The following is a 72,089-nucleotide window of genomic DNA, read 5'->3' as shown; positions in this document are numbered from 1 at the left end:
GCAGTTGTTGTGCATTTTACGTCAAAAATTCATGCAAGTGCAATTCAAATAAAAGTACTTTCCAGCCCCACTTATCTTCCATTTAAAAATTAGCTCAGGTTTGCTCCTTATTGTGAATAATTATAATTTTCCATGTGCTGTAGTGTGGAACCAGAATGAAATTAATGGGATAAAAAAAGGAAATTGCCGACAAACTGAACGGTTCAGCCAGCATCTGTGAAGAGATAAACAGAGCTCACGTTTCGAGTCCAATGTGACTTCCTCAGAACTGGAGAGAGTGAGGAATGTCAAAGGTGTGTTAATGATGTGGCAGTGGCTAAAGGAGATGCTAGTGGTGGCATAAGCATAGAAAGCAGAATGTGAAAATGGCTGGACCAGGGTAAGCACTCTGGAAAGAGCAAGTGAGAGATGGCTGTGGTGGGGGTGGGGTAGAGGGAGGGGATAGTGCCGGGAAAAAAAAAAATCAAAAATAGGTTTGATGCTGTTGAATAAAGCGGGGACGAGCAGGTAAAGCAAAATGGGTCTGGGATTCTACAATTTCAGGAAGCTGTGAATGAAAACGCAAATGTCACCGTCTTGTTAATTTTTTCATAATGATCATGTAAAATGCAGTAAAATGGAAATGTTCTTTCACAGAAACAGTTTTTTTCCTGCAGTGGAATAGTTTTTTTTTCTTTTTTTGGAAATTGATGAACTAAAGATCCGCCAACGACAACCGGTGATTCCCGTGTTTAATTTCATGGCCAGAGTTTGGTTTAGGCCTGACTGGTTCCAGCAAGTTCCTGCTCAGGATGTTCCCTGTGAGAGTTTAAAATGGCGGGCGTGCAGCGGACTCCGTATTAACAGTTCCTGTGCTCACAACTCTTCAGGAAAGCGCCAGGACCAAGCAGACAGCGCGCAAATGGACCGGAGGGCAAGTTCCTGGCAAACAGCTTCCGACTAAAGCACTGCAACAGCACTGCCCTGTTGCTCTGAGGGAAATCTGCTACCAGAAATCCATCGAGCTTCTCATCCGAAAAATGCCCTTCCAGCTCTTGGTGCAGGAGGTCTCTCAGCTCTTCAAGACAGAACTGTGCTTGCAGAGCTCGGCCGTCATGGCCCCGCAGGAGGCCAGCAAGACTAATCTGGTGGGGCTGTTTGAGGAAACTAACCTTTGCCCCATCCACACAGAGCGAGTCATCACCTTGCCCAAAGGTACCCAGCTTGCCCGCCACATCCATGGGGATCGAGTCTAAAACCCGGCTTCAGCACCAAGTGTAGCAACAGCTCTCGTCAGAGCCACCAAATGGACAAAGGGAAGAGCGGTGACACTGCTGAGACCAGCATTTTCCACCCCCTAAGTGGTCTTTACAACTGTCTGATTTTACTAACACCCAGTGTATTCCTGGGACATTTGGGGGGGGGGGGGGGGGGGGGGGGGGGGGGGCAGTTGAGAGCTCTGTGCCTGGAATCACATGTTGAACAATCCATGGTGAGGGTGACAGATCTGTAACCAATGATATGTGTTTGATTCCGGTAATGCGGCAGCTATATAATTAGTGAAGTTTGAGTCTGATATTTGACCTAGAATTCAGAAACAGCATATCCGGCGCCTGCCAAAAGCCAGATCACAGGTTTACTTAGATTAATGTATAGTGCTACTGATTTATCAAGAAGTGTTGTTTTCAAACATTATATTTAGAAGGGGATATGTGTGAGCTGAAGGTGTAAGGAAACAACTGCGGGTAAATGGAATTAAGGAGCTGGGGTTTGTATGAACTGATATTCGCCTAGTCCGTGAATGGGTCTGGTTTACTCGATAATCTAAGGCACAGATGTGACCTAACCTGCGGGTGTTTCTGCCTTAAATACGAGTTAAACTGGCCGTTTTAATTCAATTGCTATGGAGAATTGAACGATGTTTCTTATCTCTTGTGATCGCACCGCGCCTTTAACTTATTATATTCAGTGTTTACATTTCAGGGTTTTGTGACACTTTAAATAATTCATCTGGAACAGGATAGAGAGCTGAATCTTACTCATAAAACCAGGTTAATCTCAGTTATAATGAGGAACCAGGACAGCACTGATCGAGCAGTGCACTGTCGGACAGCTGGGAATGACGGAGGACTGCATTGTTAGAGGGTGTTGGAAAAGGGAGCGCTGCATAGTCATGGTCAGGACTGAGCGAGCGCTGCAATGTCTGTGGGACAGGACTAAGGGAGAGCTGCCAGGTCAGATGTTAGGTCTGAGCGAGCTCTGCAAAGTCAATGGTCAAGACCGAGGTAGCACTGCATTCTTAGAGGGTCACGACTGGCGGAGTGCTGCACTGCCAGATGGTTAATTCTGAGGGAGGGCTGCATTGTCAGTGGGTCAGGACTGATGGAGCGCTTCATTGCCAGGAGGACAGGACTGAGAGATTGCTCCACTGTCAGAGGGCTTGGACTGAGGGAGCGCTGCATTGACAAGTGTGAAGTCTGAGGGAGCGTTGCCCTGACAGAGGTACAGGACTGAGGGAGTGTTGCACCACCCGTTGGTCAGAGAAGAGGGAGCACTGCTCTATCACAGCTTTGGCACTGTCCAATGGTCATGACCGTGAGAGCACCGAAATGGAGTCAGGAAAGAGAGAGGGCTACACTGTCAGAGGATCAGGACTGAGGGAGCAATGCACTGTCAGTTGTTCCGTGCTGAGGGAGTGCTGCACTACTAGAAGGTTGAGGAATGAAGGAGCTCAATGCCGTCAGAGCATCAGGGCTAAGGGAGTGCTGCACTGCCCGATGGTGAACGCAGAGGGAGCGCTGCTCCATCACAGAGTCAGGGCACAGGGAGCGCTGCTCTACCACAGAGTCAGGGCTGAGGTTGCACTGCACTGTCGGATGGTCAGGGCAGAGGGAGCGATGCTCTATCACAGAGTCAGGGCACAGGGAGCGCTGCTCTACTACAGAGTCGGAGCTGAGGTAGCACTGCACTGTCGGATGGTCAGGGCAGAGGGAGCTCTGCTGTACCACAGAGTCAGGGCTGAGGGAGTGCTGCACTGTCTGATCGTCAGGGCAGTGGGAGCGCTGCTCTACCACAGAGTCAGGTCTGAGGGAGTGCTGCACTGTCTGATGGTCAGGGCACAGAGAGCGCTGCTCTGTCACAGAGTCAGGACAGAGGTAGTGCTGCACTATCTGATGGTCAGGGCAGAGTCAGCGCTGAGTGAGTGCTGCACTTCCCGATGGTCAGGGCAGAGTGAGTGCTGCTCTATCACAGAGTCAGGGCTGAGTGTAGGGTGCACTGTCTAATGGTCAGGACAGAGGGAGCATTGCTCGATCACAGAGTCAGGGCTGAGGGAGCGCTGCACAGTCCGAAGGTCAGGACCGTGGGAACACTGCACTGTCAGTGGGTCAGGATAGAGGGAGGGCTGCATTGTCAAAGGTTCAGGAATGAAGGAATGCTGCACATTCATGGTGTCAGGATGGAGGGACAGCTGCGCTATCGGAGGGTCAGAACTGATCGAGTGCTTCACTGCCAGGGAGCTGGGAATGAAAGAAGGCTGCATTGTTAGAAGGTGGTGGAAAAGGGAGTGCTGCACTGTCTGTGGGACAGGACTGAGGGAGAACTGCCAGGTCAGATGTTAGGACTGAGCGAGCACTGCAAAGTCAGTGGTCAAGACAAACAAAGAAAAGTACAGCACAGTAACAGGCCCCTTGGCCCCCCACGATTGCGCAGATCATATTGCCGGTCAACTAAAACATTTTGCAATTCCAGGGTCCGTATCCCTCTATTCCCATTCTAGACCAAGATAGCACTGCACTCTTAGAGGGTCGTGATTGGAGGAGTGCTGCACTGCCAGGAGGTCAATTCTGAGAGAGGGCTGCTTTGTCAGCGGGTCAGAACTGATGGAGTGCTGCACTGCCAGGAGGACAGGACTGAGCGATTGCTCCACTGTCAGGGGGCTTGGACTGAGGGAGCTCTGCACTGTCAGATGATCAGGACTGAGCTGCACTGAGCTGCACTATCAGTGGGTGATGAATGAAGGAGACGTTCAATTTCAGGTGGTCTGGAGGGAAAAGGAACTGCACTGTCAGACATTCAGGTCTGAGGGGCGCTAGACTTTCAGTGGGTTAGGATTGAGGGGCGCTGCAGGGTGAGAGGCTAGGCCTATGGTAGCTCTGCAGCGCCATGGGGTCAGGACTGTTGGAGTGATGCATTGGCAGTGGGTGAGGAATGGGCGAGCGCTGCACTGTCAAGGGTCAGGAATGATGAAGCGCCGCATTGCCAGTGGGTTAGACATGAGGGAGCGCTGCATTGCCAGAAAGTCATCAATAAGGGAGCATTGTGCAGTCAGAGGAACAGGACTGAGGGAGAGCTACCATGTCAGATGCCCGGACTGAGCAAGTGCTGCAAAATCAGTAGTTGAGGACAAAGGTAGCGCTGTACTCTTAGAGTGTCATGACTGGAGGAGAGCTGCACTATCAGAGGGTCAAGCCTGAAGGAATGCGACATTGTCTGAGGGTCAGGGCTGAGGGATTGTTGCAATGCCAGAAGATTTGGAGTGAGGGAGCGCTGCACCGTCAGTGTGTAAGGATTGAGGGAGCACTGAACTGCCAGATCGACATGACTGAGAGAGCACTGCCCTGTCAGTCGGTGAAGACTGAGGTAGCACAGTAGTGTCATGGCGGTAGGTTTGATGGAGAAACACATTGTCAGGGAGTCAGGAACGTAGGAGAGCTGCACCGTCAGAGGGTCTGGGCTGAGGGAGCGCTACGCTTTCAGAGGGTTAGGATTGAATGGTGCAGCAAGATCAGAGGCTAGGCATGAGGTAGAACAGGAGCACCATGGGGTTAGGGCTGATGGAGCGATGTACTGTCAGGAATAAGGGAGCGCTGAATTGTCAGAGGGTGGACTGATCGAACGCTGCACTATCAAGGGTTTAGGCATGGGGGAGAGCTGCTTTGTCAGAGGGCCAGGATTTTGGGAGTGCTGCAGTTTAAGAGGCTCCAGCCTGAGGGAACGCTGCACTGTCAAAGGATAAGGGCCGAGGGAGCGCTTCAATGACGGGTGTCAAGACAGACGGAGTGCTCTTCTGACAGAGGTACAGGACTGAGGAAGTGCTACATTGTCTGAGGACCAGGACTAAGGGATTGTTGCACTCTCAGAGTGTTTGGAATGAGGGAGCACTCCACTTTCAGAGGGCCGGGACTGATGCTGCGGTGCACTGTCAGAGGATGAGAACTGACGGAGACTGGCACTGTCAGCGGGTCATGGCTGAAACATCACTTCACGCTGAGGGTCATGATTGGAGGAGCACTGCACTGTCACAGGGGAAGGACTGAGGGACAACTGTGCAGTCCGGATTATTTTAGCGGTGCACTATCAAAAGCTTAGGCATGATAGATTGCTGCACTATCAGTGGGTCAGCACTGAGTGAACGTTGCATGGTGACAGGGCCAGGGCTGAGGGAGCACTGCACCGTGAGAGGGTCTGGATTAAGGGACCAGTCACTTCTTGATGCTCAGGATCGAGGGAGCCCTGCATTGCCTGGGGGTCAGGATGAGGGAGGGCTGCACTTTCAAAGGCTACAACTGAGGTAGCACTGCAGTGGCATGAGGTCAGGTCCGATGGAGCGCTGCACTGTCAGAAGATCAGGACTAAGGGAGAGCTGTGCTACTAGAGGTTGAGGCCTGAGGGAGCGCTGAACTGGCTTAGTGTAAGGACTAAGTGAGTGCTGCACAACCCGATAGTCAGAGAAGAGGCAGCGCTGCTGTATCACAGATTTAGGACTGAGGGTGTGCTGCACTCTCTGATGGTCATGACCATGAGACCACTGCACTGTGGGTCAGGATGGAGGGAGGGTTGCAATGTCACAGGGTCAGGAATGAGGAAGGACTGCACATTGGGAGTATCAGGACGAAGGGATAGCTACACTGTTAGAGGGTCAGGACTGAGGGAGGCCTACACTGACTGGGGTAAAGACTGCCGGAGCGCTGCACTGTCAGACAATCAGGACTAAGGGACGGCTGCACGGTCACAGGGACAGACGGTGGGAGTGCTGCATTGTCAGAGGGACAGGACTGAGGGAGAGCTGCACTGTCGGAGGTTTTGTGAAGAGGGAGCGCTGCACTGTCAGTGTGTGAGGTTTGAGGAAGTGCTGGTGCGTCAGGTCAGGAATCCGGGAGTGTTGCACTGTCAGAGTGTAAGCACTGAGGGAGAGCTGCCATGTCAGATGTCAGGACTGAGGGCGATTTGCACTGTCAGAGGGTCAGGAAAGCGGGAATGCTGCACTGTCAGCGGGTCAAGATTGAGGGAGGGCTGCATGGTCAGAGGGTCAGTGCTGAGGGAGTGCTTCACTGTCGGAGGTTCGGGAATGAAGGAGCGATGCTCATCAGGGGGTCAAGGCTGAGTGAGCACTGCACTGTCAGAGGGGCAGGACTGAGGGAGCGCGAATATGTCAGATGTCATGATTGAGGGAGCACTGCACTGTTGGTGGGTCAGGAGTGAGGGCGCTCTGCACTTTCAGAGGGCCATGACTGAATGAGCTCAACAAAGTCAGAGGGTCAGAATCGAGGGAATGTTGCACTCTTAGAGGGTAACAGCTGGAGGAGCGCTGCACTGTCGGAGGGACAGGACCAAGGGTGCTTTGCATGAGTAATTTTAAATGGGAGTTGGAAAAATATTTAAAGGCGAGCACCTTACGAACACACAATACACAGAGGTACAAGCACAAACTCGCCCGCGCATACACGCAGACAGTGTTACAATCACACACAGAGTGACTGGACAAAGGGAAAGAGGGCCAGAAGGAAGCTGGTCACTCATTTGGTTGATTTTTCCTGTATTCATGGCAGAAATGTTGTGTCTATATGCAGATCAACAAAAATGAGAAAAACAACTCATTTTCTTTGGAGGTGTGGGAAATCATTCTGTGTAAGGAGTAATTCATTCGGAAGGAACTTGTTCAAACTTTGAAGCTGTGTAGTCAGTAGGATTTGAACTTGCGCGGGGGAGCCCTGCTGGATTCCCAATCCATCGCCTTAAGCACTTCGGCCATAACTATGTTAAAGCAATACTGAAATCACAAAATTTCGGCTCAAAACAATTGGCAGGGTGAGTTTCGATGTGAATTTTCACTTCTTGTGCTTGAACCAAATCTGTTTCATCACTCTGCTGGTGACAAGGATATGTTGTTTTCCTCATTTCAGCCGAATCTGATTTGATACCGAAGGTTTCTTACATATGTGTATCTCTGTGCTATTTCTCAATGTATTTGTGTTTTTAGGAACATTATAATGTAAGGAGGAATTAAATAGGCATGAAAGAAGATTTTTTTCGAATGAAGTCAGGCGCAGCCGAATCAATTAACAAAGAATAGAGATACATATAAACAGGTCTGCAAACTGCAGATTTCTGAAATGAATTTGTATCCAATGCACAAAATCAAGAGCACGTGCCTTCACTAATACCACCAGCAAAGTATCCGGAGCAAATGAAGCTTCACAGCGTGGTGACATATTCCAGTTCTATCTATGCAGAGATGGACAATTTATTTTATTTACGTTATATCCAATAAGTTTATCGATTTCTAATGACTTCGCTGTAAGTTCATGGTCCGTCTGTTTGTTCTTTCCTCTCCTTTTATTTGAAATGAGTGTGTTCAACAGGTTGATGTTATGTGTGTAATGTGCGGCTGAAGAGAGTTAGCACGCTTTCTACTTTTGTGCGCTACATTGCTTCTCATTTTCAGCCCACACTACTGATTGACAGGAATGAGGAAAAGAGAGCCAAAAGTGTCAATCTCCCCTTGTCAATGCACAGCCGCTACATCAGCAAGTTCTCAGCTGTGCCTCTTTGCAGGGAACATGAAAACTGGGCCCCTCATGGTCTGATGCTGAAGCTTCAGAGGAACGCAGAACAGTTTGCACCCCCCACCCCCCCCCCCCCCCCCCCACCCCCGCTGCCCTCACTCCTCCGCCCGACATGGAGTGTGCAGGCCTACTGGCATGTGGATTCATGAACCGAACTCCCTGCTATGGACAAATAACTCTACTGCCAAGTGGTAACATCGGGAGAGCTGAAGCCTATGGCAGTAGACCCTGTCAAAATATCTGCTCTGGGGCCCAAAGGCAGACTGATGCCTAAATATATCACATTCTTGGCAACTTCTGCACCCAAGCCGCTGCCAAATTTAGTGTATTTCATTGCTTTTAACACAACTGGGGAGGGTCAGAGTGGCACCCTGCCGTTTGAAGAGCCTGGGAACGACATGTATTTTGCCAAGACATGAACCGTGGAGAGAGGATGCTCCATTTCCAGTGCAGAATGTTAAAACAACACGGGAAACAGCATTTATGATTGATATGCCCAAGATGATTGTCCTAGTGAACAGTGCTATGTCCAGCGGTGGGATGGGCCATAGTATCTCTCTAGTCCTTGATTGCCCACCTCATGCTGAGCTGCATGCAGATGCTAACTTGCTGACCCACAATAGGCCATCGGCTTCAAAGGGCCTTTGTAGATTAGAGTATCTCCTCAAAACGTGGGTAGGTCCATTACAGCAGCAAATAAACAAAACAAACCAACGTATAGGAGGTGCCAACTCTTCGACTGGTAAATTGAAACGTCAGGACTATGCGCACGGACCTGATTTGTTAGAAACACATGCAAGATATCTTGATCGACATGGAACTCGATAGGCTGAACATCAACATTAAATAAAACAGGAGGGGGGTGCTCGCGGAGCATGGGCCACTGAAAGGAAATCATTACACGGTCATCTGATAGCGGAACTGTTCTGTGGAAGCGTATGAGCAAAGAACTAGGCTTTGCTGTAAGGAACTTGCACTCTTGATGATTTAACCTCCCCCCACCCCGCCACAAATGCAGCAGAGGGTATTCTCTCGATTCGTCCTTGTGATAGAATATGTGCTTTCAAAGCTTGCTTTGTTCTTTGAGGCAGATTGAAACTGAAACTGGAAACGGGGAAGGGAATTGACCCTCCCAGTTTCTAAAGAGGCAAAAACTGAAACTGAAATTTGTAAACCATACCTCCTGTGCACACCGAGACTTGTTGCGCCGATGTAAAGGATGCAGAGCCATCCAAGTTCGAAAGTAGAAGTGGATAAGTCACATGGTGCAACCAGGGCAAGCAGAAGGAGACAGAGGCCAAACATATAAGTTGATAATAAGATGCTACAGCTGTTTATTTACAGAAGTGAAGTGCAACATACTTTGAGGTACCATCTCCAATGCCGTACTCTAAACGTGTGAGAACCAATAGCGGGAAGCCGCTGATTGGTTCAAGGCTAAAATCACGGTGGCTGAACCTGTCATTAAAGCCAAGCAGTCCCCTCATTATTTACAAGAAAGATCTGAATGACAAAACTCTGAATGCCGTAGGAAACATTTGAGGTGAAGTCGAACATGCTGCGAGGTGGTGCACCAATAATCAGTGGTTACAAAACTTCCAGAGCATTGAAATGTTCTTCCACATAGGGATGTCTGGTTGGGGAGTGTGCGGGGGTGGGGTGGGTGAGTGTGTGGATTAAAGACTCAAAAAAGCAACAGATTTATCAGCAAAACAAAAATAACACAAATAAAATCAATGCCGGGGAAGTCATCACTGGCTGAAATAAGTTGCTGTACAGATGGTGGAACTCCTTCTTGAGGGATATGTTATGGATAACATTGTCATTTTGGAAGATCTAGACACCATAGACAGCCCGCCTGGTCTTAACAGTTATGGATGTTGAAGCAATAGCGCAGGAGCTTAGTAAATGTATTCACTCGCTAGCCATGGGCAAAGCTCCAGCTGTTGATACTATCCCGCCTGAACTCAACAAACACAGGAAATTGACATGCCTGCTGCAGCTGCCCAAAGTTTTCTGCCTCTGCTGGAGGGAAGGGGCAGTGGCCAAGGAAATGCATAAAGCAAATATTGTGATGCTGTACAATAACAAGGGTGACCACAGTGATTGCAACAACTATCCAGGCATCGCCCTGCTGAGCAGGAGGGGAAAGGTATTTGCAAATGTTGACCTTCTCAGACTGCAGATTTTGGTTGAACGCATCTCGTCCAATCCAAGTGTGGTTTCATAACTGAAAGATCTACAATTACCATCACCTTCTCAGTCCGGCAGCTGCAAGTAAAATGACGTGAATGAAGGAGACCACTATATCTTGCCTTCACTGATCTCACCAAATCATTTGACCATGTGAACAGGGCAGAGTATATTGTTTGTTTACAATATCCATTACAACTCTCATTGGTCTTTGTGCCATGAAACATTTGTGTCCTGCCCACCATCCTCACAGACCAGTGTCTTCGTAATTTCCAACTGTTACATTTATGTCTGTCTTCAGTTTTGATGAATAGTGATCGGCTGAGCAGTTGGCTCTGTTTATCTCCCAAGATGTTCCTTGGCATTATGAGAAATTCCAGCATTTTCAGTCCCTGTCAGATTTCCAGCGTGCACCCTATTTTGTTTTCCTTTGTGGAAGGATGGAGGAATCAGGTTCAATATGGACTTAAGGAGAACTGATTCACAGGATGATGGGAAAAAACTGAATTGTGGGACAAAGCTGACAACCCTTTCCAAGATTCGAAACAGGCTTAAGGGGCAGAAATGTCTCCTTCTGAACAGCAGGCTTTTATGATTGAACGAGTTTAATTTCCACATGGACTGGGGGATTGAGAAATGGCTGAAGTTGTGAATGTGATGGAACAATGATCCCGGACAATGACCTGATGTTCTGTACCAACCAGTTTATGGACACAACAAGCCTGCATTTTTCCAGCTGTGGTGATCGAAATTTGGAAGATTTATTGGGTGGGAGGAGGTTCCAGAGAAAGGGAGGGGCGAGGTCATGGAGGGATTTGTAAGTAAGGTTAAGAATTTTAAAGTTGAGGTACTGCCAAGCCAGCTCCTGGTAGTGTAGGTCAGCAAACACCGTGTGATTGGTGAACTGGACTTGGTTCAGGTGAAGTTTCAGGCAGCAGAATTTTGGATGAGTACCACCATATGTAGGGTGAAAGATGGGAGGCTGGCTAGGGGAACACTGGGATAGTCAAGCCTAGAATGAACAAAGACATAGATGAGGCTTTCAGCAGCAGATGAGCTGAGGGAGGGTCAGATATGGGCAGTGTTTCAGATGTGGAATAATAGTGTATTCAGCTGATAACATTCTGCCATCTTATCCAATATCATGTAGTTTAGTCAGGGATATTGGGAGTGAAATGAATACAGTGTCAGTCATTTTTGTCTAATGTATCCTTGGAACAGGACTCTATCCAATTTAGTTCAATTGGAGAGTCATATTTTACTCAAGGCATGAACTCTGTTTTTTCTTTCCACAGATACTGTCAGAAGCGATTGCAGCATTTTCTGGTTTCCAGCAGAATCAGCAGTGTCTTTTTTTTTTAATTACTACTTACAATTTTGTGGCTCTTTTAATTTTTGTAAGTCTTCCCCTTTGGGGAATTTAGCCTCTATCTTCAGTGTGGTAGGCGGGTGATACTAACCATTATACCACCAAGGATGACCTTGATGCCGTGACCTGCCTGATTGTGGGACAATTCAATTTCTACAGCCCAACAAATCTGTCAATTTGTGTACTAATAAACGTCACAGATTCCAGAAAACAAAATCAGTCCACTTAGAGAAAGTATCTTGCCATCCTTCTAGTGGTTAATTCCTGGTAGGATTGGGCTACCCGATCATTTTCATATGGAGTTTATAATTATCCATTCTTAATTAGCACATTCGTTTAGATAATATCACCACCTTTAACACCTCTGTGTTCTTTTGTTCATTTGTCTGTGACATCTTTTGATTATCTGCTCCTATCACTGCTTGCTTGTCCCTAAAACCACATCACCCCCCAACTTCTCTCCCCCCACTCAAACCCCCCCCACACCTCCACCTTAAACCAGCATATATTTCACCCCTCTCTGTAGATTCACTCAGGTCTATTGAAGGGTCATGAGGACACGAAACATCAACTCTTTTCTTCTCCTCTGATGCTGCCAGACCTGCTGCATTTTTCCAGGTAATTCTGTTTTTGCTTTGGATTTCCAGCATCCATAGTTTTTTGTTTTTATTTCTATGGATTTTTTAATGTCTGAAGTGAAATCTGGATTTATCAACTCCCTTTTGTAGTTCAAACATTCCACGCTAATATAGTGGTTAGTTTCAATCTGACAATAGTAACACACAGCAACTAATTGAATAGCAGATCAAAAGATATAAATTGAACCCCAATTATGTCAGGATATCCAATTTAATTTTACAATTTTATGCACAATCCTGCTCTCAGTTAAGTAGATTTACTAATCGGAAAGCAGAATACTGTGGATGGTGGAAATCTGAAATAAAAACGGAAGATTCTCAAAGTACTCAGCAGATCAGGCAGCTTCTCTGGAGAGAGTAACAGGTTTAATGTTTCAAGTCGATGACCTTTCATCAGATGAAACGACCTGAAATGTTTACTCTGTTTCTCTTTTCACAGGTGCTTCCTGACCTGCTGATTGTTTCCAACATTTTGTTTTTATTTCATGTAGATTTAGTGCTTGATCAGAAGTCACAGACGCTGTTTGTTTGAAATGCACAGTCTCAAGTTTCAAGTTTATATGCAAGATGGAAAACTGCTTGTATATACAATGTTGCAAACAACATCTTGTAGAGGGAGATACAAATTAAATAAATGTAAGGAACCGATCAAACATACAAATAATACCAGAGACCCAGGTATAGAAAGAATCCCACACTTATACACAGTACCAGAAACTGACAGATACAGAATGAATCCCACACTCATACACAGTACCAGAGAGGCTGATATGTCTTTAACAGCGAATGCTGCTGCCTGGGCATTGCCAGTGGCTGGGTGGGAATGACCTTTCTACCAATTTCAGTTTCATCATAAGTCATAAGTGAAGCTGTAAGATTCACCTTGTGTGCTGCACACATGGCCATTTTCCTCATCCCCACCACAAACTCCATCCCTTGATCACTGATGCCCCATGTCCTCTTCCAAACTCGGGCAAGGACTTGGGGATGCTGTAATTTTGTCTTGCAAGCAGGGAAATTATCCCTTTGTTGTCGTGACCATGGAATTACTGTGAGTATGATGTGGTTCAACGCCCAACAGAACAACACAAATGTGTGATTCAGAATCAACTCTCAATCTGTACTGAACTGTTCTCACTTTTCTTCCATGTACAGTAAGCTTACAATGAATGAGAGGCTGCCAGCTCAGTTTATCACCATCAAAACATATTCACTAGATCACTGACTATCAAACTAAAGTTTAGATCAGTGCCTGAGATTACTGCAGATTGCAGAGATTCATTTATTATGAACCATTCAGGAATTTAATTTATCCATTCCCATTCCATAGTCTGTCTATCTAATACTGTTGATTGGAGAATAGGTTTGTCTTGGGATTTTGCCCATAACGGTGGATAGTAAATCAGCCGGGCTTTTTGGACTCGGCTCGATTCTCTTTTCCATTGTTTTTTGCTTTCCCTGATGAGGTGTTAATCCCTTGTGCTCTCTGTCTGTTCCAGTGGATACAACACATCCCAGCCGCTCTAATACAAGAAGATATGGGGAGCTCACCGGTGTCTGCATGAACTTTCATCCCCCAAATTGCTCCTCTGGTGAGAAACTGGCCTTTGAAATCAGCGGCCTCACAGATAACTTTCAATTTCCATTCAAGGATCTGAAAAACCAGGATTACACCCGAGTGGCAAGTTTATTTTCCACCCAGGTTCCAGCTGTGGTTGTTGCTGGTGAAGTCACTATAATTGTCAACTCAAATTTCCCTGAGATGTCGCTGTTGAGCATCTCCTTGAATCGCCGTTTTAACTGTTTGATACTACTAAATGAAATATTCAGACACTTTAGAGACAACTAACATAATAGTCAAAATTACCTGGAAAAACTCAGCAGGTCTGGCAGCGTTGGCGGAGAAGAAAAGAGTTGACGTTTCAAGTCCTCATGACCCTTTGACAGAACTTGAGTGAATCCAAGAAAGGGGTGAAATATAAGCAGGTTTAAGGTGTGTGTGCGGAGGGGTGGGGTGGGGGGGGTGGTTTGGGTGGGGGTAGAGAGAGAGACGTGGAGGGGGTTGGAATGGTTGTAGGGACAAACAAGCAGTAATAGAAGCAGATCATCAAAAGATGTCACAAACAACAGAACAAAAGAACACATAGGTGTTAAAGTTGGTGATATTATCTAAACGAATGTGCTAATTAAGAATGGATGGTAAGGCACTCAAGGTATAGCTCTAGTGGGGGTGGGGGGAGCATAAAAGAAAAAATATTTAAAAATAATGGAATAATGAAAAGAAGATGTGTTTGGTGGTGGCATCATGCTGGAGGTGGCAGAAATGGCAGAGGATGATCCTTTGAATGCGGAGGCTGGTGGGGTGATAAGTGAGGACAAGGGGAACCCTATCATGTTTCTGGGAGGGAGGAGAAGGCGTGAGGGTGTATCCACCACCAAACACATCTTCCTTTCACCCCCACTATCGGCATTCCGAAGGGATCGTTCCCTCCGGGACAACCTGGTTCACTCGTCCATCACCCCCTACTCCTCAAACCCCTCCTATCGCACCACCCCATGTCCACGCAAAAGATGCAACACCTGCCCCTTCACTTCCTCTCTCCTCACTGTCCAAGGGCCCAAACACTCCTTTCATGTGAAGCAGCATTTCACTTGCATTTCCCCCAACTTAGTCTACTGCATTCGTTGCTCCCAATGTGGTCTCCTCTACATTGGAGAGACCAAACGTAAACTGGGCGACCGCTTTGCAGAACACCTGCGGTCTGTCCGCAAGAATGACCCAAACCTCCCTGTCGCTTGCCATTTTAACACTCCACCCTGCTCTCTTGCCCACATGTCTGTCCTTGGCTTGCTGCATTGTTCCAGTGAAGCCCAACGCAAACTGGAGGAACAACACCTCATCTTCTGACTAGGCACTTTACAGCCTTCCAGACTGAGTATTGAATTCAACAACTTTAGGTCTTGATCTCCCTCCTCCATCCACACCGCCTTTCTGTTTCCCCCTTCCTTTTTTTTTCCAATAAATTATATAGATTTTCTTTTCCCATCTACTTCCATTATTTTTAAATATTTTTTCTTTTATGCTCCCCCCACCCCCACTAGAGCTATACCTTGAGTGCCCTACCATCCATTCTTAATTAGCACATTCGTTTAGATAACATCACCAACTTTAACACCTATGTGTTCTTTTGTTCCGTTGTTTGTGACATCTTTTGATGATCTGCTTCTATTACTGCTTGTTTGTCCCTACAACCATTCCAACCCCCTCCAATTCTCTCTCTCTCCCCCCACCCAAAACCCTCCCCCTAACACACACCTTAAACCAGCTTATATTTCACCCCTTTCTTGGACTCACACAAGTTCTGTCGAAGGGTCATGAGGACTTGAAACGTCAACTCTTTTCTTCTCCGCTGATGCTGCCAGACCTGCTGAGTTTTTCCAGGTAATTCTGTTTTTGTTTTGAATTTCCAGCATCTGCAGTTTTGTTTTTGTTTTAACGTAATAGTCAATCAGGTTGGAGAGGGTCTGGATTCAGAAATAGAGCATTCCAGATAAGGACCTTTGCGAAAATTCGGCCAGATTAATGATCACTGACAACAGTTTCTTTTCTAAAATCAAGATGATGTCAAACTGAATTAAAATTCTCAAACTCAAGTGACCCAAGTAATCTGAACTCATGTTCTCTGAGTTATTAACACAACCTCTGGGTTGTTCGTCCAGCAACATAGTCAATACACAAATCTCCCCTGATTGTTGAAATCTACTCCATTAAATGGGCCAGTTATCTAATTGCAATTTGTGGGTTATGACAATTAATTGAGTGTCAGTGACATCAAAAAAGCATGTAAATAAAGTGTTTTTGCCCCCCCCCCCCCCCCCCCCCCCCCCCCCCCCCACCCCCCCGTTACGGTCAATTCGGGACAACTACTACAAGAACACTGACTTGTTAGAAGCGAAACTATATTTATTCAAGCATGCTTGAGAGTCAGCTGCTCAGGACACCACACGTGGTTCCGAGTCAGTCTACAACCCAGAACAGAGAAATCAGCGTTGTTTATACAGCTCATAACAGGAGGTTCATACTATATAAGGTCTGTACATCAGGAAATCACAGTTATGTCATGGTTAGCACGTACATAGGGTGAGCGCAGTAATACAATTACAGGCAGATGGGACATTTCACGATACGACAGGAGATAGTTTCACTACAACAATGTAGATAAAGATTACATAAATTACCATATTAGTAAATTTAATCAGGGTACCATTGTTTCTTTTAGCACATAACAGGACACAGTGTAACCACAAACTTTACAAAGCTACTCCGCATGATTATTTTACACTGCTTGATTAGCTTACATCATTCCTTACTGCAATATAATCACATTTAGATCATTTAACCCATTAGACAGTTTAGCTGACTAAAGCTCTATTCCACATTACCTGTTCTATCCACTATATCGGTGTTATTCCCTCATTACTGTATGGTGATATTGTTGACATTTCTGAGTTGATTTTTGCATTAAACCAGGGAGTCTTATTCCTCTGTCCCTTAATCTGTCAGTCTGTGGCCCCAGGTGATAACGAATAACGGCTCATCATTCTTGTACGACCTTATTCTAATCTGGTCATTGCTGATCACAAATTATTCGTTCCCATTCCTTGACTTTTGAAGTCGGATGAACACAGTAGAACTTCACCATTTATTGTACCAGAGTGAGGGGAGAATAAACAAACTGTATATGATGGGGAATGTAAAATAAATCAGGAAATAATGTAATGTACAACAGGTCCATCAGTATCTGGAAAATGATATCAATTCAACAAAGTTATATCTTAAGGAACCTGACCCGGAACATCAAACTATCTGCTCTCTGTTTAAATGCTGGCGATCCTGCTCTGTGTTTAGACCACAATCAATGCATTAGGCCCGCAGAGGTTCAGGCTGTGGGTCCCTACATTGATCCTATCCAAATAATGCAGTGTAGTTTCCACTGGGTCACTTAACTTCCACAACTTGTTACTCTTTGAGCGGGTTGGTGAATTTACCAGGTCAACTTCTTTATTTGACACACTCCAGTCCTCTTTGTCATTCCAACTGTTTAGAAACTCACCCTTCAGTGTGCAAATTACAGCAATATCAATAGGGCAGAGTCTAAATTCAACACATTGTTTCAACAACTGGTGATTTCTTTCTTAGGGACCACAGAAAAGCATTGATACATTCAGGTCAATCCATCGGTTACAGAATCCGTTGGAACCTCCCCAACAGGATGCTCTCTCTGGGACACCCCATGCAGTGGGTGTTTGTCTCTATTGGACAGTGGGATCTATCCCAGCTGAACAGACCCTGTACCCACCCTGAACCCACACAGGGTCACTTCCCAGCTGGGTCACTGGGCAGTGATACTGAGCGGGAGCCGTAGGGGGTTTACCCCCAATCCCAGGAATACTGAGTGTAATTGTCAATGTCCCACTGCAGCCCAGACTGATACCCACCCTGGGCCCCTCCCTGTCTGTACATTTCCCCAGTGCCCCATTGGGGAACATTCAGCCCCGGATATCCTGCAGAAGCAGCGCCTTGCGGGGCCGGGCAGCTGAGTCTCGTGACCCGGTCGCTGGGCCTCTGAAGTCACAATGGGAGATGACGCTCACTCAGCTCGAGCTGGAAAATGGGAAATGGCCAATAGGATTTAAACCTGGAGCACGGCCGGTTAAAGGGGTGGGATAGAAACTCGGTTAAAAATGTTCCTATAATGAGAACAGGAATGTTTATCAATTGAAATGTTTAGACAAACACACTCAGTCCATATCTGGTTCCCCACAGTGACTTCAGCTGATTTCCTCCATTGAAACTGAACCGATTGTATTTCAGCCTGAAAGAGATGAAAGATTAAAGAGGAATAAACAGATTGAACAACAGTGTCAATAACAGGGAGACTGGAGTTAATGGGACAAATCTCCTGCTCACTGGCTCATCAAAGACCAGACATATGGCTGAAGATGGCCAGCGGGTCCCTGTCTTGTCCTGACTCGCAGGCCTACATGGGAATTGCTCCAGAGGTTTAAATTTCTACTGGGTAATAGCCCTGCTGCCCGGGACCCTGTGTGAAGGTCTCTGACTCTGGGTTAGAATCGGAGACTTGAGACAAATCCACAGGACTTACCTGGGTAGTTACCCAGGAAATGTTAGACTATAAAACCTGGTCTAATACCTGGGTAACTCCACATCCGAGTCCCCCAATCACCCCCCACTGACCATCATACTACACCCACACTAACCGATTAACCCCTCCAACCACCCCCACCAACCCAACTACCTCCTGACCTTCCCAACTCTGTCCTTGACCAAATCTGACTAAACCCCCGGCTTTACAGTCCGACCCAACAACGTGGCTGACCCAGACCCCTAGCCATCACCCTGACCGCATTAACACCCCCGACCCCGCCGACACCATCACTCTCCCTCTGACCCGACTAGACTCTGCTCGGATGGAGCTCCCCCCGGGGGAGGGCGTCACTGCTGAAGGTCCCGGGAGGAAAATGAAGAAGCTTCAGTTTGGGAGAATCTTGTTGAGCAGCGGCAATCCGCTTTTCATTGCTGCTGTTTGATAGATTCAGGACCATTTATATTTTAATTCCCATTTATATTTTAATTATTACAGTAGAAATTAACACAAGCACTCACTGGATCAGATTCAGAGTCTTGCAGGTCAGGATGAGGCAGCGGAGAGTGGGGACAGATTGGTCTGTGAAGGAGTTTACTCCCAGGTTCAGATCCGTTAGTGACCGGTTTGTACTGAGAGCGGAGGCAAGATCCTCGACACAAGAATCAGTGAGACGGTTATCACATAAACTAAGGAACAGGGGGAGAAAAATAACAGGAATTGGGGTAAATCCACAGTGTTTTATTGAATGCTATTAATAATAATATACAGTAAGAGACATTCCAAAAGCACAACATCCATTTATAAAGGAAAAAGAAAACACTATTAATGCTGCAAATTAAATATAAATATAATATACTGGAAATACTCAGCTGATCAGGCAAATATTTGCAAAGAGAGAAACAGAATTAAATATAGAAACATAGGAAATAGGAGCAAGAGTACGCCATTCGGCCCTTCATGCCTGCTCCACCATTCATTATGATCATGGCTGATCATCCAACTCAATCGCCTGCTCCCACTTTCTTTCCATATCTTTGATTCCTTTCAACCCAAGAGCTATATCCAACTCCTTCTTCAACACATGCAATGCTTTGGCCAATACCACTTTCTGTGTTCGTGAATTCCACAGGCTCACTACTCTCTGGGTGAAGAAATTTCTCATCTCAGTCCTAAATAGTCTATGCTGTATCCTCAGAGTGTGACACCTGGTTCTGGACTCCACCACCATCCGGAACATCCTTCCTGCATCTACCCTGTTTAGTTGTATACAATTTAATAGCTGTCTATGTGATCCCCGCTCATTTATCTGAACTCCAGCGAATATAATCCTAACCGAATCAATCTCTCCTCATATGTCAGTCCCGCCAACCCAGGAATCAGTCTAGTAAACCTTCGCTGCTCTCCCTCTGTAGCAAGAACATCCTTCCTCAGGTAAGGAGAGGCCTGAAGGCAGGGCCGATGGTTGGTGGAGCTGAGAGATCGAGTGGCCTAACGAACGGGCACAGGAGAGCCTCTGGGGTCCACAAAACATAATGCTTCTCTATCCATCACTGGGCACATATTGTAGTCTGAAGAACATGTTGGAACATGAACAGAATAACTAGGAGCAGGAGTAGGCCATTCAGCCCTGAAGCCTTCTCCGTCATTTGAAAGATGATGTTTGATCTGACTCTGGCTGATCTGATTCTGGCCTGAACTCTGCTTTCCTGTCGGTCTGCAGTAACCCTTGATTCTCTTGTCAATCAAATATCCACCTTAACTCAGCCTTGAATATATTCAATGACCCAGCCTCCATTCGCCTCCTGGGAAGAGAATTCCACAGACTAACCAAATTTCTTCTCATCTCAGTCTTAAATGGGAGACTGCTATTTTTAAAACAGTGTCCCTAAGTTCTACTCTCACAAGAGGAAAGATCCTGTCAGCATAGACCCTGTCAAGCCCACTCAGGATCTCACGTGTTCAATAAGGTCACCTCTCAGCCTCCTGAAGACCAACGGGTATAGGCCCAGTCTGCTTAACTTTTCTTCATAAAATAAAGCCCTTCATCCCAGCAATCAGTCATGTGAACCTTCTCTGAACTGGTTCTAATGCAATTATACCCTTTCTTAAGTAAATAGACAAAAACTGTATAGTTTGCTCCAGATGCTGTCTGAGTAAGGCCCTGTATAGCTGCGGCAAAACTTCCCTACTTTTCTAATGCATTACCCTTGCAATAATAACATATGAAATAAGAGCAGGAGCCAGATATTCAGCCATTCGAGCCCACTCCGCCATTCACTGAGATCATGGTTCATCTTCCACTTCAGCAAACATTTACTTGTATTAACCCCATGTTCCATGATGCTTTCAATGTGTAGAAATCTATAAATCTCAGTCTTGAATATACTAAATGACTGAGCCTCCTCTGCGGCAGTCAATTCCAAAGGTTCACCACCCTCTGAGTGAAGAAATTCCTCCACATCTCAGTCCTAAATGGCCTGCCCCTTATAATGAGACTGTGTCTCCTGGTTTAGCTACACCCAGCCTGGGGCAACCTCCTACCTGCATCTACACTGTCAATCCCTGTAAGAATTTTGTATGCCTGAATGAGATCACCTCTCATTCTTCTAAACTCCAGAGAACAGAGGCCCAGTCTATTTAATTTTCCCTCGCACGCATTGCTCCAGGAATTATTTTAGTGGAACCTTCATTGCACTCAGTCTAAGACATGTATATCTTTCCTTAGGTAAGAAGACAAAAACTGCATAGAATGCTACTGTTGCGGCATCACCAATGCAGCGAGACATCTTTACTCCTATACTCAAACCCTCTTGTAATATAAGCCAACATACCATTTACCTTTTTAACTGTTTGCTGTACCATCATTTTAGCTTTAAGTGACTCATGAACAAGGACATTGAAATACCTTGGAAGATCAACGCTTCCCAGTCTCTCACCATTTAGCAAATGTTCTGTATTTGTTATTTCCTGCCAAGGCGGATAACCTCACATTTCTCCACATTGTATTCCTCTGCCAAATTTTGGCCACACTCTTATCCTCTCCAGATCCCCTTGAAGCAATTTTGCATCCTGCTCACAACTCACACTTCCACCTAATGACCTGTCACCTGCAAACTTCTAAATATTACATTTAATCCCCCTGTCTAAATGATTGATGTAGATTGTGAATAGCTGTGACTGTATCCTTGCGCTACCTCACTGTATCACATCCACGGGTCTCCCCTTGTCTATTCTGCTGAGTGCATCCTCAGAAAACCCCAACAGGTATGTTAAACATGATTTCCCTTTCATAAATCCCTGTTGAATCTGCCCGGTGCTACCATTATTTTCTAAGTGTTCTATTATCACATCCTTTATTGCAGAATCTAGCATTTTCCTTTCTACTTATGTCAGGCTAACAGATCTCTAGTTCCCACTTTACTCGCTCCCTCCTTTCTTAAATAATGGCGTTATATTTTCCACCTTCCAATCTGCAGGAACCATTCCAGAGGCTACAGAATTTTGATATATGATCACCAATGCATCTACTATCTCTGCAGCCACTTCCTTCAACACTCTGGGATGTAGATCATCAGGTTCAGGGGATTTATCTGCTTTAGGTCCCAGTAATTTCTCTAATACTTTATTTTAACAAATATTAATATCTTGCAGTTTCTCGTTTACACTAGTCCCTTGATTCCCCTTTATTTCTGATCGATTTTTAGTACTTTTCCCTGTGAAGACAGACACAAAGTATTTGTTTAATTTCTCTGCCATTTCCTTATTCCACATTGTAAATTTTCCTGATATTGCTTGAAATGGACCAACATTTATTTTTACTAATATTTTCCTTTTTACATACCTACAGAAGCATTTACAATTAGTCTTTGTGCTTCTTGCTAGTTTACTCTCATACTCTATCTTTTCTATTCTCCATCCATTTCTATGTCCTCCTCTGCAGATTTCTAAAATGCTCCCAATTCGCAGGCTCTCCTTTTTCTGGCAACTTAATACAACTCTTCCCTTGATCTAATACAATTCTTGATTTCTTCCGTTGGTATACATTTGGTTGCTGGGATTTTGTGCATCAAAGGAATGCATTTTTGTTGTAAACACGTCACATTTCAAAGCCTTGAATGGAAATTGGGGTAAAGGCACCACTGTGATTCACACTCAGGATCTTCGGTATACTAGAAGGTCGTTGGAACTGCTTTATCCACAGAATCCATATAAACACCAGCATACCAATTGTCTTCCTAATCACTTGCTCCACTGCATGCCTAGCAATTCATGCACTGGGACTCCAAGATCCCTCAGTACTGTACAATCTGCAGTCTTTCTACATTCAAGTAAAATACTGCTTTTTTATTCTTACAGCCAAAGAGGACAAATTCACATTTTCTCAGATTAAACTCCATCTGCCAATTTTTTGACTATTCACTTCACCTATGTAAATCCCTTAATAGACTATTTATGTCCACTTGACAAGTTACTTTCCTACCTTTGCACCATCGCAAATTTAGCTCCCATGAATTCAGTTCCTTCACCCAAGTAATTTACACAGGTATTTGAGGCCCCAGCTCTGACCTCTGTGTCACTCCACTAGTGGCAGTTGGCCAAACCAAAAATGGCCCTTTACCCCAACTCTCTGATTGCTGTTAGCTAATCAAACGTCTATAAATACCAATATGCTACCACCTGTATAACAAATTCTTATCTTGTTATCATTTTTATCGTTAATGTCATACCTTCTCAAATTGCTTTTGGAAATCCAAGTGCACAAAATCTACAGATTCTCCTTTATCAATTTTGATGTTACTTCCTCAAAGAAATCTAATCCATTCGCCCCATGTAATTTTCAATCTGCTGGGCCTTCCATAAATCCAGGGAATTTTGAAAGACCACAACCAATGTATCTACTATGTCTGCAGCCATGTCCTTTAAGATCCTATGATGAAAGCCATCAAGTCAAGGGACTTGTCAACCTTTGGTTCTAATAGTTTCCCTAATACCTTTTCCCTCGGAACCCTGACTGTTTTAAGATCCTTCTTTCTTTTTACTTCTTGATTTTCTTGTCTCTTCTACACAAAATGCCTGTTCAACGCTTCTGCCATTTCCTCATTTCCCATTGTTAGTTTCCCGGCCTCATTCTCTGAGGGACCTATGCACACTTTAATATTCATTTCCTATATAAATATTTGGAGAACCTCTATCAGCTTTCATACTTCTAACTAGTTTTTTCTCATACTCTGCTGTTAAAAGGCACCTTTACTATGATGTCATTAATTAATCCAGTCTCACTGAACATTCCCAGGTCTAAAATAGCCATTCTGTGGTTGACACTGGAACATGCTCACTAGGAAACTGTCTTGAATACACTCTACAAACTCATCTTCCAGGCAACTTTTGCCATTCTGCTTCATCCAATATGTATGAAGATTAAAATAACCCGCGATTATTGCAGCATCATCCTTACAGGCACACATTATTTTTTCCTGTATATTCTGTCCAAAAGTGTGGAGGCATTAGGGGCCTATAAGCTACTCCCACAAGGACTGCTGCAGTTCAAGGAGGCAGCTCACTACAACTTTCCCAAGGACAATTAGGGATGGGCAATTAATGTTGGCCTAGCCATTGATGTCTGGATCCCATGATTGAATAAAAAAAGTGACATGTTACCTTTGCTAATTCATATTTCTACTCAACCTAATTCTACATCTTGATCTTCTGAACTAAGGTCATCTCTGACTACAGTACTCATGTCATCAGTTATTAACAGAGCAACCCCACCACCTTTTCCTAGCTTTTGCCATCTAATCACTTTTCTCTTTTTTTGCAAATTAATGGCTACAGTGACTAGGGACAGCCACCCAACTCTGAGGAGGAGGGGAGACCTTGCAATATTCCCTTACACCGTCGACACAAAGATCTTTGGGACTGACGTTACATACCTTAAAGTTCAGAGGGAGAGAAATAACATGAATCAAACTAAATGTTACTTTTTGTTCATAGCTAACACCAATAAATATGGACAGTGTTTTTAACACTAGTAACAGTGCTCAAATGTATTGTTAAATATGAAGTTATTCTAAACAGAATCTCACACTGTCTGGCGCTTACTTCAGTTTCTGCATTTTACACTCCGATCCCCTCAGAGCTACAGACAGTCGCTTCACTCCTGAATCTCCCAGTTTGTTATCAGCCAGGTTCAGATCTGTCAGTGAGCAATTAAAAACAGAGGCAAGATCCTCAGCACAAGAATCTGTCAGATCGGTGCCCTGTAGACTGGCGGGTGGGGAGAGGGTTCGAGAGAGAAAAAATAACAGGAATGAGAATAACTTTCCAGCTTTTTTGTCAAAGAACGTAACTAATTAAAATAACAATATACAGTGTGAAACATTCAAGAAACACAACTTCAAAACATAACAGCAATCTATAATTGAAGCTGTGGGTGTGAAATATAAAGGAATATTCTGTAAATAGTCAGCCTGGGAGACAGTATCTGTGACGGGACAAACGGAGCCCAGAGTCCCGCAGGGGGGCGCGCGCGTGCCTGACCCAAGCAGGCGGGGAATCCTGCGAGATGATGTCGGACCAGCGTCCTGACGTCATCGCGCACCCGGGCGATATTGGGCTGGGCGCGCACGCGCAGACGTTGAAGAGTTCCCGCGGACAATGAGGCGGGAAATTAAACCCATTCACGTCCCAATTGTCAGCGGGTTTTCGTGGCCCATCCAACCTGACGTTGGGGGAGCAGCCAATCGGCCAGGAAACCTTTACATTCTTGATGAAACCTCATCCAAGGGAGGGACGGAATCTCCGTTAGGATTTATAATAAAAATAAATATCTGGCTGTGTGTGTTTTGTGTGAGAGCTGCTTTCAGGAGCTTGATTGTGCTGCAGGGACAGTTTGGCAGCACCTTTTGTGCTTTGTTTTGTTAATTGGAGGTCTGCAGCTCTCGGAGGCATCTGTCTGCCTTCAGGGAGCTGACTGGAAGCGCTCACCAGCACTTACAGTGAGGCCGGTGCCGCCCTCTTCCCTCCCCCAGCGGCAGTGCTGAGCCTTTCCCCGGCTCCGCTTCACACTGGCTGCCTCTCCATTGGCCAAGCAGCGTAAGATCATGGTCGCGGGGCTGATCGGGCAGAAGCGCATTTCACACCCGCTCCCAGGCTCCCCGATCGTGCACCCGACAAGGGAAACATTCAGGCCAGGTTAATATTTCAGTTTGATGAGCTTACATTAGAACTGGGAAAAGCAGTGTCTGCACTGGTTTAAGTGACAATAAATTGTCGGAGGGAGGGGGAATTGCAAAATGGAAGTGCACAGATGATTAAGGTGACAAAACTGGTGAGGGTACAAAACAAATCACGGGAGTCCACACCTTAAACCCGTGTCACTTGTGTGTGGACAAGGAGGGAGAATGTTAAAGGAATGGAGGTTGTGGTGGGGAGAAAGATAATGGCTGTGAGGTCAGTATACACTGTTAGCCTTACAGCCTTGTATGTGAATAACGATAAAAGTGAACTTGGTCAAAAGGTCTTGCCCACCCAGCCACTGGCAATGCCTGGGCAGCAGCATTGGCTGTCAGAAGCATGTCAGCCTCTCTGTGGAGAGCCCCGGTCAGACAGAATTGACTCCTGTGCTGCTGTGACTCAGTGGGTGTAAGCAGGAAGCATCCCTGAGTCTCCAAGATGGACAGTCAGGCTGTCACCAGCGAAGGCTCATGTATGTCTATGATGGGTGAGTAACAATGGACAGTTACGTGCTTGTAGAAGAGAGCACACAATGTCGGGGAATGAAACAAGATGGGTGGCTACATCCAGATTTGTCATCCTTACACCAATGGAAGATGAAATGCTGGAGCTGGGAGATTGGAAGCAGGGCGGGCAATCACTGATGGTGAGATGGTTGTGGAGCTGAGAGAGTGAATACCCTAATGGATGGACACAGGAGAGCCTATGGAGACCACAAAACATAGTGATCATGTATCAGTCCCTAGCCACATGGAGTAGTATGAAGGAAATGTTGGAATGTGCATTGCCCTATAATCACTCTCCTCCCCCTCTCACAAATCAAGGGCTATGATTGGGGGACAGCCGTCCACCTCTGATGAGAAGGAGAGGACATCTGTGTGTACCATCACATTATTCCCCAACACCCTCGGCACAACAATCTGTTGGACTGACATCCCATAGAGTGGAGGTTAGGGAGAGAGAAATTACAGGAGGCAGAGGAAATGCAGTTTCATTTTCATTAATAACATTATCATTGACATTAATAATAATGGACAGTGTTTTTTTATTTTTCTAATCACACAGCTGAAAATGTACTGTTAGACATTCAGTTATTATCAACATTATTTCACACAGTTTGGTACTTACCTCAGTCTCTGTATTTTACAGCTCAAGTTCCTCAGAGCTACCGACAGTAGTTTCACTCCTGAGTCTCCCAGTCGATTACCACCCAGGTCCAGATTTGTCAGTGACTGGTTTGTACTGAAAGCAGAGGCAAGATCCTTGGCACAAGAATCTGTGAGATTGTTAATCTGCAGACTGGAGATAAGGGAGAGAAAACCACCAGGAACCAGGGTAAATCTCCAGTGTCCAAGGGAACACTATTAATGACAATAGTAATGTACAGTATGAGACACTCCATTTTATAGAGGGAAAGTACTATTGATGATGTAAATCTGAAATATAAATAGAAAATGCTGGAAATGCTCAGCAACTCAAACACTATATGTGAAGAAAGAATTAGAGATAACTTCCCATCAGCCGAGACTTCTCAGCGATTGACGCTGGGGTGGTTGGGGGGTCGGGGGGGGGGGGGGGGGGGGGGGCTAAAGCAGGTGACATTTTACCATTCCTAATTCTTATTTCTACTCGAACTAATTCTACATCTTGATCTTCTGAACTAAGGTCAAGTCTGACTACTGTACTCATGACATCAGTTATTAACAGAGCAACCCCACCACCTTTTCCTAGCTTCTGCCATCGAATCACTTTTCTCTTCTTCCCAAATCAATGGCCACAGTGACTACGACTGCCACCCAACTCTGAGATGGTGGGGGGGGGGGGTGGGGGGGGGACCTCATAATATTCCCCTACACGCTTGATACAAAGATCTTAGGGACTGGCACCCCATAGCCTCAGGCTCAGAGAGAGAGAAATAATATGAATCAAACTAAATGTTTCTTTTTATTCAAAGCTAACAGTAATAATAATGGACAGTGGTTTTTATACTAGTAACAGTGCTCAAAATATATTGTTGAGTATTAAGTAATTCTAAACACAATCTCACAGTGTCACCTACTTACTCTAGTTTCTGTATTTTACAGTCCTGTTTCCTCAGAGCTACAGACAGTAGTTTCACTCCTGAGTCTCCCAGTCGATTAGCACCCAGGTCCAGATCTGTCAGTGACTGGTTTGTACTGATCACAGAGGCAAGATCCTTGGCACAAGAATCTGTGAGTTTGTTATTCCTCAGACTGGAGATAAGGGAGAGAAAATCAACAGGAATCAGGGTAAATCTCTGGTGTCCAAGGGAACACTATTAATCACAGTAGTAATGTACAGTGTGAGACACTCCGTTATATTGAGGGAAAATGCTATTGATGATGTAAATCTGAAATATAAATAGAAAATGCTGGAAATACTCAGCAAGTCAGATACTATATGTGAGGAAAGAATTGGAGATCACAGTTTGAATTGTAAGCTCACCCGCCAGTGGGTTTTTAAGCAATGGGTGAGAGTACAATTTTTCGTCTGGGCTTCCCACCAGCCGAGACCTCTCAGTGATTGACGCTGGGGTGGGGTTGGGGGGGGGGGGTGGTGCGCTGGTGGTGGGTGGTAGGGGGCCTCAGACGGACCACCCGCCCTCGACCCAGTTGTGGACCTTAAGTGGCCAATTATTGATCACCTGAGGGCCCTTTCCCACCCAGTCCCAATTTTCAGGTTGGTGGGAGGAGTTCCTGGGTCTGGTGGATGCCCAAAAATAACTGGATTCAGGCCTTTGACTTAAGGGGCTGGGGGTGGGGAGGTGTCTCCATCAGAAGCCTCCTTTTAACCTCGGGCATTCCCCATCCCCCCTGCCCCCAGCTGGCCCACCATGGTCCAGCGGCCACAGTACTTCCCTCCAACCCTCAGTCCGCCTCTTCCCTGACACCCCAATCTCCTACTATCCAGCCCCCAGGCCTCCCTCACCCTCCCCATCCTGAGACCCCCAAAACTTACATTTTCCTGGACTCCCAGGACTTAGGCTCTGGGGAGTGCATGCAGTCTCAGTCCTGTCCACAGCAGCTTCAGGCACTGCATGAACTGGAGAACTGCCAGCCAATCTGATAGTCTGGCAGGTCTCAGAGACAGGACTTCCTCCCAAGTGAGGAGTGGAAGTCCTGCCTGCAGCCTATTACCACTCATTGGAGCCTGAAATCTCCCTGGGACAGTGTTAGCGGAGATGTGTTCCTCACCGAATCTTCGGATGGCGGGATGGGAAACACCACCATCCTAAAAATCCTGGCCCAGGTTTCGGTTTGTTGAGCCTTCATCAGAACTGGGAAAAAGCCAGGACTTGACTGGTATTAACCGACAGGGAAATGGGGGAGAGGGAGGTAAGAAAGGAACAAAATGGAAGTGCAGAAGTGTTTAAATGATGAAGGGATGATGGTGCATGAAGGACAGCAATCATTAACTCCTGGTGTGAGACTTTGCTTTTTGAGAGCCAAGTTGCAGCATGAAATGTGGTCAAACATCTGTTTCAGGTGACAATTAACAGCTGAGTAGGAAAACTGGTTTGGCGTCTGCTAACATTATAATCAGACAATGGGACAGATAAGCCTGTATGGGTCAACCATCAGCAGGAACAAGCTGACCTTTGTGCCTCTTGATTAAAGATCAAACACTGTTTAAAGTGAGTGAGAACATAAGCTAACAAGTTCAGCCAAGTTGGTCATCAGAGAAAGAGCAATCACCATTTTGGGATTAGGGCTACATAAAGTATGAACTGAGATCTGGATATAATACTCACACCTGCAGCCAGCGACAGTCACCGGAAGCAGGATCTACATCCTCGTCAGAAGACCAGCCGAGGGGTGATTGTAAGTGTTATACTAACAGCTTTAGAAATAGCAAGCTCGGATAGGGATATTGAGTTCGACAATTTTAGATCATGAACACTCTCCTCCTTCCCCACCCCCTTTCCGATCCCCTTTTTTTCCCAATAATTTAGATACATTTTTATTTTCCCACCTATTTCCATTATTTTTAAGTGTATTGTTTTATCTCTACCTTTCAGCCTATTTTGATCCCTTTCCCCACCCCCCCATCCACCTCACCCCAACTAGGGCTATCTGTGCTTTGCTCGTCCTGCTTTCTACCCTTAATTATCACATTCCGTAGATAATATCACCACTTTCAACACCTCTTTGTCCTTTTGTCTGTGACTTTTTTTGGCTATCTCCACGTATCACTGCCCCTCTATCCAGCTCTACCTGCCCCCTACCCGCCCCCCCTCCACCCTTAAACCAGCTTATATATCACCCCTTTTATATTTTTACTTAGTTCTGTTGAAGAGTAATAGAGAACCAAAACGTTAACTGTGTTCCTCTCCGCAGATGCTGCCAGACCTGCTGAGTTTTTCCAGATACTTTTATTTTAGTCTAGGGACTTGATGTCTCACATGTATGACATGTGCGACTAATTGTAAGCTTATTGTAAATGGAAGTAAAGTGGGAACAGTTCAGTACAGATTGAGAGTTGATTCTCAATTGCACATTTGTGTTGTTGTGTTGGGCGTTGAACCACATCATACTTGCTGTAATTTTAGGGTCAGGACCTCAAAGGGATAATTTCCCTGCTTGCAAAACAAAACTAAAGCATCCCCAAGTCCTTGCCCTGGGTCGCTAGAGGACATGGAGCATCAGTGATCGGGGATGGAGTTTGTGGTGGGGATGAGGATAATGGCCATGAATGCAGCACACAAGGTGAAGCTTACAGCTTCACTTATGACTTATGATGACAGTGAAATTGGTAGAAAGTTCATCCCCACCCAACCACTGGCAAAGCCCAAGCAGCAGCATTGGCTGTTAGAGACACATCAGCCTCTCTGGAGGGCCCAGTCAGAGTTGATTTCTGATGACCAAATGGCTCCATGCAGTAGCCATCTCTATGGTGTCATGATGGACAGTCAGGCTGCACCAGCTTAGGCTCATTCCGGACTTTGATGGAAGGTGAAGCGCTGGAACTGGGAAGCCTAGAGGCTGGGCAGCAATCACTGATGGCGAGATGGGTTGTGGAGCTGAGAGAGAGATTCTTCGAATGAATGGACACAGGAGAGCCTCTGGTGACCACAAAACATAGTGTTCATGGGTCCATCACTGTTCACACACAATAATCTGAAGGGTGTGTTGTAATGTGCATTGCCCTCGAATTACTCTTCTCACTCTCACAAATCAAGGACTCCTGTGACCTGGGGACAGCCCACCTCTGAAGAGGAGGACCTGCACCCTCAGCACAAACATCTGTGGGGCTGATATCCTTTACATGGGGTTAGTGACAGAAATTACATGAATCAGAGAAAATGGAGATTTTTTAAAATTCATAACTTTATCACCGGCACTAATAAAATTGTACAGCATTTATTTATTATACAAGGAACAGTGCTGACATTGTTTTGTTTTCTATCCTATTATAAAGACAATATCACACATTCTGTACTTACCCCAGTTTCTGTACTTTACAGTTCGGATCCTTCAGAGCCTTAGACAATAGTTTTATCCCTGAACATCCCAGTTGACTATTGTCAAGGTTCAGATCCATCACTGACCGGTTTGTTCTGAGAGCAAAGGCGAGATCCTTGGCAGCAGAACCTGTGAGATCATTATAACCCAGGCTGAAGATCAGGGGGGAGAAATAGAACAGGGATCAGGGTAAAGTCAGTGTTTTAAAGACCATTAATATCATTAATAATAAATAATGTGAGAAATTCAAGAAACAACTTCCATTTATCTAGAAGGTAAAATATTATCGTTGGTGTAAATCTGAAATCTAAATAGAATATGCGGGAAATACTCAGCAGGTCAGGCAATATTTGTTCAGAGAGAAAAAGAGTTAAATGTTTCTGTCAATGCACTTTCATTAGATTTGGTAAAATAAACAGCTAATCAACAGGTTTTACGCAGCAGGGAAATGAGGATGGGAGGGCGGCAAGGAAAGGACAATATGAAAAAGGATGATGATACCAAACAAAAGCACAGGATTCCCGTGTCCTTATCCGGATTGCTATGGAGGGGCATGGGATGGTCAATGTCTCAGGAATGGAGTTTGTGATGGGGCTGAAGATAATGACTGGAATTTTACCAGAGGCGGCGAAGGCCTGATCAGATCGTAAGTGGGTGTTTGGACGTAGGGTCAGGGTAGTCAGAGTTACCAATGCGATATTATCAGAGCTGACAGGTGGGAGGAGCCGTCCACTTCGGTGGTGCAGACAGGGGACGTCCCGGTTCAGACAATGCTGTCGCCATCTGTAAAGGCAGCCAGCAGTACTTTCAAACACAGCAGCTCGGGAGGGACTAGCGAGAGAGCCCTGGTTAATGAATGAAGAGCTGAAATGGCAGAAGGCAGATCAAGGGTTGCACGCTGATGAGTGCTGCATGCAGGACACATGCATGTGGTGCCATGCGGGACAGTCAGGCTGCCACCAGTATAGGCTCGTGTGTCTCTTTGATGGGCGAGGTACATGAAGATTTCTATGCTTCCAGATGAAAACAGCTGACTAGAGGGCCTGAGCCAAGATGGGTCGCTGTGTCCCAGATCTCCTCATCCTTACACCCACAGAAATTTAGACAAATGAACTGGGAGATCTGGAGGCAGGGTGGGCAATCACTGATGCTGAGGTGGGTTCTGGAGCTGAGAGAATGAGTGCCCTAATGGATGGACACAGGAGACCCTCTGGTGAGCACAAAACATACATTTGCCTAGAAACACTATTTTCTTTCACAGATCGAGGGCTGTGACCGGGTGACAGCCATCCACCTCTGAGGGAGAGAATCCTCGGAGGAGAAAGGTCAGCACCCCGCCTCCACCTCAGCTGACAGCGCAGGGGGAGTGCAATGTAGCAGCCCCAAACTTCTTTAGAAGGTTCATCTCATTAGACTTGGGTTTCACAGGGTTATATTTTGTTGTGACATATCACCTTGCTGTGTATGTGTCTTCAATGAATTTTAAGATGGTGCATCACAAAAAAAACTTTCACCATTATTTTAAAGAACACTACTGGGCCTTTAACAGTTCACTGCCTCCTGCAAAGTGCGAGAATGGAAGGACAACACAGAATGATTTCAATTCATTTCCAACGTTATTGCCTCATGTGATAACGGTTCCAGGGAAATGTTAAGGACATTCAAAGAAACAGCAACAGAGCTGCACAAGGAGGAAGATTAATTATGTTAAATGGGTGCCTAAGTAAAGACTCATATGGAACACGACTGTATGTTGAATCTCAAGCTTCACTTGCACATTGTGACCAGGTGACAGTGCAAGACAGGGATATAGTTCCAAGTCAGGATGGTGTGTGACTTCGAGGAGCACTTGCAGTTTCTGATGCATCTGCTGACCTTGTCCTTCCAGGTGGTAGAGGCCACGCTTTTGGAAGTTGCTGTTGAAGGAGTCTAGGTATGATGCTGCCGCCAATGTGGGTCGGTGGTGGAGGGAAAGGATGTTAAGTTGGTCAATGGGATTCTGTTCAAACATGCTCATTTGCCCTGGATGGTGTCGAGCTTCTTGATTGTTATTAGATCTTCACTGATCCAGGCAAGTGGAGAGCTTTCCTTCATATTCCTGACTTTTGGCCTTCTGGATAGTTAAAAGATTTTGGGGTCTCAGGAGGTGAGTTACTCACTGCAGAATTACCAGCCTCTATGGGTTGTGATGGGGGTGGTGGTGATGGACGTGGTGGTGAGGTTAGATTCTCTCTTGTTGGAGATGGTAATTGCCTGCCTCTTGTGTGGTGCATTAGTTACTTGCCACTTATCAAGCCAAGCCTACAAATTCTCCAGGTCTTGCTGCACAAGAACAAAGAAATAGGAGCCGGAGCAGACAATATTATCATGGATGACCTAGGGCTTCAATTCCACTTTCCCACCCCCTCCCCATGTTGCTCAACCCCATGAGGGACCAAAAACCTGTTTATCTCAGCCTTAGAATTATTTATTCAACGATGGGGATCCACAGCCCTCTGGGATAGAGAATTCCGAAGATTCATAACCCCTTAAATGAAACATCAGGCCTTAAGGTTCAGTAGCCTATACTGGGATTGTTTCCCTGCAGACAGAAGTTAGGGAGCTAGGTAAGAAATTAGCAAGTGTGGCCTGAAAAGCAGTAATCTCTGGATAACTCCTTGTATCCCACACAAGTGAACGCAGAAATAGGAGGATAAGAATTAGTGGCTGGAAAGATGGTGCAGGGGAAATGGATTTAGAATTACTGGGACTTTGTAACCAGCTCTGAGGGAGTTAGGACCTCTACAGGCCAGCTGCATTGCACTAAACAGAGCTGGAACTGAGTTCCACGTGATTTGCTCCTAATATTGAGGATGGTTTAAACTAACTTGGCAGGAGTTTGGGAGCCAGGAAGTAATATCAGAGAATAACACCAAGGAATACAGGGAGAAATATATAGCATTAGATTAGGAAATAGTAAGTTATTAAGTCTATAAAGAGTCAGGGGGAAGACAATAACGTCTAGATCAGGGTTACAGAGCATGATTGTGAATGCATGGAGTGTGGTAAATAAGATTGGTGAGTTCTAGGTGCACTTGCCTTATTGAAACATGTTGCTGTGGCAGTAACAGAGGCCTCACTCAGTGAATGACAGGGCTGGGTAATAACTATTCCTGAATACACGGTATTCAGGAAAGATAGGAAAGGACAAAATGGAATGGGGTGGTTGGAATGATTAAGCTGAATATTTCAGTGCTGGAGAAAGGGGATGATCCAAAGAGGTCAAGGACAGAATTTATATGGCTAGATCTATGGAACAAAAAAGGTGCAATTACATTGCTACTCTACAGGCTACCAACTAGGGGAAAGATGGAGAAGAACAAATTTGCAAGGAAATTCCAGAGAGGTGCAAGAATTAAAGAGTAATTATAATGGGGAACTTTAATTATCCAAATATAGACTGAGATAGTATTGTGACAGGCAGAGAGGGGCAAGAAATCCTGGAGTGACCAGGAAATTGTTCTACAGCAGCGTGTTTCCAGTGTGAGAAATGTTGCAGAGCTTGACATGATTCTTTGGAATGAGATGGGCCAACTGGATCAAGTATAAAGGAGTCATCACTGTATCATAAGGTTTAGGCTGACTATGGAATAAAACAAAGAACAGTCCAGAGTAAGAATAACTAATATGGGAAAAGCCAACTTTAATGGTCTAAGAATGGGTCTGACCCAGTTAAATTGGACTGTTTGAGCCAATAATCGTCAGACGTGGCGGGTCTGCCACATTGAGGATGGGAATATTGGTGGAGCCTTTTCCTCCAGTGAGCTGTTTAATCACCCGTCACCATTCACAACCGGATGTGACAGGTGTAGAAAACTTTGATCTTATCAGTTAGTTGTGGGATCACTTGCTTCTCCCATTAGTTGGCCTGCAAGTTGTCCTGGGTAGCAGCCTCACCAGTTTGGGATCTCATTTTTAGATGCACCCAAGTCTAAGTCATTAGCATGAATTAAGAAACGTAATACTGCTCATCCTGAAGCAACCGGTGGAGAGCTCCACTGTCTGCTTCCTCGAACTGAAAAACATCCATTAACAACTATTTTCTGTTTCCTGTCACTCAGGCACTTTTATATCCATGCTGTCACAATCCCTTTTAATACTTGGGATTTAACTTCGTTGCCAAGCTAATTATATGCCTATTAATAAGTTTTATTTTAAATACAACTATTCCCAATACTAATAATAACATACAGTGTTTGTGACTCAGATTAATAAATATGGAAATTATTGTCATTGGTAGCTGCGCCTTGAGCTCTTCAGCCCCAAGCTTTGGATTTCCCTTCTTATTTCCTTCCACCTCTCTACCCCTCTCTTCTCCTTTAACACTCTCGTTAAAACCTACCTCCCTGACTTGGCTTTTAGTTGCCTGTACTAATATCTCATTTTCCACACTGCCCAAGTCTGTTCGATAACACTCCTGTGAAGTGTCTCGGGACAATTAATCATATTAAAGCTGCTATATGAATGAAAGTTTATGTTGTTGTTGATGGCACCATGACTGATACTAATGATACCGTCCAATGTTCGACATCCCGTTATCAGAAACAACATCTCACACAGTTTCTGAATTTTACTGTTGGGTTATTGGGAGTCACAGAATTTGCTAGCTTATTCATTTTGATAGTTTAGTAACTGTCTTACCAATATATTTATGCAAGTTTTACACTTTTATTACAAACTGAGAAGCTTTCAAGTTTAAAGATCTATAATGTTACTCCCTGATTAACCTAAGCTATAAATGTAAGAATACAATATGGGGTGGAATTTTACGGCACGGGAGGGGCTTTAAAATAGGATGGGCCGTTCGCAATCCATTGACTTCGGCGGGGTCTGGAAAATCCCGCTGGGGAGAGAGGCCATAAAATTCAGCCATTGGAATTGTAGAAGCAATAATCGTTTTGTCCGTTTGTTAATTCTGATTCACGTCTTTGAGAATGACATTAAATTATTTTTAAGGGTATTATTCCTGAATCTTGCAGTTTTTTGTAACTCAGGTTCAGACTCATCAGTGCCCAAATTGTGCTGAGATGGGAGCTGTGAAAATGTGAGGCTGTTACTATCCGGCTGGAGATCAGAGAGAGAAACATTTCATGAATCAGCGTAAATCCCTGGTGTTTATTAATAACACTAATACGTGTAGTAATGATAACGTGCAGTGTTTATTAGTGACACTGTTACTGATACTCGTAACAATTTACAGCATCAGGTATAAAGTTATTATAAACACAATCTGACAGTCTGGTAAAAAACAAAAAACTGCGGATGCTGGAAATCCAAAACAAAAACAGAATTACCTGGAAAAACTCAGCAGGTCTGGCAGCATCGGCGGAGAAGAAAAGTGTTGACGTTTCGAGTCCTCATGACCATTTGTACCTTGCTGGGAGACAGAGCGGAGCTGCGGGAGTCAGTTAGGATCAGAGGAGCGCCTGTAAATAAAGACCGGGGATTGCAGAGTGGCCGACTTTAATGGCAGACATAGCAGAGCTGCGGTAGAGAGTCGGGAGCAGAGGAATGCCTAAAAATAATGACCAGGGATTGCAGAGCGGCCGAACCTGCTGGCAGTGGGAGCGGAGCTGCGGGGGGCAGTCGGGAGCTGAGTATTGCCCACAAATAAAGACCAGGGATTGCAGAGCGGCCGAGCCTGCTGGCAGTGGGAGCGGAGCTGCGGGGGGCAGTCGGGAGCTGAGTATTGCCCACAAATAAAGACCAGGGATTGCAGAGCGGCCGAACCTGCTGGCAGTGGGAGCGGAGCTGCGGGGGGCAGTCGGGAGCTGAGTATTGCCCACAAATAAAGACCAGGGATTGCAGAGCGGCCGAACCTGCTGGCAGTGGGAGCGGAGCTGCGGGAGGCAGTCGGGAGCTGAGTATTGCCCACAAATAAAGACCAGGGATTGCAGAGCGGCCGAACCTGCTGGCAGTGGGAGCGGAGCTGCGGGGGGCAGTCGGGAGCTGAGTATTGCCCACAAATAAAGACCAGGGATTGCAGAGCGGCCGAACCTGCTGGCAGTGGGAGCGGAGCTGCGGGGGGCAGTTAGGATCAGATGAGCGCCTGTAAATAAAGACCAGGGATTGCAGAGCGGCCGAACCTGCTGGCAGTGGGAGCGGAGCTGCGGGGGGCAGTCGGGAGCTGAGTATTGCCCACAAATAAAGACCAGGGATTGCAGAGCGGCCGAACCTGCTGGCAGTGGGAGCGGAGCTGCGGGGGGCAGTTAGGATCAGATGAGCGCCTGTAAATAATGACCAGGGATTGCAGAGCGGCCGAACCTGCTGGCAGTGGGAGCGGAGCTGCGGGGGGCAGTTAGGATCAGATGAGCGCCTGTAAATAAAGACCGGGGATTGCAGAGCGGCCGAACCTGCTGGCAGTGGGAGCGGAGCTGCGGGGGGCAGTCGGGAGCTGAGTATTGCCCACAAATAAAGACCAGAGATTGCAGAGCGGCCGAACCTGCTGGCAGTGGGAGCTGAACAATGCAGCGTTTCAGCTGCTGTCCGCCAGCAGTGTGGGGGAAAGGCAATTGTGACATCACAGTAAGCCAGTGCGTTGATTGGCCGGTAAGTGCCCAGTGGAAGGGACAGTGTGCGCGCTTAGACTGGTGTGGGAGTTAAGGTAGATCTATAAATAAAAAGGTCAGGGACTTGAACATTAAATAACCCGAAACCTTAAAACCTTAAAATTAAAATTTAAACAGACATTAAAAAAAATATTAAAACAAACACCTGAAACACATACCTGTGTATTCAACAAGCGTATAACTTTTAGTTGTCAGTGGTACTCACATTCAATACCACAGTAAATATTAACACACATAGGAAAAAAGTCATTCAGGTTAGTTAACTAAATAACATCGGTTAGAATGGCAGGACAGGTATTAGATTGCAGCTCTGGTATGTGAGACCGCTTGGGTGCCAAGGCAATCCATGACAAATATGCCTGCAGAAACTGTAAGCAGCTAGAGGAATTCTGGGCCAGGCTTATTGATCCAGAAGCCGAACTGCAGGCTCTGTTCAACACAAGAGAGGGGGAGAAATGACAGGGCTCTTTGTTCCAAAAGATGGTCACAACTCTTAGAATAGGGTCACCTGTTTTGGTCAACAGTGAGAGACAGGATGACATGGCTGTGGGCAAAGCAAGTAAAGGGACCGAGCATACAGCAGTGGAGGAGCCTCAGACTTTGCAATTATCAAACAGGTTTGAGGGGCTCACAACCTGTGTGGACGAATGCGAGGCCTGCAAGGTGAATGAGCAGGCTGGCCATAGTATTATGGTACAGGAAGCCGCTCATGTGTAGGGCAGCAAACAGGAATGTATTTGTGATAGGACATAGTATAGTGAGGGGAATTGACACTCTTCTTCGTAGCAAGGAGTGAGAGTCCAGAAAGCTGTGCTCTCTGCCCATTTGCAGGGGTCAGGACATCTGTCATCTGCTCAGAGCTGGAGAGGAACTTGCAGTGGGAGGATACAATTGTGATAAGCCATGTAGGCAGCAATGACACAGGCAGGAAAAGAACAGAGGATCTGCAAAGTCAGACGGACAACACCCTTGCGTATTAAAAGAGGTGGCCAATGAGGTAGATGGTGCCAATTTTCCAAAATTCAATAGATTCTGGAAGTGTTCCATCAGACTGAAAATTTGCAAATATAACCCATCCATTCAAGAAGTGAGGGACGTAGAAAACAGGAAACTATGCGTATTTGTGGTGGGGAAGTTGTCAAAATTGATCATTAAAGGGGTTGTAGGTAAACACTGAGAAAAACTCGCATAATCAGGTAGAGTCAGCATGGTTTTGTGGAAGGAAAATCATGGGCAGAACAGCCCCCCCCCCCCCCCCCCCCCCCCCCCCCCCACCACCGACGTTGGGGGGAGGGAGGATGGGTGGGGTGGGGAGCGAACCCCATTGGCGCCCCAGTTCGGGCCACGCCGCCATTTTACATAGACAAGGCAATTAAGGGCCGCCTAGCGTGACGCGCAACCGAAGTGCTGAACTATGGGGTCAGCAGAAGTGGGGCTGGGGTTGGATTCCCTGAGTTGGGGCCTGCGCTCTTTCACAAATGCGCAGGTGAAAGAGGCAGAATTCTCCCTGAGGCACGGAGCCGCCTCATCGAGATTCAGTACGGAATTAAAGTTTTTATTAAAGACACAAAAAAAGTTATTTAGTCATGTCCCCTCATTTGACAACGTCAAATGTTATCAAATGTTTATTTTTTTTTCATTTAATTAATAAACCCTTCATGAAATCTCACCCCGCCCATGGATGGGGTTTCATGAAAAATGTGAAGGCCACCTGGTCTCTTTGCCTGCCCTCCCACCTTAAGGTTGGACAGGCAGCATTCTGAACTACTTTAATTACTTTCTTAATGGCCTCAATAGGCCTTTGACAGTTTGGCTGCTCACCCGCCAAACTGAAAATCTAAACAGCGTGCGGTGACGCTGAGACTCCCATCCGATGACACCATGCGTCATTTTATGCTTCAGCGAGCAGGCCACACCCACGCTCGCCAACCCCAAAATTCTGCCCATATTTAACCAGTTTATTGGGAATTATTTGAAGGAGTAATATGCACTGTGGATAAAGGGAGTTTGTACACATACTGTACTTGAATTTCCAGAAGCTGTTTGATAAGTTGCCATGCCAAAGGTTACTGTGGACAATAAATGCTCGTGAAGCAGGGGGTAACATATTAGCATGAATAGGAGATTGGTTGGCTGGCAGAAAGCAGAGTATGTATAAAGGGGTCTTTTTTCCGAAATGCATGGTTATGTCGAGTGGAGTCCCGTAGGGATCTGTGCTGGGGTCTCAGGCCTTTACAATTTACTTCAATGATTTACATGAAGGGAGTGATGGCATGGTCGCTAAATTTTCAGATGACACAAAGAATAGGTTAGAAAGTATGTTGTGAAGAGGATGGAAGGAGGTTGCAGATGGATAGAGATAAATGGAAAGAGCAATAATCTGTCAACGGATTACAACGTGGGAAGATGTGAAGTTGTTCACATTGGCAGGAAGAATAATAAAATAGAGTATTATTCAAACAGGGAATGACTGCAGAATTCTGAGGTGCAGATGGATCTAGGTGCTCTCGTACATGAGTCATAAAAAGTTAGTATACAGGTACAGCAAGTAATTCAGGAGGCTAATGGAATGCTGTCCTTTATTAAAGGGGAATTGAACATAGAAGTAATGATGTTATGCATCAGTTATACGGGGCAGTGATCTTGAATAGTGTGTAGTTTTGGTCTCCTTATTTAAGGAATGATGTAAATACATTGGAGGCAGTTCATAGGAGGCTTCCTCCTGTGGGTGAGTCCAGAACCAAGGGTCACTGTTCTTAAAGTGAGGGTTTTTCATTTAAGGAAATATGTAAGAATTTATTTTCTCTCAGGCAGTTGTGAGACTGTGGAACTCTGTCTCAGAAGGTGGTGGAGGCGGCGTTATTGGATATTTTTAAGGTGGAGCTGGATAGATTCTTGTTAGGCAAGGGAATCAAAGATTATCAGCAGCAGATAGGAATGTGAAATTCAAAACACAAGCAGATCAACCATGATCTTATTGAATAGCAAAGCAGGCTTGAGGAGCCAAATGACCTACTCTCACTCCTACTTCAATTGTTCTTATGCACTTAACTCAGTTTCTGAATTTTACTATCCAGAATCATCACAGCTGCAGAAAGAAGTTTCACTCCAGAATCTTTCAGTTTATTATTACTTAAGTCCAGGTTTGTCAGTGACTGGTTTGTACTGAGAGTGGAGGCAAGATCCTTAGCACAAGAATCTGTGAGAGGATTTTTATACAGCCTGGAGATCAGAGGGAGGGAAAACAGTGGAAATTTGGACAAAGTACAGGCAGCGGTGAAATTGGACGTGTATGGTGTTGCAGAATAGTCTGCACTGCATCGGTCATCTGCGTTATGGATCTACTTCAATAAACCTCAATATCAGATGTTCCTATAGACACCAGAAAATGTGATTTTACCTGTTTTTCATCCCTGGCTTTTCCATGTCCATTTGCACCCCACTGATTAATATTAATCCTGTTACTGATACTTATAATATAATACATAGTGCTATTAATAACCTAAATCCTGATACCAATAATAATATAGTGTCAGACATCTGGTTATTATAAACACAAACTCACACAGTCTGGTACTTACTCCAGTTCCTGTATTTTAGAGCCTGGATTCCTCAGGGCTGCAGACAGTAGTTTCACTCCTGAATCTCCCAGATTGTTAGACCTCAGTCTAAACAGAGAAGTGAGAACCACATTAAAACAACCTGAATTTTCACAATGGAAGCAAGGAACAGGAGCTGGGGTTATTTTGGATCAGAAACCCACAACCGGTGGGAAAGTGATTAAAGTTATGATTGTTGCATGGGGACGTGATTATTTGTCATGGAGACAGATTTCCTGTTCACTTGGCAGCGATCACTGAGGCTGCTGGTTGTCCTGAGGGAGAGATCAGGAGATTGTACCAAAGCCCTCCACAGCACCAGAGGGAAGTGAGATGTTACAGGGAAGCCTGAGGCTTGGCACCCAGGGCAGGGAATCCCCTCACTTTATCTCTGCCAAACTGGAGGCCATGAGGGAGGGGACTCAGGCAGGGAGGAGCTCCTCTTCCCCGAGGGCGGCAGGAGGAAGCCACCTCATCATGCAGCAGGGGCTCCACTTTGTTCAGTGTCCTCTCTCTTTTTACCTCCTCTCTCACAGCCTGCTGTTCCCTCGATGAGCTGTGTCATCCCAGTGCCTCATTGTCCTCAAGGTCCACACCTCTCTGGAAAGCCATGCTATGGAGAATGCAGCAGAGACACCGACAGAGACACTTGTAAGAGGGGATTGGAGGTCACCACCCGACTGGCCCAGGCACTGGAATCACATTTTCAGAGGCGTGATGTCCTGTTCAATGGTTACCAACCATTGTGCCGCTTTCTGGGACTCCCACAGAGAGCTCAGTAACATAAATTCGAGGAATATCCGTTATCCTCTAGGACACACACTTTGGAGGATGAAGTATCCTAACAGCTGCCAGGAAAGTGAGTGCACATATGGAGGAAGTTTTGTTGTGGTCACAGACGAGCCATTGAGGGAGTGGAAGCCCTTCCTGTATGGATCTCCCTGACCAGTCGCTGGGTGCCTTGATGGCCAATGGGTACAATCAGTGACACCCTGCTCCTTGGGGAGTCCCTGTGTCCCTGCAAGGCCTTCCTGTTATTAAAGGAATACGCTGTCCAGCTCTGGCAAAAAGTGAATCCATGACCTGTGAGATGGACTGGTGAGCAGCCACATGCGACACGTCTCTTAGGTCCACACCTGATCCTTGGAAGGAGCCAGAAGTGAAGGAGTTCAATGCCACAATAACTCTGACCAGTGCTGTGAGGTATTCGGCATTGAGGGCACAGATGTATGTGGCCACTGCCTGAAGTATCACAATATCCACCATCACTGGGCCTTAATAGCTCCGTCTTCAGCAATAGTTCCTGAATTGAATGTTTGGCCTCTGTTGCCTATTTGCCCCTCTTTCCTCTCCCGTACCCTTCTGATGCCTGGGGTTGTGCCCTTCCTGCGGACGGTGTTGCCCCTCATCAAACATGTGACAGCTGGAGCCTAATTTCTGGGAAGGTGGCCTCTCAATTGTTCTTGGCAGCCTTTCTCCCTGCTCTTTACCCACCGCAGTGCTGGGATGGCCAACCCCATTCAAATCCTGAGTTTCCCTCCGCACTGCTGGGAGTGCCAACCTCATTCAAATCCTGTGTTTCCCTCTGCACAGCTGGGAGTGCCAACCCCATTCAAATCCTGAGTTTCCACCCTCTCTGCCACCTCCAGAGCACCAAAGAATCTCCTTGCTAAGTGCCTGCCCCTCTGACATTCTTATTGGGCTGTGACAGCCATGGCAGGCTCCCACTCTGTGCCCACTTTCCTTCAGAAGAACAGGGAAAGTGCCCGCTCCTTTAGAACTTTAAATCTCAAACCTTATTTTGTGCTGAACAAAGTTCTCAACAGTCTTGAGATTCCTGTCCCAACCCGCCTCCTCTTGGTGATTCATGATGAAACGAGCATCAGCATCTTGAAATTGACACACTGCCAGTGCCAGTATTCTTGGCACTTTCACCTCCTCCCTCCGCTGCCTCTGTTTCCCTCCTTCGGGGAGCCCCAATATGTAATTACATTCAATAAAAACTCAGATCAGATTTAATTGTTTTGCCCAATATCACAGGAAACATGGAAGCAACATCAGAAATCCATGCAGAGGTTTTACTGTGACTGTAAATTAAATCTATTGGAGGCAGAATGACCTTTCGTCGATAGTGTATGACGGGTGATTTCGGATCACTCGCCCATACTGCAGCTCACCCGATTTTCTTTTCAATTGAACGGAAAAGGAAACAGTGAGAAGTGTAAACTGGTGAACAATTCACTATCACTAATTTGACTACTGGTGAATTCCACTTTCACCCCTCTCAATGTTTATTAAACAGAGAGGTGTCTGTGTGCAGCCCCTAAATGTGCCCCAGTTTGCTCTCAATCCCTGATGATCAGGAGTAATCTCCTGAAGCTCAGTGACTGGCCCGCCAAGTTTGAGGACTCTTTTCTCATTTCTGTTCTTTCTTAATTCGGGGCTTTTATGAGAATGGACCAATTTTCCAAGAATTAAAGGAGTGATTCCATGTCCTTCATAACTCTGTGCATTACATTACTCTGTATAATACCTAGGAGTGAATTGTATTGTGAAACTCTGCTAATGGGTGCTTTAAAATCCATCACCCTGGATTTTATACAAGAATGAAATTTTATTCTCTCCCCTTAACAAAGTTGAAATGTCGCTGTTCTCCTAGTTGACAGGGAAAGGGTTTCCCCCAATTTATTTAGCAAAAAACATGTTCTGCCTTTACTGCAGGTGAGATTATTGCTATAGTTCAGATAAATTTCCGGGATTTCCTAATCCCTCCGAATGCCCACACATGGGGCTGAATAATCCGCTCCTGTACGGAGGGGAGGGGAACTTGACCCGAAAGTGGCCAGATCTCCTAACCCACCATTCAAAAATGGCTTATGATCTGTTATTTGATCCAATTGCGAATGGAGGGCAGGTTTCAGGCCAACAGGGGTTGAGCATCTGCCCAATCAGTATCGGAGGGTGGCATATCCAGCCTTTGAGGTCATTGGCCTTGACCTGAAACGAAGTCACAGTCAGTAATTTAATGGGGCCTCTGGAATGGGGCAGTGTCAGGGGACGCAACAAATGCTGGCATTGTTCACAGCTTGGAAGCTCCCTTGGACTTCAGCTATTTCTAGGCTGTTAAGCTGAGTGTTTATTTATGAGCTCTGCTGTCTCCACACTTTTCCACTGTGCAGAGCTGGCATTCGTGTTGAACCGTTGCATGGAGGAGTTGTCTAGTTGCTGCATGTTTTCCTTCAGAGATGTCTGTGCCATTGGAGCGAGGGGAGAGGCAGGGCAGAATGGCCAAACCAGCCCCTCGATTTAATGAAGACTCACTCAGAGCCCTCCTACATGCAGTGTCCAACCAAAACGAGCAGCTGATGCCATCCGGTGGGAAGAGGAAGAAGCCAAGCCAAACACGTGCTGCTTGGTAACAGGAGCTGAAGAGGTCAGCAGTCTTGGGCTTGTCCGGAGAACCTGGCCTCAATGCCAGAAGGACCTCATTGACTTCATAAAGGTGGCCAGGGTGAGGAACGCCTCAGTATGAGCAATCTTGTGCCAGTGTGCTGCAGGGCACAGTCACGAAGGCAGGAGGAAAGGGAGTTTGGCTAGGTCTCCAAGACAACATGATGAACAAAGGCTTCACTGCCAATGACAATGTCTGAGTGTCTTTAAAGCTTTGTCCCAGTTGGAGGGTGGGAGTTTGGCAGAATGTGAAGGTGAGAGATTTGCACAGTATCCAGGCTATCTTGCACTTTACTAATAGACAGTCCAGCATGCCATTCAGTAATCTGAAATCGTTAACAAGTAGATATTACACAGTCAGGAGGTATGAGCCCACAATGCCCATTTTATAGCCCTATATGATGGACAACAAATAAATAGAACACTCAGCAAAACACTAGTCAGATGGAAAAAAAAATGATTCTAATTTATATGCGTTTGAAATGTAACCGGTGCTCCTTAAATTTAGGACTCCCAGCAGTTACTTGTCACATCCTGCCAATCAGAAAAAAAAAGACACAATTATGCATAGCCTCTGTTTTCTGAAAGCCAGCCAATCTTCTATCCATGCTAGTATGTTAATCCCTACACCGTGGTCTTTATTTTATGCAATTACCATTGTTGTGGCACTTTATCAAATGCCTCTGGAAATCAAAGCACAGTATGTCTACAAGCTCCCTTCTATTCACTGCACATGTCACTCTTTCAAAGAACTTCATTCAATTGGTTATACATGACGGCCCTTTCACAAAACCATGTTTACTCTTCCCGATTACCTTGAGTTTCCCTAAGTGCCCAGCTATGACCCCCTTAATGATCGATTCTAACACCTTCCCCACTTCAGACGTCAAGTTAACTGGCTTATAGCTTTCTGCTTCCTGCCCCACTCCCTACTTGAATAGAGGGGTGATATTTGTTACTTTCCAATCAGATGGAACCTTTCCGGAATCTAGTGAATATTGGAAAATTAACACCAGCGCATCCATTACCTCATTAGTCACCTCTTTTAAGACCCTACGATGAAGCCCATCAGGATGCAGAGTGTTGTCAGTCTGCAGCTCCATCATTTCACTCAGCACTGTTTCCCTAGTGATTCTAATCTCACGAGGTTCCTCTCTCCCTTCCATATCTTGATTTCCAGCTATTACTGGATGTTTCCGAAGTGTGCAAACTGCTGCTGTAAAATCTATCCCCTGGATCTTATGCAACAAAGAAAGTTTATTCAGTCCTGTTACAAAGTTGACATGTTCCTGTTCCCCAAGTTGATATTGGAGGGATGATTCCCACGTTATTCCCCATTAAATAACCTCTACATTTACTGCAGGTGCAGCTTTTAGTGCATTTCAAGGGAATTTCCGGGAGTTCCCTGCTTGCAGCAGTTTCACATATATGGTGTGGATTTTCAAAAGATCCTGTTACATATCAACTGTCAGTTCTACCAGAGACTGTCCACCCTGTGTAAGAACCCGTCAATGGTACAGATTCCTGAAAATACCTCCCAGTTGTCCAGCGTGTGTCTGCATTCTGGGTATAAACGTGCAATGGGGAAATTCGAACTTATAGATCAGCAGCAGGTTTCCTCATTAAATGAAGAGAATTGGGATCAAATTTAAATAATCAGAATTCGAAATGTCTTCTTTCGTAATTATCTAAATTTAAGTTATTTCACCCTCCTGCCAGAAACAATTTGATTAATGATGATGATATTTCTGACTTATTTTCCCTTGTGATCAGTACAGCTTACAGTTGATATGGTTTATACTTTTTTTATTATAATTTAAGTTATTTTTATCTCCACTGCTGTTTATTAACCTTGGAGTATCAATATTCTGTTTCCTTTGTAAATAATTAGCACTATTTCTTATCATCAAAATCCCATGCTTAAACTATTTGATTCACCATGAAGTATACCAACAATTTGTTCACAAAGGCATTATTATTTTCCAATTTGGAATTTTACACTCATCTTATATCGTGAATTTTTTTTCTGACTCTACCTTTTTTTTCTTGAACTTGCAGTTATTTATTTTTTAATTTGTAAACTAGGAAAAAATACTTCAATAATGAAAATATGAGCCACAGGACCAAAGAAGCAATTACCTCAACTTCTGGCATTTGTACAGAACGTATTCCAGCCGCTGGAGTCCTTCACACTGAACGAAGCACTGGTTTAGATCGAGGTCGTTTATTGTATCACAGAATACAAGGACATGAGACAGGACCTCACAGTCAATCGGGGTCAGTCGCAAGTCACTAAATGCAAGTGTTTCCACTGATCCCACTGAGGCCTGAGCCAGTGCTTTATTCTGAGACTCAAACAGGTAGTGGAATGTATTCAGTAGGTTTCTTTTACCAGTTTCAGTTGCTGTGTTTCCAATCTGTCCTTTAACCTTCTCCTTCACCCAGTCAATCACTCGACATGTTGTTTGATGAAGAAATGGACTCAGAAACTCCTCCAGGAGCCGAGCTGACTGTAGGGAGGAGAGACCAGCAACAAAACGGAGAAATATCTCAAATCTCCCATCATCTTCACTGTACGCTTCACTGAGGAGTTTCTGGAAATCCTTGGGATTGGGAGTCAGGAATTGTGCGATTGCAGCTACAAACTCTTGGATGGTGAGGTGTGGGAATGTGTAAACCACACTCTGGATAGAATCACCTCTCTCCAAAAGTTCCATCAGGAACCCAGACAGGAACTGGGAAGGTTGCAAATCGTACTGGATCAAATCACCATTTCTAAACACAATTTTCTTCTCAGAGACTCCTGTGAAGGCCATCTCACCAAGCTTCAGGAATACATCACGGGGGCTTTCAATGTCTCGGCTATGTTTTTTCAGAATGTTGTAAATATATAGGAATACAGTTGGGTGATGGTCTTGGGAACTTGCTGGTGTTTCCTGTCTCTTTGTGTAAAGTAGGGACCCAGTGACAGACCGAGGATCCGGCAGTAGGAAGGGTTGTAGCACATGGTGTACAGGATCTCGTTCTCCTCCAAGTGTTTGAAAAGAGCTGCTGCCACTGCCCGATCTTCAAAAAACTTGTTGAAATATTCCTTGCGTTCATCACCAACAAATCCCAGGATTTCAGCCCAAACACTGATCTCAGCCTTTTCCAATAGATGTAATGCAGTGGGGCGGCTGGTCACTAGCACTGAACATCCTGGGAGCAGCTTGTGCTGTAGTAGACTGTACACAATGTCAGACACTTCACACCAGCATTCAGGATCTGTGCACAAGAACTGAGGTTCTGTATTTCTCCAATTGTCAGCAAAATCATTCCTGTCCTTGAATTCATCCAAACCATCGAATATAAACAACAATCCCTTTGGGTTCTTCCAGAGCTCTCCCAGAACATTCGCAAAGTAAGGATACTGATCTAGTATCAAATTCCTCAAATTTATTTTACTGTTAATATTGTTCAAATCCCGGAATTTAAAACTGAAAACAAATTGAAAGTGTGGAAATATTTTCCCTTTGGCCCAATCATAAACAATCTTTTGTACCATTGTTGTTTTTCCGATCCCTGGGACTCCACTCACTGCTCCTGAACTCCCAGATTTGGATTTTCTCTGGGAAAAACTGCTCTAGAAAAATTGATCAGCTCGGATTTTTTCCTGCTTTCTCCGGAGATGTTTCTTTCTCCCCTCTTCAGGGTCCCGGCCTCTTGCCAGCAGCTCATGCTCTACAAGTTTCCTATCTCGAAAATTAGAAATGATCGTTAGCTCAGCGTATCAATCAACCAACTGGAAAATCTTAACTGTCTCCTTTATTTGGATAGTGTTCACTCTCAATGTTTCAGTTTGTACCTGAAGGATCTCCTTGTGTTTCTGTTTAACACCTACAATGAGAATAGACTGAAAATGGTAGTTGGAGTAACATAAAATGCTTCTCAATATGATCTTTCTAAATAGATAGATTCATTTTACGGTTTCAATCGAAGTTTGTGCTGGAATTAAAGCTCAATTATTGGAAACCACGCTTGAAAGTGAGCAATGGAGAAGTAAAATTTAAAGTCGTCACTTGGTTCTAATATTTACTGAATATGGAGATTTTATAAAGGTGATATTTTCTCTCTCATGGTTAACACTTTCTGACCTGCCTTTACTCTAGACACCTCGTTACAAATCCAAAGATCTTGGTTATATGGCAGCAGATGTTCTTGTCAATCAGTTTATGAAATCCTCAGTGAAGCCAATCTTCTACAGCGATGGTAATTAGGACATTGGATAGGAGTGGGAGAGGGAGTGACTGTAATTGTTCAGGAGTCCTACGGTTATTGTAACCTGCCTTGAGCAAGTTATCTTTGATATTACTGTGCACTTGGAGAACAAGAGTCCTTCTGGTATTCTATCAGCATGTGAGCAGGTTATCTGAGATATTAGGGCCGATTGGCTCAGTTGACTGGGCAGCCAGTGTTGATCAGGTTGATGCCAACAGCATGGGGTTCGATTCCACTCCAGCTGGGGTGGATCTTGGACATGCCTCCTTGCCATACCATGGTTTAGCTGTGAGTTGGACCTGCCTTTGGACAGATAACTCAAAAAGAATAATTATTTTCCTGTTGTATTGCGTTTCAGAAATCGCTGACAATTTTTCAGGATTTTAAAACATAAATTAATTGATTTTGTTTTTACAATAGTCCTGTCATCTTACTGATCAGAACTAGAAATAGAACAACTACCTACTTCATTCAATGTAACATTAGAGCAGTAACATTCACAGTTTATTTGAACTTTTTATAAATAATTTTGCTTCATTTTTCAACAGTTTTGGGAAATTGAAAATATATTTATTTTAATTATTACTTTGGGTTCAAACACAACCCGTGAATTGTAGGATTATTCTTTGAGTAGAAGAGTGAGCTCTCTTTCACTGCCATGAGGAAATGGGTCAGTAGATTCCCAGTCAACCTGACTATTCCCTTTTCATCACATTTTTCCACATTAATGTTCTGTTGTGTGAATAACTGTAGATATTCTCATTCTGGATCAAAGACTTTCTGACCTCTCATTCTGTTCCGTGAAATAATAAAAATGTAATGCTTCAAATTTGTTTAACATTATCCGGACAATTTAAAAAGGGACAAATGGTGGAAGGGATAATAAGGGATGTTATTTATGATTACTGGGAAAGGGAAGAGGCCATTAGAAATTCAAAACACTATTTCAAAAAAATTACCTTGTGTCTAACAAATTTGGTGGAGTTTTTTGAGGAAGTCACTAGGATAGGGCTTGACAGAAATCTGGTGGACATTGTCACTCTAGACTTTCAGAAAGCCTTCGATAAACACCCTCACACTAGGTTACTTCATTTGATGGAATGTGAGTTAAAATTTGAAACTTTGGATTAGGATTTTTCTTCAATCCCAAACATAAAATTTAATTGGAAGATATGTTACAAGTGATCTCTCCCGAGGGTTGGTCCTATACCCAAAACTTTTGACAATCTGTAGTCATGAGCTGGACAAGGGTGAAATTACGAGTCAGGAGCACAAGTAGTAGGGTGTTACAAGTGCAAAATATAGGTTTTCAGATGACAAAAGCATCGATTTGAAGATTAAGATAGCAGAGGGCGTTCAAATCGAATAAAGCATTTAGATGTGCTACAACTGTGGGCACACATAGGCAAACAGTGTTCCATTCAGATAACCTTACCTCATAAATATTTATTGGGCCAATATTGAGTCCAAGCATCATTTGCAGGGAACAATACTGAGCCAGGTTGAGAGATAAAAAAATATCTTGGGGCTACTGTGTACAGATCACTGAAGGTTCATGATTAGTGCAGAAAAACTGTAGTTAAAGCTAACAAAGTATTGAGTTTATATTAATTGAACCAATCAATATAAAACAAAGGCTAAAACACTGCCTGTCCAGGTTCCTGCTCAGACCACATCTCAATAGTGTGCGCCGTTTTGGTTACCTCTACATTTTGGATAATATAGTGTCATTGGAAAAGTTCCAAAGGAGAGCTGCAGGAATGATTCCCAGCTTAGAGAAGTTCAGCAACTCAGACAGGCTCAAGGATTTTATGTTGTTTAATTTCAAGCTGAAAAGATTTACACTAATTTACAGAGGCCTAGTAAATACATGAATGCCTGGATAGGGTCCCATTTGATAGATTATGCTAGTTTATCAAATTGGGGAGGATTGGCATAAACTATGTAAGTGTAAGAATGGCCAGCATATTCAGTGTTTCTTTTCTCTGCCCGGAGAACTGTGAGCCTTTGGAATGAGTTTCCAGTTGCTATGGTTGGTGCTGACTCTGAAGAGGGAGCTGGACCAGTTCATGATTTGGACAGAGATCACATCATGTAGAAAGTAACTGGCTTATAGGTAACAACTGGATAACGTTATTTCCTGAATTGGATTTGATCAACTGAGGAGGTCAGAGAAAAATACGAGGGAACGTTTTCCTACATTGGCTCTGTGCTTTTCTATTTTTGCCTCCACCAGGAGATTGCATGATCCTTGAGGGTGGCCGGGGTGGGGGAGTGGGGAGGCAGCAGCGAGAACAACTGTTCAGCCATCATGGTTGAACCATTGTGTTGTGGAATTGGCTTGATGGACCTTCTGCGATCTTAATGCTCAGCATTTGATTTGTTAATGATGGGAATGATTTATTGGGTGCAGGGGACCTGTAAGATCTGGCTCAATGCCCAGCTTTTCACTGTGAGCCCAGACAATCTGTGCACACACAGGTTTGCATTCTGATTCACAGCATAATGGGATTCTGGCAGTTGTTTGTAAAATATCAGAATTGCAAACAGCAGCTGGACGAAGTCAAAAAATTCAATGCCCACAATTTACAGAATACAACAGAAATCATATCATATGAATTGTAAATTGAATATGTCCATAGTTGAGGATCAATGACAAATCCTCATCATGTTCAATCTCCTGTTTCCCAGCGCTTGATTATCTGATTTTCAGAATCTGAGTATCTCTAAAACAAAGGTTCCAATCATTCGGATTCTCAGTAAGGAGGCGATGGTATTGTCGCTGAACTAGTAACCCAGAGACCCAGAGTATGGCCCTGAGAGCCTGTGTTCGAATCCCGCCATTGTGGATCATATAATTAGAATTCAGTAAAAATCTGGAATTAAAAGCCTAATAATGACTATCAAACCATTGTCAATTGTTGTAAAAACCGAACGGGTTCACCTGATCTGCTGTCCTTACCTGGTTTGGCCTACATGCACCTTCAGACCCACAGCAATTAGTTCTTGCAGCTAGATCTGACATGGCCTCACGTGCATTTGTAACACAAAAAAGCAATGAAACCAGGTGCAGCACCCGGTATTGAACTGGGAAACTACAACAGCAATCACAGCCCTGTCAACCCTGCAAAGTCCTCCTTATTGGGAGAGTTCTCTCACAGGCTTGTCAATCCTCATGGAGATAATGTCACATATTATCAGATAATATCCATCCTTATCCCTGGGTCCGGGATAATACAGGTGTCCTGTCAGCAGATGTGGCAGCACAGTGGTATTTACCCTGGGAGCCCTCAACTTCGATTCCACACCCCACGAATTCTCATCGCTTCAGGTCAAACGTGGGAAAGGAAAACCCCTGCTGAGCACCACGTACCACTTTCCCTCAGCTGATTCGCTTCTCCTCTATGTTGAACCAAGGGAGCACTGAAGGTGGCAATGGCACAGTGCTCTGGGTGGAGGACCTCACTGTCCATCACCAAGAGTGGCTCGGTAGCACCACTACTGACTAAGTTGGCCATGTCCTAAATTACATAGCTGCTAGACTGGGTCTGCAGCAGGCGGTGGGGGAACCAACAAGAGGGAAAAAACATACTTGACCTCATCCTTACCAACTTGCCTGCCACTGACGCATCTGCCCATGACAGTATCGATAGGAGTGATCATCGCACAGTCAGTATGCAGGCGAAGTCCCGCCTTCACATTGAGGATATCCGCATTGTTTGGTGAGGCACTACCACCGTCCTAAATGGGATAGATTTCGATCAGATCCAGCCAACTCAAGACTGGGCATCGCTGTGGGCCATCAGCAGCAGCAGAATTGTATTCAAACACAATCGGTAACCTCATGGCCCGGCATATCCCCCACTCTACAGGTACCATCTAGTCAGTGGTTCAATGAAGAGTGCAGGAGGGCATGGCTAACAAGTAGCGAGTAACATTCACGCCACATGACCATCTCCAACGAGAGAGAATCCAACCATCGGCCCCTGATAGTCAATGGTAGTACCATCATTGAATACCCCATTACCAACATCCTCGGGGTTACCATTGACCAGGAATTGAACTGGAATAGCCACAAATCTACTGAGGCTACAAGAGCAGATCACGGCTAAGAATCGTGCAATAAGTAAAACTCACCTCCTTACTCCCCAAAGCTGCCCACAATCTACAAGGCACAAGTCAGGAGTCTGATGGAATAGTCCCCAATTGTCTGGATGAGTGCAGCTCCCACAACACTCAAGAAGCTGGACACCGTCCAGGACAAAGCAGCCAGCTTGATTGGCACCGCTTCCACAAACATTCACTCCCTCCACCACAGACGGACAGTAGCAGCAGTGTGGACCATCTACAAGATGCACTGCAGAATTTGCCAAGTCTCTTTAGACAGCAGCCTAAATTCCCACAACCACTACCACCTACAAGGACCAGGGCAGCAGATAGATGTGAACACCACCACCTGGAGGTTCCCCTCCAAGTTGTTCACAATCCTGTCTTGGAAATATATCGCCGTTCCTTCACTGTCGCTGGGTCAAAATCCTGGAACTCAGTTCCTGGTAGCACCGTTGGTGTACCTACACCACATGGATTACAATGGCTCAAGATGGCAGCTCACCATCTCAAGGGGAACTAGGGAAGGGCAATAAACACTGGCCCTGCCAGTGAAGCCCGCATCCCGTGAATGAATAAAAAAAAGTGAAATGGTTTAAAATGTCCATTTCATCTCTTACCTTTCAGGTGACTGGGTACTTCAGATAAGCCTCTTCCAATGTTCATGTAATCAAATGGATTAGAACCTGTTTAAATTAACATTCATGAAATCAGATCTGTGTCATGTTATAGCAAAATCTGCAATGTTTGAATCTGAAATTGAATTCACTGTGTGATTTTACCGTACCAAGTTCCTGTATTTCTTTTATTAATTTATCCAACTTTAGGACCCCATGATGCACTTTCACAAAGGATTCCCACATCACCCTTCGGGCCCGAGAGCCTTTCTCCATCACCAGACTTAGGAGAAGCTTGGAACTGTCCGCCCGGTTTCCCTTATCCGTGAGCTCGGTGACTTTCTGCAAAGAATAATAATGAATATATTGAAGATCAGAGTGAAAGATAAACATCGAGAATGAGAAGGAAAGGATCTGCTCAGTGATGGCACTTCCAATTGTTTTGAGCACAATAAACAATCAATGGGCCGAGAAGTGATGCATAATGAACATTCACTAAAAATCATCTTCAACTCATTGCAGTCATTATCAGCAAATAATTGTGAATAAACTAAGCCGGAAGTCTGAAATACATTTTGGGGAGAGTGAGGAATCATTAACAATCTGCAGTATTTTAATGTGATGAGTTTTCTTTGTCAAATTATTTATTGACAATGTGATCCAGGTGTTTCCTCACACTGAACTCTTGCTGTCACAGTTTCTCATTTACTCAGCAAGAAAATAGGAGCAAATCAGATCTGTGGTGGAAGGGAAGGGACAATTCTGGTCATTAACTTATTTTAACAGAAGAATGGGAATCTTAAAATGAAAACTGGTACAGAAATTACCATTGACTGAGCCAAACCAGTACTGGTGATTTATCTGTCAGGAGAATCGTCCAATAATAATGGTGAAAAATCCAATCAATCCGATCAATTTCCCCTTCAGTAACCGAAAGTTCAGAAGCCTGATATTTTTGCAAATTTGCCACGAGTATGAAAACTTGGTAAACAGTAGGAAGTGGATAGGTTTTGAGAGTGAGTGGGACCCAAGATAACTGAACACTGTGGTGGTGTGAAGGAGAGACTGCTCATAAGGCAAGAGTCAGAGCAATGGAGAATTCCAATGGGAGGTTTCAGGAATCGAGCAGCTTACAAGGAACAAAAGGGTCAAGGTCATTAAGTCATTTAAACAGAAGAATGGAAATTTTACATTGAAGGCATCTGATTACTGGGAGATATAACAGGTTTGTGAGCATGCAAGTGATACCTGGGACCTGGAGTGTTGCAGGGTAAAGGCAGCACAATCTTAGTAGCTTAACATTCCAGAGGTTGCAAGGTTACCTTGGTGACCTCCACACTCAACTGTTCCAAATACATGGATGAATGTTCAGGAGAAGTGTTGAGATGGGGTAGAGACTTGCAGTGTTATGTGGAGAGAAGTAGGACATTTCTGTGCTGGCAAGTTTGCAGCAAATTGAGTTCAGCTTGAAGCAGGACACTGAAATCACAGATAGCCTGGCAAAGCTTTAGTCAGTGACCAGGGGGAGAAATCAAATCAAGTGGTGAGAAGATGGAGTTTGTGGCAGGGATAGCAGACAATGGGGTCAATTTTTCCAATGTCTAACAGTAGGAAACGAGAGTTATGTTCCACACGAAGAGTATAGAGGCAGGAAATTACACAGTGAATGAAATCAATTACCCGACTTTCACCCATGAGGGGTGACGGTCAGAGCGAGAAACAGGGACAGGAATTTTAAAATATTCTTTGATGAGATGTGGGCATCACTGGCTAAGTCAGAATTTGTTACTTATTCTTAATTACCCTAGAGAAGGCGGTGGTGAGCGACCTTCTTGAAATGTTGCAGTCCATCTGGTACTGGTACACCTACAGTGCTGCTGGAAGGACATTCTCGTTTTGACCTAGTGACAGTGAGGGAATGGCGATAGAGTTCCAAGTCAGAATGGTTGGAGGGGAAGTTGCAGATTGAATGAGTTTAGTTGCTGATGCTCCTATGAGGAGTGACGTCTCACACCAGGAGGGCAGAGAAAAATAAATTATTCCAGTTATGTGCAGTTTTGGACACTCCATTAATGCATGAAATATAAACAATGAAGGAACTGTCCTGCAGATTCATCAGGATGTTACCAGGGATGAGGAGTTATTGTTAATGTGGCTATTTGGGAATTTAGGTTTCAAGGTGAGCAGACTAAAGGATGAATTGTCGAAGTCTTCAAGCCTCCGAAGCATGAGATAAAATCAAAGCATCAATGGCGGAAGCGACTGTTTTTTTCTGACCCACAGAGGTTACTTCTGGCTTTCTTTCTTAGTTTGGGTTTTGCACATTTTCAGCTCTCCCCTGTTTTCAAATGTCCTTTGTTTAACCAACAGGCTTATTTTTGTCATCTACAGTTTCTCAATTTACTGTTTAGAAGTTTCCTGGTAGCTCATTGCTTTCCTACTATACCCTCCCTGTTCTCTCCTTTTCCCAGCCTCATCAAATTCGTTCCTTTTATCGTCAGTCCACACTAGAGATAAACCTGAATCATCTCCCTATCATTTTACAGTTAATGATGGATCTGCTGGGTGGTTTCAGTTTCATCTCATTGTGACAGATTCACAATATTTGCATTTTCCCATTTCTATTCTATAAGATTTGTTGATCCCATTATCTAATATGCGAACAATTCTCAGTGGCAGCATGGAAAGCATATTAGGTGTTGGGGTGCATTAAGAGGGCAATATTGAGCCAAACGGGAGGTAATTTGCTACTTGCTAAAAACATTGGTGTGACCATACTTAAAATACTGTGTATAGTCCTGATTGACTCAGTACAACAAGGTTATGAGAGCAGAAACAGAAAAACAAATACCTGGAAAAACTCAGCAGCTCTGGCAGCATCGGCTGAAAGGAGCACAGTTGACATTTAGAGTCCTCATGACCCTTCAACAGAACTTAATAAAAATAGGAAAGGGGTGAAATATAAGCTGGTTTAAGGGTGGGGGTGGGGGGGGGGGGGGGGGGGGGGGGGACAGGTAGAGGTGTATAGTGGGCCAGCGATAGGTGGAGATAACTAAAAGATGTTACACACAAAAGGACAAAGGAGTGTTGAAGGTGGTGATATTAACTAAATGAATGTGCTAATTAAGAGTAGACAGCAGGACAAACACGGTACAGATAGACCTAGTGGGGGTGGGGTGGGGGGCAAGGAATACTGAAAGGGCTAAAGGTAAAGATAAACAATGGGTGGAAATGCATTTAAAAATAATGGAAATAGGTGGGAATAGAAAAATCTATATAAAATATTGGAAAAAGGGAGGTGGAAGAAACGGAAAGGGGGTGGGGATGAAGGAGAGAGTTCAAGATCTAAAATTGTTGACTCAATATTCAGTTCAAAAGGCTGTAAATTGCCCAGTCAGAAGATGAGGTGCTGTTCCTCCAGTTTGCATTGAGCTCCACTGGAACAATTCAGCAAGCCAAGGAAAGACATATAGGCATGAGAACAGGGTGGAGTGTTGAAATGGCAAGCGACAGGGAGGTCTGGGTTATTCTTGCGGACAGACCAAAGGTCTTCTGCAAAGCGGTCACCCATCCTGCGTTTGGTCTCTCCAATGTAGAGGAGACTGCATTGGGAGCAACAAATGCAGTAGACTAAGTTGAGGGAAGTGCAAGTGAAATGCTCCTTCACTTCAAAGGAGTGTTTGGGCCATTGGATGGTGAGGAGAGTGGAAGTGAAGGAGCAGGTTTTGCATCTTCTGCAGTTGCAAGGGAAAGTGCCGTGGGAGGGGCTTGAGGAATAGAGGGTGATGGAGGAGTGGACCAGGGTGTCACGGAATGAATGATCCCGACGGAATGTTGCTGGGTGGGGTGAAGGTAAGATGTGTTTGGTGGTGGCATCATGCTGGAGTTGGCGGAAATGATGGAGGATGATCGTTTGAATGCGGAGGCTGGTGGGGTGATAACTGAGGACAAGGGTGACCCTATCATGTTTTTGGTGGGGAGGAGAAGGTCTGTGGGCAGCTGCGCAGTATAAGGGCCGGACACGGTTGAGCGACCTGTCATTCACCATAGGTGGAAAACCTCGGTTAAGGAAGAAGGAGGACATGTCAGAGGAACTTTTTGAAAGTGGCATCATCAGAACAGTTGCGACAGAGGCAATGGAACTGAGAGAATGGGATGGAGTCCTTACAGGAAGCGGGGTGTTAGGAGCTGTAGTCGAGGTAGCTGTGGGAGTTGGTAGGTTTGTAATGGATATTGGTGGACAGTCTATCACCAGAAATTGTCTGACACTTGCCTTGCCTTCCTTGAACTCACTGTCTCAATTTAATGTGATAGACTGTCCAGCAATATCCATTACAAGCCTAGCGACACCCAGAGCTACCTTGACTACAGCTCCACACACCCCTCTTATCACCCATTGTTATCTCTAACTTTTAGCCCTTTTAGTATTCCTTCACCGCAGTGCACTCTCACTAGAGCTATCTGTACCGTGTTTGTCCTGCTGTCTACTCCTAATTAGCACATTCTTTTAGATAATATCACCACCTTCAACACATTTTTGTCCTTTTGTCTGTGACATCTTTTGGTTATCTCTACCTATTACTAAGCTTATTATCCCAACAACCCCGCCCCTCCAACCACAACAGTCCTTAAACCAGCTTATATTTCACCCCTTTCCTATTTTTACTTAGTTCCGTTGAAGGGTCATGAGGAATCGAAACGTCAACTGTGCTCCTCTCCGCCGATGCTGCCAGACCTACTGAGTTTTTCCAGGTATTTTTGTTTCTGTTTTTGTTTAGGATTTGCAGCATCCACAGTTCTTTGCTTTTATCTAAGGTTTCGAAGAACTAGAGTGAAGAACTAGAGCGATTGAGAGGATGGAGGGGTTGGGTGAGGAGATATTGTGTAAACTGGGCGTGTCCTCACTGGAAAAAAATGTTTGAGAAGTAATATGATTGCTATTTCCCATTGACTTCATTTTTGTGAGGACACCTTGATACCACATTAGCTCAAATGCTGCCTTGATGTGAAGGGAAAGTACCATCACCTCTCCTTTTGGCCATGTTTGAGCCAAAGCTGCGATTAGGTCTGGAGCAGAGTGGTCCTGGCAGAACCCAAACTGAGTATTGGTGAGCAGGGTATTGCTGAGTAAAGGCCAGTTCAAAGCACTGTCGATGATACCTTCCATTGTTTTGCTGATGACTGCGAGTAGGCTGATGGAATTGCAATTGCTGGCTTAGATTTGTCCTGCTTTTCATGGATAGGATATTCCAGTGCAATTTTCCACATTGTCAGGTACATACCAGTGTTGCACTGAAACAACTTGAATAGAATTGTGGCTAGTCCTGGAGCACTAATCACCAGCATTATAGCCAGAATATTGTTGGGGACCTTGCATGAAGTGAGCTCGGTTGCTCCTTTTACATCATGTGCAGGGATTTAAATTGGCTGAAGACTTGTTTCAGTGAAGATGGGAACCAGAACCTAGTGGATGAATCATCCACTAAACACTTGGAACTGAAGATAGTTGCAAAAGCTTCAGCCTTATCTTTTGCACTAGTGTTGGGTTCCCCATCATTGATTATGTGAAAGTTTGTGGATTATTCTCCTCCAGTTAGTTGTTTAGCTCTTCACCACAATATTACTGATCTGGTATATGCTCTGTTGGTTGTGGGATCACATGCTTCTTATATCACAGCATCACAAAGTGCAGAAGAGGTCCTTCAGCCCATCGAGGTTGCATCCAAACGTGAGAAACACCTGACTTACCTACCTAATCCCATTTACCAGCCCATGGCTTTGAATTTTATGACGTGCCAGTGCTCATCCAGGTACTCCTTAAAGGATGTGAGTCAACCCGCCTCCACCACACTCCCAGGCAGTGCATTCCAGACCATCACCACCTTTTGGGAAAAAAATGTGTTTCCTTACATCCCCCACTAAAGCTCCTGCCCCTCACTTTGAACTTGTGCTCTCTTGTGATTAACCCTTCAACTAACGGGAACAGCTGCTCCCTATCCATTCTGTCCATGCCCCTCATAATCTTGTATACCTCAGTCAGATCACCCCTCAGTCTTCACTGTCCAATGAAAACAACCCAGGTCTATCCAACATCTCTTCATAACTTAAATATTTCTTACCAGGCAACATCCTGGTGAACCTCCTCTGAACCCTCTCCAGAGCAATCACATTTTTCCTATCATGTCGCAACCAGAACTGCACAAGGTACTCCATCTGTGGCCTCACCAAAGTTCTACACAACTCAAACATGACCTCCCATCTTTTATAATCTATGCCTCGATTGATAAAGGCAAATGTCCCATATGCCATTTTCACCATCTCACTAACATACCCCTCCGCCTTCAGAGATCTATAGACATGCCACTGAGGTCCCTTTGTTCCTCAAAACTTCCTAGTGCCATGTCGTTCATTGAATACTTGCTTGTCAAATTACTCCTTCCAAATTGTATCACCTCACACGTTTCAGGGTTAAATTCCATCTGCCACTTATCTGCCCATTTGACCATCCTGAATGCATCTTCCTGTAGCCCAAGACATTCAACCTCACTGTTAACCACCCGGCGAATCTTTGTGTCATCCAAAAACTTACTAATCATACTCCCTACACAGTCATCTATGTCGTTTATATAAATGACGAATAATATTGGACCCAGCACATATCCCTGTACGCCACTGGACACTGGCTTCCTGTCACTAAAGTATCCTTCTGTCATCATGCTCTGTCTCCGACATTTATGCCAATTTTGAATCCACCTCATCAAATTACCCTGTACCCCATGTGCATTTGCCTTCTTTATAAATCTCCCATGTGGGACATTGTTAAAGGCTTTGCTGAAATCCACATAAACTACATCAACTGCACTACCCTCAACTACACACCTGGTCACCTCCTTAATAAATTAGATTAAATTTGTTAGGCATTACCTCCCTCTGACAAAGCCATGCTGACTATCCCTGATCAAACCTTGCCTCTTCAAGTGGAGATAGATTCTCGCCTTCAGAATGTTTTCCAATAGTTTCCCTACCACTGAAGTTAGGCTCACAGGCCTGTACATCCCTGGCTTCTCCCTTAAAACCCTTCTTAAATAGCAAAACCACATTAGCTGTTCTGCAGTTCTCTGGCACTTTCCCCGTGGCCAGAGAGGAATTAGAAATTTGGGTCAGAGCCCCTGTGATCTCCCCCCTTGCCTCCCTCAGCAGTCTGGGACTCAAATCCTCTGGACTTGGAGATGTGTCCACATTCAAGCTTGCCAACACCTCCAATACCTTGTCACTCTCTATATAGATAGGCTCAAGAACCTTGCAGTCTTTCCCCTCATGTTCGATACCTTCATCCTCATTTTCTTGGTTGAAGACAGATGTGAAGTACATAGGTTATGATGATATGTTGTAGCCTCACCAGGTTGGCATCTCATGTTTATTTACTCCTGATGCTGATCCTGCAACTCTCTCCCACACGTTAATTGAACCAGGTTGAGCCCCTGGTTTGATTGAAATGGTGGAGTGATGGTTATGCCTTACCATAATTCTGCAGCTGATTGCCCACAGCGCTTTGTGGATAGTCAGTTTAGAGACAGTAGATCTATTGTGTTTCCATCACATTTAGCACAGTGATACTATCGCATAATACAATGAGAGGTGTCTTCAGTTTGAAGAGTGTACTTCATTTCTTACAAGGATCGTGCAGTGGTCACTCCTATAATTTCATAAACAGATGCATCTGCAATAGGTTGATGGGTGAGCACAAATAGGGTTCCAGCTCATGTTGATTCTCTGGCCAACTGCTGCAAGCCCAATCTGGCAGATATGTCTTTCAAGACTCAGAAAGCATTGTCATTAGTGGTGCTAAAGAGCCATTCTTGATCAGAGAAATTAAGTCCCCACCGAAAGTGAATTCTCTGCCCTTGCTTTTTCTAATAAACCTGGAGGAGTCCATATACATCAACTGAAGGAGGACAATAATCAGTTGGTGGTTTTGTTGTCTATCTTTGGCGTCATGCCAAGAGATTTCCTGGGGTTCTGAATCTATATTGAGGACTCTCCCTGGTTACCGTATAGCCCTAGGCTGCCATCTCTGGTGGATCCATCTAGTGGGAAAGGGCATACCCAGGTATAGTAGCAGAAGAATCTGGGATGTTGTTTGATGGTCATATTGACAGGATTATTCTTATTTCAGGCTGTTGTTTTACTGGTCACATTTGTTACAAATCCTTCAATGTTAGTGGGGACTTTGCATGGTCGACTGGGCTGTGACTGAATCCAATGCTGGGTGCTCTTATTACACCTTTTTACAGCTGTGTTGCATGTTGTTCTAGACCATTTCAGAAAGCAGTGAAGAGTCAGCCATGTTGCTGTGTGTCTGGAGCCATATACAGATCAGGATGTGTAAGAACGGTAGGTTTTCTTCCCTAAAGGACATGAGTGAACTGGATGGCTTTTGACGAGAATTCAATATTATCCTATTTTTTTAGTTCAAATTCACAAACTGTCACAGTGAGATCTAAGCTCAGGTCTCTAGAGTATGAGTCCAGGCTACCAGTTTGCTAATTCAGGAACATAACCACAATGCTGCTGTACCTGCATGTGGCAAGTGATGTATGCTTGGAAGGTTCAGTTCACTTTGGATTGACCGTTCACAAAGGTCTCTCCCTCTGAGGTTTTCCTCACCTCATGCTCGGTTCTGGTGTAGACTAATTATTGGAGGTTGATTTATGTCAATTGTCAGCATGTGACTGCCCAGGTGTTAGAAGATGGTCTGGATAGATCTTGGTCTTCTATCATCCTTACGTTCTACAGGTTTTGTAATATTTAAATAATCCAAACTCATTGCAACCCTCCCACTTACCCAATGTTCTTGTCCATTGAAAATCTGCTTGTATGTTAACAATGAGCTGACTCCATCCACCCCGTCTTCAATCGCCTGGTCCAGTCTGTCCCAGTAAAATTTTGTCAACTGGAACAGCTGGAAATCCTCCCATTTTGTCAAGAACTCAGTGATTCTGGAGTTTGGATCTGTGAACACAAGATGGAGAAAAATAAACATAATTGAATTTCTAGCCACGTTGTTCTACTTCCTTTAAAGGAAACGACTGAATCCTCCTGTGAGCCACGTTGTCAAACAAAGTGTGAAAATCCAGAAGCATTAAGTGATAGCATAGCTGATTTGTGACCTAATTCCTAATCTTGCCCCAAATCCCTTCATACCCATGGTTAACAACAATCTATGCATCTCAAATTTAAAACCAGCCATTTTCTTTATTGTTTGCTGGATGTGGGAGTCATTGGCAAGGCCAGCATTTGTTGTCTATCCCAAATTGCCCCAGAGAAGGAGGTGGTGAGACAACTTCTTGAGCCACTGCAATACTTCTGGTGCATATATGCCCAGAGCACTTCTGGGAAGGAAGTCCAAGTATTTTGACCCAGTGACAGTAAAGGAACAGTGATATCGTTCGAGGTCAGGATAGAGTTTGGCCTGGAGAGGAACTTGCAAGTTATGGTGCTCCCATGCATCTGTTGTCCTTGTTCTTCTTGGTGGCAAAGGTCATGGATTTAGAAGCTGCAGTCAAAGGTGCCTTGATGAGTTGCTGCTGTGCATCCTGTAGACACTACACATTGCTGCCACTGTGCGTAAGTGGTGGATGGAGCTAATGTCTTCACATAGAGGATACCCTCCATCATCATGCTAATTGGGATAGATTTCAAACAGATCTAGCAACTCAAGACAGGGCAGCCATGAGGCACTCTGAGCAATCAGCAGCAGCTGAACTGTACCCAACCACAATCTATAACCTCAAGGCCTGGTATTTCCCACTCTCTACCATTACCACCAAGCCAGGGGATTAACCTTGGATCAATGAAAAGTGCAGGAAGACACACCTGGAGCAGTATCTGGCATAGCTGAAAATAAGGTGTCAACCTGGTGACGCTAAAACATGGGACTACTTGTGTGCCAAACAGCAAAATCAGCAAGTAACACAGCACTAAGTAATTCTGCAACCAATGAGTCACATCTAAGCACTGCAATCCTGCCATGTCCAGTCATGAATGATGGCAGACAATTAAACTACTCACTGGAGGAGGAGGATCCACAAATATTCCCATCCTCAATGATGTGAGAGTCCAGTACTTCAGTGCAAAAGATAAGGATGAAGCATTTACTACAATTTTCAAGCAAAAATGCCGAGTGCATGATCCATCTCGGCCTCCTCCAGATGCCCTCAGCATCACAGATGCCAGTCTTCAGCCAATTCAATTCACTCCACGTGATATCAAGGAACAGCTGAAGGCACTAGATACTGCAAAGGCTATGGGCCCTGACAATATTCCAGCAACAGTATTGAAGGCTTGTGCTCCAGAGCTTGCCGTGAGTCTAGCCAAGCTGTTTCAGTACAGCTACAATACTGGCATCTGCCCAACAATGTGAAGAATTGCGCACGTCTGTCCTGTACTCAGCAAGCAGGACAAATCCAACCCGCGAATTGCCCATCAGCCTATTCTCGACAAACAGAAAAGTGAAGGAAGGGGTCACCAACAGTGCTTTAAAGCAGCAATTGCTCAGCAATAACCTGCTCACTGACACTCATTTGGGTTCCGCCAGGGTTACTCAACTCCTGATCTCATTACAGTCTTGTTTCAAATATGGACAAAAGACCTGAGCGCTCCAGAGGTGGGATGAAAGTGACGGCCCTTTACATCAATGCAGCATTTGACTAGGTGTGGCATCAGGGAACCTTAGCAAAACTGTAGTCAATAGGAATCAGTGGGAATGCTCTGCGCTGGTTGGAGTCAGAGCAAGCATAAAGAAAGATGGTTGTGGTTGTTGGAGGTCAATCATCTCAGTTCCAGGACATCACTGCAGGTATACAACAGGGTACTGTCCTAGGCCCACCCATCTCCAGCTACTTCATCAATGACCTTCATTCCGTCATAAGGTCTTAAGTGGAGATGTTCACTGATGATTGTGCAATGTTCAGCATCATTCACAACTCATCAGATACGGAAGCAGTCCATGTCCACATGCATCAAGACCTGGATGATATTTAGGCTTGGGCTGACAAGTGGCAAGTAACATTTGTGCCAGAAAAGGACCAGGCAATTATCATCTCCAGCAAGAGATGATCTAAGCAACGTCCCTTGACATTCAATGGCATTACCATTGCCGAATGATCCACCATCAACATCCTGATCGATACCATTGACCAGAAAGTGAACTGAACTAGCTACGTAATGACAGTGGCTAGAGGAGCAGGTCAGAGGGCAGAGGGCAGGAATGCTGCAGTGAGTAACTCAGGTGCTGAATCCCCAAAGCCTGTCCAAAAGCACCATCCAGGCACAGGTCAGCAGTGTGAGAGAATACTCTCCACTTGCCTGGATGAGTGCAGCTCCATGAATGCAAACAAAGCTTGACAGCATCCAGGTCAAAGCAACCCTGTTGATTTGCAACCCATCCACAAACATTCACTCCCTCCACCACCGAAACACAGTGGCAGCAGTGTGTATGATGCACAGAATGCACTGCAGGAACTCACCAAGGCTCCTTGGACGGCACCTTCTCTCCCACGGCCGCTACTATCTAGGAGGACAAGGGCAGCAATAGGTGGGAACACCACTATATGGATATTCTCCTCCTAGCCACTCAGCATCTTGGCTTGGAAATAGAACTTCATTCCTTCACTGTCGCTGGAACTCCCTCCCTAACAGCGCTGTGGATATACCTGTGCCATATGGACGGCGGCAGTTCAAGGCACGAGCTCACCACCATCATCTCAAGGGCTATTTAGAACTCAGGATAGGCAATAAGTGCTGGCCTATCCAGTGAAGCCCACAACCCATGAAAGAATAATTTTTAAAAATGTTTTAAGTGGTGGATGGAATGCCGATCAAGTGGGCTCTTTCTTCTGGATGGTGTAGATTTTCATGTTGTTGTATCTGCAGACATCGAGCCAAGGGGAGAATATTGCGTTGCACTCCTGGTTGTGCTTTCTGGATGGTCGACAGACTTCGAGAAGACAGGAGTGAGTTACTCTCCTCATATTTCCCAGCTTCTAACATGCTTTTGTAGCTACAGTATTTATATGGCTAATCCAGTTCAGTTCCTGGTCAATGGTAACCCCCAGGATGTTGAGAGTAGGCGATTCAATTATGGTGATGCCATTAAATGTCAAGTGGAGATGGTTATATTCTAACTTGTTGGAGATCGTGATTGCTTGGCATTAGTATGGCATGAATGCTACTTGCCATTTTATTAGCAGGTAGTTCTCGGAGGTGGTTCTCGGAGGTGGGACATACTTTCTGATAGGAGCTTAAGTCTTGTTCTGAGCCAATTAATGGCCCTATGGCTGTTAATTTGGCTCGGACACTGCCAGTCACATGGAGCTTGGTGCAGCTTAATTTTAAGCCAGGGAAGTGGTGCAGGTCACTGCCTTGGTGTGGAATTCCCCCCATGGCTCTATCACTAATGAGTATAGTAAAAAAGATTGGAGCTAGACCTTTCAGGAGTGAAATTATAATAAAAAGTTCCGTACACAGGAACCCTCTTCTTTAAGCAAGCCAACTGATTTTAGATCTGAGGTGAAGTGACTGTCCCTGCCATCATGGCAGCATTTAACCACGCATGGCACCAATGACAGTTATCTACCCAACAGTTACAGAACTCAGGGGCTCCCTCAACCTGTGTCTGTGTTGCCCCTTTAGAGGGTCACTCATTTAACTCCTTCTACTCGGCCCCTGTCATGTTCCTTCTTCCTGTGTGAGCTGCAGGTCTTGCACAAGATATGGTCAATCAAAAAGCATAGAAATTTTATTCTGAAGTATTTTGTGAACCTACCTGTGGACATTTTTATTTCTGTTGTTGTTGTTCGATGTTCTGTCTTGTTCGAAACTTCAGCGATGGTGATGACAGTTGTTCTCAGATTAGGATGTTCTGTCAAAAATACTACATTAATACAAGGATTAGATTGGTTTATTAAAATCAGAAGAATATTGGCAGCTTCAAATAGTGAAGTGAGGTGCCGAATTTATTTGCAGGATATCTTTAGTGATTTTACAATCTCACAAATGCCACGGTGATACCGATGGTAGATTTATTGTCTGCTTGGCTATGTATGAGGTGCTCTCACCCTTCTGTTCAAACAATCCACCTTTGACCCCTTTGTTCTTGCAGAAAACTGCACTCCAGTCTCCTTTTCCTTCCTCAAAGACCTTGAACGTGAAATTATTTCCCAAATCAATGCCCATCTTTCATGGAATTCCATGTTCAAATCCCTCCAATCAAGGTGCAACCATTTTACAGTACCAAAACAGCTCTTATTGAAGTCACAAATCACACCCTTCCTGCCTCTGAGAGTAGGAAATGAAGCATTTTCATCCTTCTCGACCTGTCTACAGCCTTTGACATGGTTGACCAGATCATCCTTCCCCAACTCCTCTCCGCTGTCAACCAGCTGGGTGAAAATGCAGCAAAAGTTCCCTGATTAATTCTTATCTATTAAATTGCAGCCAAATAAACTCTTCCCACTCCCACACAATTAACTCTGGAGTCCCCCAATGATGTCTCGTTGGCCATCTTCTATTTCTCATCAACACGCTGTCCCTTGGCAACCTGGTTCCACATGTAAGCTGAGGTCACCCAGCTCAACTTGATCACTGCTTCCTGTATCCTGACTCTAAACAAGTCTCTTTTACCCATCATCTGTGCCTACTGGTCCAATCTGGCTCCTAGTCTCACAACAACTCTTGTTAAAATCCCCAACCTAGCTTTTCAAATTTCTGCATGGCCCCTCTCTTCCTATCTATGTAACCTCGAACAGCTCTGGAAGCCATCGATATCTCTGCCCTTCATCTCTCCAAGGCTGACATGTTTCACTTCCTGATAACAATCGTCCAAAACTGGGGGCCAAGTTCTGAGCTCTGGAATTGCCTTCCTGAGCGTCTCAGCCTCTGTTACTTTTCTCTCCTCCTTTAAAATTCTCCTTAAGAACACTAATGTGATCAAAGTTTTTGATCACGTGCTCTGTTACTTCTTCAGTATCTCAGTGCCTTTTTAAAAAGGAATTGCACTGCTTTTCTTAAACAGCACGGGATGTTTTGCTAATGAAAGCTGCTAAAAAAATGCAACTTGTTGCATTTTCTCCACTTGTTTGCCTCACTGCATGTCTGCCCACACCCTTGTGCCCAATCAAACTGTCAGCCAGTGTCCTATCATTTCTTCACTTTAGAAGTATAAAAATGATTCAGTCTTAGATCAGTCATTTCTCCAAATTACAAATTAAATTATTCTCCAGCGTTAATTAAATAAGAAGTTTGAACAATGCAAAAGTTAGTTATCTGCTGTTTATCTCACATTGCACCCACCCTGCAATGACCCAGCCCCCCACTCTCCAGCCCCGCTCCCCACTGACCTCGGCCTGCACCCCCCACTCACCCAGCCTCGCTCCACCCACTGACGCAGCCCCGTGCCCCACACTGAGCCAGCCCCGTACCCTCCACTGAACCAGCCCAGCAACCCTCACTGACCCAGCCCCACATCCCCCACTGACCCATCCCGCACCCCCACTGACCCGGCTTTGTCCTATCTTCATTCCATTTGCCTTCCTAATCACTAGCTGAACTTATATTCTAACCTTTAGTGATTCATTTACTAGTGCACTCAAATCTCTCTCTACCAGAGAGCTCTGCAATCTCGCTTAATTTAAATAATATTCTGCTTTTCTATTCTTCCTGCCAAAATGGACAAGTTGATATTTTTTGTATGTTGTATGCCATCTGCCAAATTTTTGCCCATTCACTTAACCTATCTATATCCCGTCGTAAACTGTTATGTTCTCTGAACAACTTATTTTCCTGCTTATTCTTGTGTCATCAGCAAACTTAAGCTAACATACATTTGTTTCCTTCATCCAAGTTGTTGATTTAAATTGGATATAGTTCAGGCCCCAACATTGATCCCTTTGGCAGTCCACTAGTTGCAACTTGCCAATGTAAAATTTAACCACTTATTCTGACTCCCTGCTTATGGTTAACTAACCAATCCTCTACCATGTTAATCATTAACCCCTTAGGTCATGAGCTCCTGTTTTGTGCAGTAACCTTTAATGTGGCACCTTATCAAATGCCTTTTGGAAATCCAAGTGCACCACATCTACAGATGCCCCCTTATCATCCTTGCTTGTAACTCTGAACCATAGAAAGTTTACAGCACAGGGGAAGGCCATTCAGCACATCATGGCTGCGCAGGTTGAGACAGAAACACAAAAAAGAACTAGCTGCCCATTCTAATGCCACCTTCCAGCACCTGGTCCATAGCCTTGCATGTTAAATCACTTTAGGTGCGGATCCACAAACTTTTTAAATGAATTGAGGGTTGCTGACTCCACCACCAAATTAGGCAGTGAATTCCAGACACCCACCACCCCCTGGGTGAGGAAGATTTTCCTCATGTCCCCTCTGACCCTTCTACCAAGCAGCTTAAATCTGTACCCACTGGTACTTGACCCCACAGATAGGGGGAAAACAGGTCTTTCCTGTCTACCATATCTAGGCCCCTCATAATCTTGTGCACCTCAGTGAAGTCACTCCCCCCAGCCTCCTCAGTTCCAAGGAACTCAATCCCAGCCTATCCAGTCTTTCCTCACAGCTGAAATTTTCAATCTCTTGCAACATCCTTGTAAATCTCATCTGTACTCCCCCCAGAGCAATTATGTCCTTCCTGTAATATGCTGACCGGAATTGGACACAAAATTCCAGCTGTAGCCTAACCAGCATTTTATACAGTTCTAGCATTACATCCCTGCTTTTGTATTCTATACCTCATCCAATAAAGGAAAGAATTCCATGTGATTTCTTTACCATCTTTTCCACCTGTCCTGCCATCTTCAAGGACCTGTGGACATATACTGCAAGGTCTCTCACTTCCTCTAACCCTCTCAATATCCTCCCATTTATTGTCTATTACATGGCTTGTTTGCCCTCCCCAAATTCATTACCTCACAACTTTTTGGATTGACTTCCATCTGTCACCACCGCTCACTCAACCAAACCATTGAGATCAATCTGGAGACAAGAACTCTCCTCTTCACTATCAATTACACGGCCCAGTTAACTTCATCAAAGAATTGTAATAAATTTGTGAAACACAATTTCCCTTACACAAAACCACGTTGACTCGTATGTATTATGATTTTTGAAAAATCCTTTTATTACTTCATTAATAATGGATTTGTGCATCTTCTCTATGACAGATATTAGACTAACTGACCTATAGTTTCCTGCTTTCTGTCTCCTCCTTCTTGAATAGAGATGTTACATTTCTGATTTTCCAATTCCCTGGGGCACTCCAGAATTCAAGGATATTGAAAGATCACAACCAATGCACCGACTATCTCTGCAGCCATTTCTTTTAATGCCCTAGGATGCAGGCCATCAGTGCCAGAGTCAGCCTTGAGTTCTAATAGTTTTCCAAGCACCTTTTCCCTCGAGATTGTGATTGGTTTAAGTTCTTCCCTCCCTTGTACCTCTTTTTTCAAGCATTCAAGTTTTAGTTGGTTTGGGTTTTAATAATTACAAATACACTGTGAAGCAGAAGCTGGCTTTCTATTTGATGTTGATTTTGAGGCACATTTCCTGAACGTAGGATAATTCATTTCTCAGCTCATTCTCCCATTTTTTGTGCTGCCTGATCAAAGCCAATTTAACAGTGAAATCTGAAGGAGTTGTTGTGATTAAGCCCCAGCTAACAAACAGACGCATATCCATCTGCTGGGTTGTGCCACAGACTGGAGTCACCTCTTAGCTCAAATCGTTTTACTCTAAAATACACACAAGATTCAATTATGACTTTGTGCTTCAGTACAGAAAACGGATCTTACTTCACAGTTCAGTACAGAGCCTCATGCTCGATGATTGTACTCGGTGGTCAGACTCCCCGAGTTTCACCCACACCGTTTCCTGCCTTACCTTGTAACCTTTGAGCATTGTCTACAGGATCAGTGTTTAGTAGAATAAATTGAACTTTCTCTTACATTTCTCTCCAGTCAATCTATGGAAGCTCTTTGAATTGGAAGTGTTCTCCCTGGTTGGTGCTCCCACAATCCTGAGCTCGTTCACCTGCTATTGATGTTCACTCGACAATCTTTGCTTCCTTTCAGCTGTGGACCTTTCTCCTCACTCTTTCATTCACTGCGAGGTCTAATTATGGCAGGGTAGAAAATGAGACAATTACTAATGTGATGTAAATGTTTGCTTCATCTGTCAAAATACAAACATGGAGCAGGATTAGGCCACTCGGCCCATCGAGCCTGCTCCATTCAATAACTTCATGGCTAATTTGATTGTAACCTCACCCTCACACTCCTGCCTACCCCCAATAACCATTCACCCCCTTGTTAATCAAGGATCGAGATAGCTCTGCCTTCAATTATTAAAAATGAAGAAGCTAAGCCATATTTTTCTGTTCCATTTGAGTCAGTTATTCAGGTCCCAATACACCTGCCAGTAAGTCTTGAGAAGACTGGGGCACAAGGTGGAATACTAACAAATCCAACGAACACTTCAAATGTATAGGGTTCAGTCTCACTGGCTCCATCCTCCCCGGATTACTCACTGTCCGATCTCACTGATTCCATCCTCCGCGGGTTACACACTGTCCGATCTCACTGAGTCCATCCTCCGCGGTATACACACTGTCCAATATCACTGGCTTCATCCTCCCCGGGTTAAACACTGTCCGATTTCACTGATTCTATCCTCCCTAGCTTACTCTCTGACCGATCTCACTGGCTCCATCCTCCCAGGGTTACAAACTGTCCGATCTCACTGGCTCCATCCTCCATGGGTTACACACTGTCTGATCTCACTGGCTCCATCCTTCCAAGTTTCCTCACTCTCAGATCTCACTGGCTCCATCCTCCCCGGGTTACACATTGTCCGATCTCACTGGCTCCATCCTTCCAAGTTTCCTCACTCTCTGATCTCACTGGCTCCATCCTCCCCAGTTTACACACTGTCCAATCTCACTGACTCCATCCTCCCCGGGTTAATCACTGTCCGATCTCACTGGCTCCCTCCTCCCCGGGTTACTCACAGACCGATCTCACTGGCTCCATCCTCCCCGGGGTAAACACTGTCCGATCTCACTGGCTCCATCCTCCCCGGGTTACTCACTGTCTGATCTCACTAGCTCCATCCTCCCCGGGTTACTCACTGTCTGATCTCACTGGCTCCATCCTCCCCGGGTTACACACTGTCCGGTCTCACTGGCTCCATCCTCCCCGTGTCACTCACTGTCCGATCTCACTGACTCCATCATCCCCGAGTTACACACTGTCCGATCTCACTGGCTCCATCGTCCCCGGGTTACACACTGTCCAATCTCACTGGCTCCATCATCCCCGGGTTACTCACTGTCCGATCTCACTGGCTTCATCCTCCCCGGGTAACAGTCTGTCTGATCTCACTGGCCCCATCCTCCCCAGGTTACTCACTGTCTAATCGCACTGGCTCCATCCTCCCCGGGTTACATACTGTCCGATCTCACTGGCTCC

At 44.9% G+C, this 72,089-nt stretch overlaps 1 pseudogene; it reads right to left on the bottom strand.

The window, feature by feature from the left end:
• Positions 1-26,553: 26,553 nt before the first annotated feature.
• On the bottom strand, positions 26,554-66,786 carry LOC121290508 (annotated as a pseudogene).
• Between the last annotated feature and the right edge of the window lie 5,303 nt (positions 66,787-72,089).

This window comes from Carcharodon carcharias, chromosome 18 (assembly GCF_017639515.1).
Source record: "Carcharodon carcharias isolate sCarCar2 chromosome 18, sCarCar2.pri, whole genome shotgun sequence".
Taxonomy (NCBI): domain Eukaryota; kingdom Metazoa; phylum Chordata; class Chondrichthyes; order Lamniformes; family Lamnidae; genus Carcharodon; species Carcharodon carcharias.
Note: the sequence above shows the minus strand (reverse complement) of the source record. Positions and strands in the feature narration are given on the sequence as shown.